At 49.2% G+C, this 72089-nt stretch overlaps 1 protein-coding gene across 2 annotated transcripts; it reads left to right on the top strand.

Annotated features, from left to right (window-relative positions):
• The first annotated feature begins 28173 nt into the window (after window positions 1–28173).
• Window positions 28174–53607, top strand: ST3GAL2 (ST3 beta-galactoside alpha-2,3-sialyltransferase 2). Of its 2 annotated transcripts, none has more exons than XM_073659834.1 (7): window positions 28174–28348; window positions 32280–32905; window positions 33797–33990; window positions 51195–51374; window positions 51443–51488; window positions 52276–52395; window positions 52638–53607. In XM_073659834.1, the coding sequence occupies exons 2-7, from the start codon at window positions 32564–32566 to the stop codon at window positions 52815–52817; spliced, it is 1062 nt and encodes a 353-aa protein (XP_073515935.1). In that variant the 5' UTR covers window positions 28174–28348; window positions 32280–32563; the 3' UTR covers window positions 52818–53607. The 2 variants fall into 2 exon arrangements, with proteins under 2 accessions (XP_073515935.1, XP_073515936.1); XM_073659835.1 differs by having other exon boundaries at window positions 32283–32905.
• Window positions 53608–72089: the final 18482 nt, after the last annotated feature.

Here is a 72089-nt window from a genome sequence, read left to right on the forward strand (position 1 = left end):
CCTCTCCTGTGTGATACTGTCTGCTGAGCCATGTATCTAATCCTCTCCTGTGTGATACTGTCTGCTGAGCCGTGTATCTAATCCTCTCCTGTGTGATACTGTCTGCTGAGCCGTGTATCTAATCCTCTCCTGTGTGATACTGTCTGCTGAGCTGTGTATCTAATCCTATCCTGTGTGATACGGTCTGCTGAGCCATGTATCTAATCCTCTCCTGTGTGATACTGTCTGCTGAGCTGTGTATCTGATCCTATCCCGTGTGATACTGACTGCTGAGCCGTGTATCTAATCCTCTCCTGTGTGATACTGTCTGCTGAGCTGTGTATCTAATCCTATCTTGTGTGATACTGACTGCTGAGCCGTGTATCTAATCCTCTCCTGTGTGATACTGTCTGCTGAGCTGTGTATCTAATCCTATCCTGTGTGATACTGTCTGCTGAGCCGTGTATCTAATCCTATCCCGTGTGATACTGTCTGCTGAGCTGTGTATCTAATCCTCTCCTGTGTGATACTGTCTGCTGAGCCGTGTATCTAATCCTCTCCTGTGCGATACAGTGTGCTGAGCTGTGTATCTAATCCTCTCCTGTGCGATACAGTGTGCTGAGCCGTGTATCTAATCCTCTCCTGTGTGATACTGTCTGCTGAGCTGTGTATCTAATCCTATCCTGTGTGATACGGTCTGCTGAGCCATGTATCTAATCCTCTCCTGTGTGATACTGTCTGCTGAGCTGTGTATCTGATCCTATCCCGTGTGATACTGACTGCTGAGCCGTGTATCTAATCCTCTCCTGTGTGATACTGTCTGCTGAGCTGTGTATCTAATCCTATCTTGTGTGATACTGACTGCTGAGCCGTGTATCTAATCCTCTCCTGTGTGATACTGTCTGCTGAGCTGTGTATCTAATCCTATCCTGTGTGATACTGTCTGCTGAGCCGTGTATCTAATCCTATCCCGTGTGATACTGTCTGCTGAGCTGTGTATCTAATCCTCTCCTGTGTGATACTGTCTGCTGAGCCATGTATCTAATCCTATCCTGTGTGATACTGTCTGCTGAGCCGTGTATCTAATCCTATCCCGTGTGATACTGTCTGCTGAGCTGTGTATCTAATCCTCTCCTGTGCGATACAGTGTGCTGAGCTGTGTATCTAATCCTCTCCTGTGCGATACAGTGTGCTGAGCTGTGTATCTAATCCTATCCTGTGTGATACTGTCTGCTGAGCCGTGTATCTAATCCTATCCCGTGTGATACTGTCTGCTGAGCTGTGTATCTAATCCTCTCCTGTGTGATACTGTCTGCTGAGCCGTGTATCTAATCCTATCCTGTGTGATACCATCTGCTGAGCCGTGTATCTAATCCTCTCCTGTGTGATACTGTCTGCTGAGCCGTGTATCTAATCCTATCCTGTGTGATACTGACTGCTGAACCGTGTATCTAATCCTCTCCTGTGTGATACTGTCTGCTGAGCCGTGTATCTAATCCTATCCTGTGTGATACCATCTGCTGAGCCGTGTATCTAATCCTCTCCTGTGTGATACTGTCTGCTAAGCCATGTATCTAATCCTCTCCTGTGTGATACTGTCTGCTGAGCCGTGAATCTAATCCTATCCTGTGTGATACTGCCTGCTGAGCCGTGTATCTAATCCTATCCTGTGTGATACTGTTTGCTGAGCTGTGTATCTGATCCTGTCCTGTGTGATACTGTCTGCTGAGCCGTGTATCTAATCCTCTCCTGTGTGATACGGTCTGCTGAGCCGTGTATCTAATCCTCTCCTGTGTGATACTGTCTGCTGAGCCATGTATCTAATCCTCAACTGTGTGATACTGTCTGATGAGCCGTGTATCTAATCCTCTCCTGTATGATACTGTCTGCTGAGCCGTGTATCTAATACTCTCCTGTGTGATACTGTCTGCTGAGCCGTGTATCTAATCCTGTCCTGTGTGATACTGTCTGCTGAGCTGTGTATCTAATCCACTCCTGTGTGATACTGTCTGCTGAGCCATATATCTAATCCACTCCTGTGTGATACTGTCTGCTGAGCCATATATCTAATCCACTCCTGTGTGATACTGTCTGCTGAGCCGTGTATCTAATCCTATCCTGTGTGATACTGTCTGCTGAGCCGTGTATCTAATCCTGTCCTGTGTGATACTGTCTGCTGAGCCGTGTATCTAATCCTCTCCTGTGTGATACTGTCTGCTGAGCCGTGTATCTAATCCTCTCCTGTGTGATACTGTCTGCTGAGCCGTGTATCTAATCCTCTCCTGTGTGATACTGTCTGCCGTGTATCTAATCCTCTCCTGTGTGATACTGTCTGCTGAGCCATATATCTAATCCTCTCCTGTGTGATACTGTCTGCTGAGCCGTGTATCTAATCCTATCCTGTGTGATACTGTCTGCTGAGCCGTGTATCTAATCCTGTCCTGTGTGATACTGTCTGCTGAGCCGTGTATCTAATCCACTCCTGTGTGATACTGTCTGCTGAGCCGTGTATCTAATCCACTCCTATGTGATACTGTCTGCTGAGCCGTGTATCTAATCCTCTCCTGTGTGATACTGTCTGCTGAGCCGTGTATCTAATCCTCTCCTGTGTGATACTGTCTGCCGTGTATCTAATCCTCTCCTGTGTGATACTGTCTGCTGAGCCATATATCTAATCCTCTCCTGTGTGATACTGTCTGCTGAGCCGTGTATCTAATCCTATCCTGTGTGATACTGTCTGCTGAGCCGTGTATCTAATCCTGTCCTGTGTGATACTGTCTGCTGAGCCGTGTATCTAATCCACTCCTGTGTGATACTGTCTGCTGAGCCGTGTATCTAATCCACTCCTGTGTGATACTGTCTGCTGAGCCGTGTATCTAATCCTCTCCTGTGTGATACTGTCTGCTGAGCTGTGTATCTAATCCTATCCTGTGTGATACTGTCTGCTGAGCCGTGTATCTAATCCTCTCCTGTGTGATACTGTCTGCCGTGTATCTAATCCTCTCCTGTGTGATACTGCCTGCTGAGCTGTGTATCTAATCCTATCCTGTGTCATACTGTCTGCTGAGCTGTGTATCTAATCCTGTCCCGTGTGATACTGTCTGCTGAGCCGTGTATCTAATCCTCTCCTGTGTGATACTGTCTTCTAAGCCATGTATCTAATCCTATCCTGTGTGATACTGTCTGCTGAGCTGTGTATCTAATCCTATCCTGTGTGATACTGTCTGCTAAGCCGTGTATCTAATCCTCTACTGTGTGATACTGTCTGCTGAGCCGTGTATCTAATCCACTCCTGTGTGATACTATCTGCTGAGCCGTGTATCTAATCCACTCCTGTGTGATACTGTCTGCTGAGCCGTGTATCTAATCCACTCCTGTGTGATACTGTCTGCTGAGCCGTGTATCTAATCCTCTCCTGTGTGATACTGTCTGCTGAGCCGTGTATCTAATCCTCTCCTGTGTGATACTGTCTGCTGAGCCGTGTATCTAATCCTCTCCTGTGTGATACTGTCTGCTGAGCTGTGTATCTAATCCTATCCTGTGTGATACTGTCTTCGGAGCTGTGTATCTAATCCTGTCCTGTGTGATACTGTCTGCTGAGCCGTGTATCTAATCCTATCCTGTGTGATACTGTCTGCTGAGCCGTGTATCTAATCCTGTCCTGTGTGATACTGTCTGCTGAGCCGTGTATCTAATCCACTCCTGTGTGATACTGTCTGCTGAACTGTGTATCTAATCCACTCCTGTGTGATACTGTCTGCTGAGCCGTGTATCTAATCCACTCCTGTGTGATACTGTCTGCTGAGCCGTGTATCTAATCCTCTCCTGTGTGATACTGTCTGCTGAGCCGTGTATCTAATCCTCTCCTGTGTGATACTGTCTGCCGTGTATCTAATCCTCTCCTGTGTGATACTGCCTGCTGAGCTGTGTATCTAATCCTATCCTGTGTCATACTGTCTGCTGAGCTGTGTATCTAATCCTGTCCCGTGTGATACTGTCTGCTGAGCCGTGTATCTAATCCTCTCCTGTGTGATACTGTCTTCTAAGCCATGTATCTAATCCTATCCTGTGTGATACTGTCTGCTGAGCTGTGTATCTAATCCTATCCTGTGTGATACTGTCTGCTAAGCCGTGTATCTAATCCTCTACTGTGTGATACTGTCTGCTGAGCCGTGTATCTAATCCTCTCCTGTGTGATACTGTCTGCTGAGCTGTGTATCTAATCCTATCCTGTGTGATACTGTCTTCGGAGCTGTGTATCTAATCCTCTCCTGTGTGATACTGTCTGCTGAGCTGTGTATCTAATCCTATCCTGTGTGATACTGTCTGCTGAGCTGTGTATCTAATCCTCTCCTGTGTGATACTGTCTGCTGAGCCATGTATCTAATCCTGTCCTGTGTGATACTGTCTGCTGAGCCGTGTATCTAATCCTGTCCTGTGTGATACTGTGCTGAGCCGTGTATATAATCCTCTCCTGTGTGATACTGTCTGCTGAGCCGTGTATCTAATCCTCTCCTGTGTGATACTGTCTGCTGAGCCATGTATCTAATCCTATCCTGTGTGATACTGTCTGCTGAGCTGTGTATCTAATCCCATCCTGTGTGATACTGTCTGCTGAGCCTGTATCTAATCCTCTCCTGTGTGATACAGTCAGTTGAGCCGTGTATCTAATCCTATCCTGTGTGATACTCTTGGCGGAGCCGTGTATCTAATCCTATCCTGTGTGATACTGTCTGCGGAGCCGTGTATCTAATCCTATCCTGTGTGATACTGTCTGCTGAGCCGTGTATCTAATCCTCTCCTGTGTGATACTCTTGGCGGAGCCGTGTATCTAATCTTATCCTGTGTGATACTGTCTGCTGAGCCCTGTATCTAATCCTCTCCTGTGTGATACTGTCTGCCGTGTATCTAATCCTCTCCTGTGTGATACTGTCTGTCGTGTATCTAATCCTCTCCTGTGTGATACTGTTTGCCGTGTATCTAATCCTCTCCTGTGTGATACTGTCTGCTGAGCCGTGTATCTAATCCTCTCCTGTGTGATACTGTCTGCCGTGTATCTAATCCTCTCCTGTGTGATAGTCTGCTGAACCGTGTATCTAATCCTCTCCTGTGTGATACTGTCTGCCGTGTATCTAATCCTCTCCTGTGTGATACTGTCTGCTGAGCTGTGTATCTAATCCTCTCCTGTGTGATACTGTATAGTGAGCCGTGTATCTAATCCTATCCTGTGTGATACAGTCTGCTGAACCGTGTATCTAATCCTCTCCTGTGTGATACTGTCTGCTGAGCCGTGTATCTAATCCTGTCCTGTGTGATACTGTCTGCTGAGCCGTGTATCTAATCCTGTCCTGTGTGATACTGCCTGCTGAGCCGTGTATCTAATCCTCTCCTGTGTGATACTGTCTGCTGAGCCGTGTATCTAATCCTCTCCTGTGTGATACTGTCTGCTGAGCTGTGTATCTAATCCTCTCCTGTGTGATACTGTCTGCTGAGCCATGTATCTAATCCCATCCTGTGTGATACTGTCTGCGGAGCCGTGTATCTAATCCTATCCTCTGTGATACTGTCTGCTGAGCCGTGTATCTAATCCTGTCCTGTGTGATACTGTCTGCTGAACCGTGTATCTAATCCTCTCCTGTGTGATACTGTCTCCCGTGTATCTAATCCTATCCTTTGTGATACTGTCTGCCGTGTATCTAATCCTCTCCTGTGTGATACTGTCTGCTGAGCCGTGTATCTAATCCTCTCCTTGTGATACTGTCTGCTGAGTCGTGTATCTAATCCTATCCTGTGTAATACTGTCTGCTGAGCTGTGTATCTAATCCTGTCCTGTGTGATACTGTCTGCTGAGCCGTGTATCTAATCCTGTCCTGTGTGATACTGTCTGCTGAGCCGTGTATCTAATCCTGTCCTGTGTGATACTGTCTGCTGAGCCGTGTATCTAATCCTATCCTGTGTGATACTGTCTGCTGAGCCGTGTATCTAATCCTATCCTGTGTGATACTATCTGCTGAGCCGTGTATCTAATCCTCTCCTGTGTGATACTGTCTGCTGAGCCATGTATCTAATCCTGTCCTGTGTGATACTGTCTGCTGAGCTGTGTATCTAATCCTCTCCTGTGTGATACTGTCTGCTGAGCTGTGTATCTAATCCTATCCTGTGTGATACTGTCTGCTGAGCCGTGTATCTAATCCTCTCCTGTGTGATACTGTCTGCTGAGCCGTGTATCTAATCCTATCCTGTGTGATACTGTCTGCTGAGCCGTGTATCTAATCCTATCCTGTGTGATACTGTCGGCTGAGCCGTGTATCTAATCCTGTCCTGTGTGATATTGTCTGCTGAGCCGTGTATCTAATCCTCTCCTGTGTGATACTGTCTGCTGAGCCGTGTATCTAATCCTCTCCTGTGCGATACTGACTGCTGAGCCGTGTATCTAATCCTCTCCTGTGTGATACTGTCTGCTGAGCCGTGTATCTAATCCTCTCCTGTGTGATACAGTGTGCTGAGCTGTGTATCTAATCCTCTCCTGTGTGATACTGTCTGCTGAGCCGTGTATCTAATCCTCTCCTGTGTGATACTGTCTGCTGAGCCGTGTATCTAATCCTCTCCTGTGTGATACTGACTGCTGAGCTGTGTATCTAATCCTGTCCTGTGATACTGTCTGCTGAGCCGTGTATCTAATCCACTCCTGTGTGATACTGTCGGCTGAGCCGTGTATCTAATCCACTCCTGTGTGATACTGTCTGCTGAGCCGTGTATCTAATCCACTCCTGTGTGATACTGTCTGCTGAGCCGTGTATCTAATCCTCTCCTGTGTGATACTGTCTGCCGTGTATCTAATCCTCTCCTGTGTGATACTGCCTGCTGAGCCGTGTATCTAATCCTATCCTGTGTGATACTGTCTGCTGAGCCGTGTATCTAATCCACTCCTGTGTGATACTGTCTGCTGAGCCGTGTATCTAATCCACTCCTGTGTGATACTGTCTGCTGAGCCGTGTATCTAATCCTCTCCTGTGTGATACTGTCTGCCGTGTATCTAATCCTCTCCTGTGTGATACTGTCTGCTGAGCCGTGTATCTAATCCTATCCTGTGTGATACTGTCTGCTGAGCCGTGTATCTAATCCTGTCCTGTGTGATACTGTCTGCTGAGCCGTGTATCTAAACCTCTCCTGTGTGATACTGTCTTCTGAGCCATGTATCTAATCCTATCCTGTGTGATACTGTCTGCTGAGCTGTGTATCTAATCCTATCCTGTGTGATACTGTCTGCTGAGCCGTGTATCTAATCATCTCCTGTGTGATTCTGTCTGCTAAGCCGTGTATCTAATCCTCTCCTGTGTGATACTGTCTGCTGAGCCGTGTATCTAATCCACTCCTGTGTGATACTGTCTGCTGAGCCGTGTATCTAATCCACTCCTGTGTGATACTGTCTGCTGAGCCGTGTATCTAATCCACTCCTGTGTGATACTGTCTGCTGAGCCGTGTATCTAATCCTCTCCTGTGTGATACTGTCTGCTGAGCCGTGTATCTAATCCTCTCCTGTGTGATACTGTCTGCTGAGCTGTGTATCTAATCCACTCCTGTGTGATACTGTCTGCTGAGCCGTGTATCTAATCCTCTCCTGTGTGATACTGTCTGCTGAGCTGTGTATCTATTCCTGTCCTGTGTGATACTGTCTGCTGAGCCGTGTATCTAATCCTCTCCTGTGTGATACTGTCTGCTGAGCCGTGTATCTAATCCTCTCCTGTGTGATACTGTCTGCTGAGCTGTGTATCTAATCCTATCCTGTGTGATACTGTCTTCGGAGCTGTGTATCTAATCCTGTCCTGTGTGATACTGTCTGCTGAGCTTGTATCTAATCCTGTCCTGTGATACTGTGTGCTGAGCCGTGTATCTAATCCTATCCTGTGTGATACTGTCTGCTGAGCCGTGTATCTAATCCTCTCCTGTGTGATACTGTCTGCTGAGCCGTGTATCTAATCCCATCCTGTGTGATACCGTCTGCTGAGCTGTGTATCTAATCCCATCCTGTGTGATACTGTCTGCTGAGCCTGTATCTAATCCTCTCCTGTGTGATACTCTTGGCGGAGCCGTGTATCTAATCTTATCCTGTGTGATACTGTCTGCTGAGCCCTGTATCTAATCCTCTCCTGTGTGATACTGTCTGCCGTGTATCTAATCCTCTCCTGTGTGATACTGTCTGTCGTGTATCTAATCCTCTCCTGTGTGATACTGTCTGTCGTGTATCTAATCCTCTCCTGTGTGATACTGTCTGCCGTGTATCTAATCCTCTCCTGTGTGATACTGTCTGCTGAGCCGTGTATCTAATCCTCTCCTGTGTCATACTGTCTGCCGTGTATCTAATCCTCTCCTGTGTGATACTGTCTGCTGAACCGTGTATCTACTCCTATCCTGTGTGATACTGTCTGCCGTGTATCTAATCCTCTCCTGTGTGATACCGTCTGCTGAGCTGTGTATCTAATCCTCTCCTGTGTGATACTGTCTGCCGTGTATCTAATCCTCTCCTGTGTGATACTATATAGTGAGCCGTGTATCTAATCCTATCCTGTGTGATACAGTCTGCTGAGCCGTGTATCTAATCCTCTCCTGTGTGATACTGTCTGCTGAGCCGTGTATCTAATCCTCTCCTGTGTGATACTGCTTGCTGAGCTGTGTATCTAATCATCTCCTGTGTGATTCTGTCTGCTGAGCCGTGTATCTAATCCTATCCTGTGTGATACTGTCTGCTGAGCCGTGTATCTAATCCTCTCCTGTGTGATACTGTCTGCTGAGCTGTGTATCTAATCCTATCCTGTGTGATACTGTCTGCTGAGCCGTGTATCTAATCCTATCCTGTGTGATACTGTCTGCTGAGCCGTGTATCTAATCCTATCCTGTGTGATACTGTCTGCTGAGCCGTGTATCTAATCCTCTCCTGTGTGATACTGTCTGCTGAGCCGTGTATCTAATCCTCTCCTGTGTGATACTGTCTGCTGAGCCATGTATCTAATCCTCTCCTGTGTGACACTGTCTGCTGAGCCGTGTATCTAATCCTCTCCTGTGTGATACTGTCTGCTGAGCCGTGTATCTAATCCTCTCCTGTGTGATACTGTCTGCTGAGCTGTGTATCTAATCCTCTCCTGTGTGATACTGTCTGCTGAGCCGTGTATCTAATCCTCTACTGTGTGATACTGTCTGCTGAGCCGTGTATCTAATCCTATCCTGTGTGATACTGTCTGCTGAGCCGTGTATCTAATCCTCTTCTGTGTGATACTGTCTGCTGAGCTGTGTATCTAATCCTCTCCTGTGTGATACTGTCTGCTGAGCCATGTATCTAATCCTTTCCTGTGTGATACTGTTTGCTGAGCCGGGTATCTAATCCTATCCTGTGTGGTACTGTCTGCTGAGCCGTGTATCTAATCCTCTCCAGTGTGATACTGTCTGCTGAGCCGTGTATCTAATCCTCTCCTGTGTGATACTGTCTGCTGAGCCGTGTATCTAATCCTCTCCTGTGTGATACTGTCTGCTGAGCCATGTATCTAATCCTATCCTGTGTGATACTGTCTGCTGAGCCGTGTATCTAATCCTATCCTGTGTGATACTGTCTGCTGAGCCGTGTATCTAATCCTCTCCTGTGTGATACTGTCTGCTGAGCTGTGTATCTAATCCTCTCCTGTGTGATACTGTCTGCTGAGCCGTGTATCTAATCCTCTCCTGTGTGATACTGTCTGCTGAGCCGTGTATCTAATCCTATCCTGTGTGATACTGTCTGCTGAGCCGTGTATCTAATCCTATCCTGTGTGATACTGTCTGCTGAGCCGTGTATCTAATCCTCTCCTGTGTGATACTGTCTGCTGAGCTGTGTATCTAATCCTCTACTGTGTGATACAGTCTGCTGAGCCGGGTATCTAATCCTATCGTGTGTGGCACTATCTGCTGAGCCGTGTATCTAATCCTATCCTGTGTGATACTGTCTGCTGAGCCGTGTATCTAATCCTCTCCTGTGTGATACAGTCTGCTGAGCCGTGTATCTAATCCTATCCTGTGTGATACTGTATGCTGAGCCGTGTATCTAATCCTCTCCTGTGTGATACTGTCTGCTGAGCCGTGTATCTAATCCACTCCTGTGTGATACTGTCTGCTGAGCCGTGTATCTAATCCTCTCCTGTGTGATACTGTCTGCTGAGCCGTGTATCTAATCCTCTCCTGTGTGATACTGTCTGCTGAGCCGTGTATCTAATCCTCTCCTGTGTGATACTGTCTGCTGAGCCGGGTATCTAATCCTATCCTGTGTGATACTCTTGGCGGAGCCGTGTATCTAATCCTATCCTGTGTGATACTGTCTGCTGAGCCGTGTATCTAATCCTCTCCTGTGTGATACTGTCTGCTGAGCCGTGTATCTAATCCACTCCTGTGTGATACTGTCTGCTGAGCCGTGTATCTAATCCTCTCCTGTGTGATACTGTCTGCTGAGACGTATATCTAATCCTCTCCTGTGTGATACTGACTGCTGAGCTGTGTATCTAATCCTGTCCTGTGATACTGTCTGCTGAGCCGTGTATCTAATCCACTCCTGTGTGATACTGTCGGCTGAGCCGTGTATCTAATCCACTCCTGTGTGATACTGTCTGCTGAGCCGTGTATCTAATCCACTCCTGTGTGATACTGTCTGCTGAGCCGTGTATCTAATCCTCTCCTGTGTGATACTGTCTGCTGAGCCGGTATCTAATCCTATCCTGTGTGATACTCTTGGCGGAGCCGTGTATCTAATCCTATCCTGTGTGATACTGTCTGCTGAGCCGTGTATCTAATCCTCTCCTGTGTGATACTGTCTGCTGAGCCGTGTATCTAATCCACTCCTGTGTGATACTGTCTGCTGAGCCGTGTATCTAATCCTCTCCTGTGTGATACTGTCTGCTGAGCCGTGTATCTAATCCTCTCCTGTGTGATACAGTGTGCTGAGCTGTGTATCTAATCCTATCCTGTGTGATACTGTCTGCTGAGCCGTGTATCTAATCCTCTCCTGTGTGATACTGACTGCTGAGCTGTGTATCTAATCCTGTCCTGTGATACTGTCTACTGAGCTGTGTATCTAATCCACTCCTGTGTGATACTGTCGGCTGAGCCGTGTATCTAATCCACTCCTGTGTGATACTGTCTGCTGAGCCGTGTATCTAATCCACTCCTGTGTGATACTGTCTGCTGAGCCGTGTATCTAATCCTCTCCTGTGTGATACTGTCTGCTGAGCCGTGTATCTAATCCTCTCCTGTGTGATACTGTCTGCCATGTATCTAATCCTCTCCTGTGTGATACTGTCTGCTGAACCGTGTATCTAATCCTATCCTGTGTGATACTGTCTGCCGTGTATCTAATCCTCTCCTGTGTGATACCGTCTGCTGAGCTGTGTATCTAATCCTCTCCTGTGTGATACTGTCTGCCGTGTATCTAATCCTCTCCTGTGTGATACTGTCTGCTGAACAGTGTATCTAATCCTATTCTGTGTGATACTGTCTGCTGAGCCGTGTATCTAATCCTCTCCTGTGTGATACTGTCTGCCGTGTATCTAATCCTCTCCTGTGTGATACTGTCTGCTGAGCTGTGTATCTAATCCTCTCCTGTGTGATACTGTATAGTGAGCCGTGTATCTAATCCTATCCTGTGTGATACTGTCTGCTGAGCCGTGTATCTAATCCTCTCCTGTGTGATACTGTCTGCCGTGTATCTAATCCTCTCCTGTGTGATACTGTCTGCTGAGCTGTGTATCTAATCCTCTCCTGTGTGATACTGTATAGTGAGCCGTGTATCTAATCCTATCCTGTGTGATACTGTCTGCTGAGCCGTGTATCTAATCCTCTCCTGTGTGATACTGTCTGCTGAGCCGTGTATCTAATCCTATCCTGTGTGATACAGTCTGCTGAGCTGTGTATCTAATCCTATCCTGTGTGATACAGTCTGCTGAGCCGTGTATCTAATCCTATCCTGTGTGATACTGTCTGCTGAGCCGTGTATCTAATCCTCTCCTGTGTGATACTGTCTGCTGAGCCGTGTATCTAATCCTATCCTGTGTGATACAGTCTGCTGAGCTGTGTATCTAATCCTATCCTGTGTGATACAGTCTGCTGAGCCGTGTATCTAATCCTATCCTGTGTGATACTGTCTGCTGAGCCGTGTATCTAATCCTGTCCTGTGTGATACTGCTTGCTGAGCTGTGTATCTAATCCTCTCCTGTGTGATACTGTCTGCTGAGCCGTGTATCTAATCCTATCCTGTGTGATACTGTCTGCTGAGCTGTGTATCTAATCCTCTCCTGTGTGATACTGACTGCTGAGCTGTGTATCTAATCCTCTCCTGTGTGATACTGACTGCTGAGCTGTGTATCTAATCCTATCCCGTGTGATACAGTCTGCTGAGCTGTGTATCTAATCCTATCCTGTGTGATACAGTCTGCTGAGCCGTGTATCTAATCCTGCCCTTTGTGATACTGTCTGCTGAGCCGTGTATCTAATCCTGTCCTGTGTGATACTGCTTGCTGAGCTGTGTATCTAATCCTCTCCTGTGTGATACTGTCTGCTGAGCCGTGTATCTAATCCTATCCTGTGTGATACTGACTGCTGAGCCGTGTATCTAATCCTATCCTGTGTGATACAGTCTGCTGAGCTGTGTATCTAATCCTATGCTGTGTGATACTGTCTGCTGAGCTGTGTATCTAATCCTATCCTGTGTGATACAGTCTGCTGAGCCGTGTATCTAATCCTGCCCTTTGTGATACTGTCTGCTGAGCCGTGTATCTAATCCTGTCCTGTGTGATACTGCCTGCTGAGCTGTGTATCTAATCCTCTCCTGTGTGATACTGTCTGCTGAGCTGTGTATCTAATCCTATCCTGTGTGATACTGTCTGCTGAGCCGTGTATCTAATCCTCTCCTGTGTGATACTGTCTGCTGAGCCGTGTATCTAATCCTATCCTGTATGATACTGTCTGCTGAGCCGTGTATCTAATCCTCTCCTGTGTGATACTGTCTGCTGAGCCATGTATCTAATCCTCTCCTGTGTGATACTGTATGCTGAGCCGTGTATCTAATCCTATCCTGTGTGATACTGTCTGCTGAGCCGTGTATCTAATCCTCTCCTGTGTGATACTGTCTGCTGAGCCATGTATCTAATCCTCTCCTGTGTGATACTGTCTGCTGAGCCGGGTATCTAATCCTCTCCTGTGTGATACTGTCTGCTGAGCCGTGTATCTAATCCTCTCCTGTGTGATACTGTCTGCCGTGTATCTAATCCTCTCCTGTGTGATACTGTCTGCTGAGCCGTGTATCTAATCCTATCCTGTGTGATACTGTCTGCTGTGTATATAATCCTCTCCTGTGTGATACTGTCTGCTGAGCCGTGTATCTAATCCTTTCCTGTGTGATACTATCTGCCGTGTATCTAATCCTCTCCTGTGTGATGCTGTCTGCTGAGCCGTGTATCTAATCCTATCCTGTGTGATACTGTCGGCTGAGCCGTGTATCTAATCCTCTCCTGTGTGATACTGTCTGCTGAGCCGTGTATCTAATCCTCTCCTGTGCGATACTGACTGCTGAGCCGTGTATCTAATCCTCTCCTGTGTGATACTGTCTGCTGAGCCGTGTATCTAATCCTATCCTGTGTGATACTGTCTGCTGAGCTGTGTATCTAATCCTCTCCTGTGTGATACAGTGTGCTGAGCTGTGTATCTAATCCTATCCTGTGTGATACTGTCTGCTGAGCCGTGTATCTAATCCTCTCCTGTGTGATACTGTCTGCTGAGCCGTGTATCTAATCCTATCCTGTGTGATACTGTCTGCTGAGCCGTGTATCTAATCCTCTCCTGTGTGATACTGTCTGCTGAGCCGTGTATCTAATCCTCTCCTGTGTGATACTGTCTGCTGAGCCGTATATCTAATCCTATCCTGTGTGATACTGTCTGCTGAGACGTATATCTAATCCTCTCCTGTGTGATACTGACTGCTGAGCTGTGTATCTAATCCTGTCCTGTGATACTGTCTGCTGAGCCGTGTATCTAATCCACTCCTGTGTGATACTGTCGGCTGAGCCGTGTATCTAATCCACTCCTGTGTGATACTGTCTGCTGAGCCGTGTATCTAATCCACTCCTGTGTGATACTGTCTGCTGAGCCGTGTATCTAATCCTCTCCTGTGTGATACTGTCTGCCGTGTATCTAATCCTCTCCTGTGTGATACTGTCTGCTGAGCTGTGTATCTAATCCACTCCTGTGTGATACTGCCTGCTGAGCCGTGTATCTAATCCTATCCTGTGTGATACTGTCTGCTGAGCCGTGTATCTAATCCTCTCCTGTGTGATACTGTCTGCTGAGCTGTGTATCTATTCCTGTCCTGTGTGATACTGTCTGCTGAGCCGTGTATCTAATCCTCTCCTGTGTGATACTGTCTGCTGAGCCGTGTATCTAATCCTCTCCTGTGTGATACTGTCTGCTGAGCTGTGTATCTAATCCTATCCTGTGTGATACTGTCTGCTGAGCCGTGTATCTAATCCACTCCTGTGTGATACTGTCTGCTGAGCCGTGTATCTAATCCCATCCTGTGTGATACTGTCTGCTGAGCTTGTATCTAATCCTGTCCTGTGATACTGTGTGCTGAGCCGTGTATCTAATCCTATCCTGTGTGATACTGTCTGCTGAGCCGTGTATCTAATCCTCTCCTGTGTGATACTGTCTGCTGAGCCGTGTATCTAATCCCATCCTGTGTGATACTGTCTGCTGAGCCGTGTATCTAATCCACTCCTGTGTGATACTGTCTGCTGAGCCTGTATCTAATCCTATCCTGTGTGATACTGTCTGCTGAGCCTGTATCTAATCCTATCCTGTGTGATACTGTCTGCTGAGCCTGTATCTAATCCTATCCTGTGTGATACTGTCTGCTGAGCCGTGTATCTAATCCACTCCTGTGTGATACTGTCTGCTGAGCCTGTATCTAATCCTATCCTGTGTGATACTGTCTGCTGAGCCTGTATCTAATCCTCTCCTGTGTGATACTGTCTGCCGTGTATCTAATCCTCTCCTGTGTGATACTGTCTGTCGTGTATCTAATCCTCTCCTGTGTGATACTGTCTGTCGTGTATCTAATCCTCTCCTGTGTGATACTGTCTGCCGTGTATCTAATCCTCTCCTGTGTGATACTGTCTGCTGAGCCGTGTATCTAATCCTCTCCTGTGTGATACTGTCTGCTGAGCAGTGTATCTAATCCTCTCCTGTGTGATACTGTCTGCCGTGTATCTAATCCTCTCCTGTGTGATACTGTCTGCTGAACCGTGTATCTAATCCTATCCTGTGTGATACTGTCTGCCGTGTATCTAATCCTCTCCTGTGTGATACCGTCTGCTGAGCTGTGTATCTAATCCTCTCCTGTGTGATACTGTCTGCCGTGTATCTAATCCTCTCCTGTGTGATACTGTCTGCTGAGCAGTGTATCTAATCCTATTCTGTGTGATACTGTATAGTGAGCCGTGTGTCTAATCCTCTCCTGTGTGATACTGTCTGCCGTGTATCTAATCCTCTCCTGTGTGATACTGTCTGCTGAGCTGTGTATCTAATCCTCTCCTGTGTGATACTGTATAGTGAGCCGTGTATCTAATCCTATCCTGTGTGATACTGTCTGCTGAGCCGTGTATCTAATCCTCTCCTGTGAAACTGTCTGCTGAGCTGTGTATCTAATCCTATCCTGTGTGATACTGTCTGCTGAGCCGTGTATCTAATCCTATCCTGTGTGATACTGTCTGCTGAGCCGTGTATCTAATCCTATCCTGTGTGATACTGTCTGCTGAGCCGTGTATCTAATCCTCTCCTGTGTGATACTGTCTGCTGAGCCGTGTATCTAATCCTATCCTGTGTGATACTGTCTGCTGAGCCGTGTATCTAATCCTATCCTGTGTGATACTGTCTGCTGAGCCGTGTATCTAATCCTCTCCTGTGTGATACTGTCTGCTGAGCCGTGTATCTAATCCTATCCTGTGTGATACTGTCTGCTGAGCCGTGTATCTAATCCTCTCCTGTGTGATACTGTCTGCTGAGCCATGTATCTAATCCTCTCCTGTGTGACACTGTCTGCTGAGCCGTGTATCTAATCCTATCCTGTATGATACTGTCTGCTGAGCCGTGTATCTAATCCTCTCCTGTGTGATACTGTCTGCTGAGCCGTGTATCTAATCCTCTCCTGTGTGATACTGTCTGCTGAGCCGTGTATCTAATCCTCTCCTGTGTGATACTGTCTGCTGAGCCGTGTATCTAATCCTATCATGTGTGATACTGTCTGCTGAGCTGTGTATCTAATCCTCTCCTGTGTGATACTGTCTGCTGAGCCATGTATCTAATCCTTTCCTGTGTGATACTGTTTGCTGAGCCGGGTATCTAATCCTATCCTGTGTGGTACTGTCTGCTGAGCCGTGTATCTAATCCTCTCCTGTGTGATACTGTCTGCTGAGCCGTGTATCTAATCCTCTACTGTGTGATACAGTCTGCTGAGCCGGGTATCTAATCCTATCCTGTGTGGCACTGTCTGCTGAGCCGTGTATCTAATCCTATCCTGTGTGATACTGTCTGCTGAGCCGTGTATCTAATCCTCTCCTGTGTGATACAGTCTGCTGAGCCGTGTATCTAATCCTATCCTGTGTGATACTGTATGCTGAGCCGTGTATCTAATCCTCTCCTGTGTGATACTGTCTGCTGAGCCGTGTATCTAATCCACTCCTGTGTGATACTGTCTGCTGAGCCGTGTATCTAATCCTCTCCTGTGTGATACTGTCTGCTGAGCCGTGTATCTAATCCTCTCCTGTGTGATACTGTCTGCTGAGCTGGGTATCTAATCCTATCCTGTGTGATACTCTTGGCGGAGCCGTGTATCTAATCCTATCCTGTGTGATACTGTCTGCTGAGCCGTGTATCTAATCCTCTCCTGTGTGATACTGTCTGCTGAGCCGTGTATCTAATCCACTCCTGTGTGATACTGTCTGCTGAGCCGTGTATCTAATCCTCTCCTGTGTGATACTGTCTGCTGAGCCGTGTATCTAATCCTCTCCTGTGTGATACAGTGTGCTGAGCTGTGTATCTAATCCTCTCCTGTGATACTGTCTGCTGAGCCGTGTATCTAATCCTCTCCTGTGTGATACTCTTGGCGGAGCCGTGTATCTAATCCTATCCTGTGTGATACTGTCTGCTGAGCCGTGTATCTAATCCTCTCCTGTGTGATACTGTCTGCTGAGCCGTGTATCTAATCCACTCCTGTGTGATACTGTCTGCTGAGCCGTGTATCTAATCCTATCCTGTGTGATACTGTCTGCTGAGACGTATATCTAATCCTCTCCTGTGTGATACTGTCTGCTGAGCCGTGTATCTAATCCTCTCCTGTGATACTGTCTGCTGAGCCATGTATCTAATCCTCTCCTGTGTGATACAGTGTGCTGAGCTGTGTATCTAATCCTATCCTGTGTGATACTGTCTGCTGAGACGTATATCTAATCCTATCCTGTGTGATACTGACTGCTGAGCTGTGTATCTAATCCTGTCCTGTGATACTGTCTGCTGAGCCGTGTATCTAATCCACTCCTGTGTGATACTGTCGGCTGAGCCGTGTATCTAATCCACTCCTGTGTGATACTGTCTGCTGAGCCGTGTATCTAATCCACTCCTGTGTGATACTGCCTGCTGAGCTGTGTATCTAATCCTATCCTGTGTGATACTGTCTGCTGAGCCTTGTATCTAATCCTGTCCTGTGTGATACTGTCTGCTGAGCCGTGTATCTAATCCTCTCCTGTGTGATACTGTCTTCTGAGCCATGTATCTAATCCTATCCTGTGTGATACTGTCTGCTGAGCTGTGTATCTAATCCTATCCTGTGTGATACTGTCTGCTGAGCCGTGTATCTAATCATCTCCTGTGTGATACTGTCTGCTGAGCCGTGTATCTAATCCTCTCCTGTGTGATACTGTCTGCCGTGTATCTAATCCTCTCCTGTGTGATACTGCCTGCTGAGCTGTGTATCTAATCCTCTCCTGTGTGATACTGACTGCTGAGCCGTGTATCTAATCCTCTCCTGTGGGATACTGTCTGCTGAGCCGTGTATCTAATCCACTCCTGTGTGATACTGTCTGCTGAGCCGTGTATCTAATCCACTCCTGTGTGATACTGTCTGCTGAGCCGTGTATCTAATCCTCTCCTGTGTGATACTGTCTGCTGAGCCGTGTATCTAATCCTCTCCTGTGTGATACTGTCTGCTGAGCCATGTATCTAATCCTCTCCTGTGTGATACTGTCTGCTGAGCTGTGTATCTAATCCACTCCTGTGTGATACTGCCTGCTGAGCCGTGTATCTAATCCTATCCTGTGTGATACTGTCTGCTGAGCCATGTATCTAATCCTCTCCTGTGTGATACTGTCTGCTGAGCTGTGTATCTATTCCTGTCCTGTGTGATACTGTCTGCTGAGCCGTGTATCTAATCCTCTCCTGTGTGATACTGTCTGCTGAGCTGTGTATCTAATCCTATCCTGTGTGATACTGTCTTCGGAGCTGTGTATCTAATCCCATCCTGTGTGATACTGTCTGCTGAGCTGTGTATCTAATCCTCTCCTGTGTGATACTGTCTGCTGAGCCGTGTATCTAATCCTATCCTGTGTGATACTGTCTGCTGAGCCGTGTATCTAATCCTCTCCTGTGTGATACTGTCTGCTGAGCTGTGTATCTATTCCTGTCCTGTGTGATACTGTCTGCTGAGCCGTGTATCTAATCCTCTCCTGTGTGATACTGTCTGCTGAGCTGTGTATCTAATCCTATCCTGTGTGATACTGTCTTCGGAGCTGTGTATCTAATCCTGTCCTGTGTGATACTGTCTGCTGAGCCGTGTATCTAATCCTCTCCTGTGTGATACTGTCTGCTGAGCCGTGTATCTAATCCCATCCTGTGTGATACTGTCTGCTGAGCTGTGTATCTATTCCTGTCCTGTGTGATACTGTCTGCTGAGCCTGTATCTAATCCTCTCCTGTGTGATACTCTTGGCGGAGCCGTGTATCTAATCTTATCCTGTGTGATACTGTCTGCTGAGCCGTGTATCTAATCCTCTCCTGTGTGATACTGTCTGTCGTGTATCTAATCCTCTCCTGTGTGATACTGTCTGCCGTGTATCTAATCCTCTCCTGTGTGATACTGTCTGCTGAGCCGTGTATCTAATCCTCTCCTGTGTGATACTGTCTGCCGTGTATCTAATCCTCTCCTGTGTGATACTGTCTGCTGAACCGTGTATCTAATCCTATCCTGTGTGATACTGTCTGCCGTGTATCTAATCCTCTCCTGTGTGATACCGTCTGCTGAGCTGTGTATCTAATCCTCTCCTGTGTGATACTGTCTGCCGTGTATCTAATCCTCTCCTGTGTGATACTGTCTGCTGAACAGTGTATCTAATCCTATTCTGTGTGATACTGTATAGTGAGCCGTGTATCTAATCCTCTCCTGTGTGATACTGTCTGCCGTGCATCTAATCCTCTCCTGTGTGATACTGTCTGCTGAGCTGTGTATCTAATCCTCTCCTGTGTGATACTGTCTGCTGTGTATCTAATCCTCTCCTGTGTGATACTGTATAGTGAGCCGTGTATCTAATCCTATTCTGTGTGATACTGTATAGTGAGCTGTGTATCTAATCCTCTCCTGTGTGATACAGTCTGCTGAGCCGTGTATCTAATCCTCTCCTGTGTGATACTGTCTGCCGTGTATCTAATCCTCTCCTGTGTGATACTGTCTGCTGAGCTGTGTATCTAATCCTCTCCTGTGTGATACTGTATAGTGAGCCGTGTATCTAATCCTATCCTGTGTGATACTGTCTGCTGAGCCGTGTATCTAATCCTCTCCTGTGTGATACTGTCTGCTGAGCCGTGTATCTAATCCTCTCCTGTGTGATACTGTCTGCTGAGCCGTGTATCCAATCCTATCCTGTGTGATACTGTCTGCTGAGCCGTGTATCTAATCCTGCCCTTTGTGATACTGTCTGCTGAGCCGTGTATCTAATCCTGTCCTGTGTGATACTGCTTGCTGAGCTGTGTATCTAATCCTATCCTGTGTGATACAGTCTGCTGAGCCGTGTATCTAATCCTGCCCTTTGTGATACTGTCTGCTGAGCCGTGTATCTAATCCTGTCCTGTGTGATACTGCTTGCTGAGCTGTGTATCTAATCCTCTCCTGTGTGATACTGTCTGCTGAGCCGTGTATCTAATCCTATCCTGTGTGGCACTGTCTGCTGAGCTGTGTATCTAATCCTCTCCTGTGTGATACTGACTGCTGAGCTGTGTATCTAATCCTATCCTGTGTGATACAGTCTGCTGAGCTGTATATCTAATCCTATCCTGTGTGATACAGTCTGCTGAGCCGTGTATCTAATCCTGCCCTTTGTGATACTGTCTGCTGAGCCGTGTATCTAATCCTGTCCTGTGTGATACTGCTTGCTGAGCTGTGTATCTAATCCTCTCCTGTGTGATACTGTCTGCTGAGCCATGTATCTAATCCTATCCTGTGTGATACTGACTGCTGAGCCGTGTATCTAATCCTATCCTGTGTGATACAGTCTGCTGAGCTGTGTATCTAATCCTATCCTGTGTGATACTGTCTGCTGAGCTGTGTATCTAATCCTATCCTGTGTGATACAGTCTGCTGAGCCGTGTATCTAATCCTGCCCTTTGTGATACTGTCTGCTGAGCCGTGTATCTAATCCTGTCCTGTGTGATACTGCCTGCTGAGCTGTGTATCTAATCCTCTCCTGTGTGATACTGTCTGCTGAGCCGTGTATCTAATCCTATCCTGTGTGATACTGTCTGCTGAGCCGTGTATCTAATCCTATCCTGTGTGATACTGTCTGCTGAGCCGTGTATCTAATCCTATCCTGTGTGATACTGTCTGCTGAGCCGTGTATCTAATCCTGTCCTGTGTGATACTGCCTGCTGAGCCGTGAATCTAATCCTGCCCTTTGTGATACAGTCTGCTGAGCTGTGTATCTAATCCTCTCCTGTGTGATACTGTCTGCTGAGCCGTGTATCTAATCCTCTCCTGTGTGATACTGTCTGCTGAGCCGTGTATCTAATCCTCTCCTGTGTGATACTGTCTGCTGAGCCGTGTATCTAATCCTATCCTGTGTGATACTGTCTGCTGAGCTGTGTATCTAATCCTATCCTGTGTGATACTGTCTGCTGAGACGTGTATCTAATCATCTCCTGTGTGATACTGTCTGCTGAGCTGTGTATCTAATCCTATCCTGTGTGATACTGTCTGCTGAGCCGTGTATCTAATCCTCTCCTGTGTGATACTGTCTGCTGAGCCGTGTATCTAATCCTATCCTGTGTTATACGGTCTTCTGAGCTGTGTATCTAATCCTATCCTGTGTGATACTGTCTGCTGAGACGTGTATCTAATCATCTCCTGTGTGATTCTGTCTGCTGAGCCGTGTATCTAATCCTATCCTGTGTGATACTGTCTGCTGAGCCGTGTATCTAATCCTATCCTGTGTGATACTGTCTGCTGAGCCGTGTATCTAATCCTCTCCTGTGTGATACTGTATGCTGAGCCGTGTATCTAATCCACTCCTGTGTGATACTGTCTGCTGAGCTGTGTATCTAATCCTCTCCTGTGTGATACTGTCTGCTGAGCCGTGTATCTAATCGTCTCCTGTGTGATACTGTCTGCTGAGCCGTGTATCTAATCCTCTCCTGTGTGATACTGTCTGCTGAGCTGTGTATCTAATCCTATCCTGTGTGATACTGTCTGCTGAGCCGTGTATCTAATCCTCTCCTGTGTGATACTGTCTGCTGAGCCATGTATCTAATCCTCTCCTGTGTGACACTGTCTGCTGAGCCGTGTATCTAATCCTATCCTGTATGATACTGTCTGCTGAGCCGTGTATCTAATCCTCTCCTGTGTGATACTGTCTGCTGAGCCGTGTATCTAATCCTCTCCTGTGTGATACTGTCTGCTGAGCCGTGTATCTAATCCTCTCCTGTGTGATACTGTCTGCTGAGCCATGTATCTAATCCTTTCCTGTGTGATACTGTCTGCTGAGCCGTGTATCTAATCCTCTCCTGTGTGATACTGTCTGCTGAGCTGTGTATCTATTCCTGTCCTGTGTGATACTGTCTGCTGAGCCGTGTATCTAATCCTCTCCTGTGTGATACTGTCTGCTGAGCTGTGTATCTATTCCTCTCCTGTGTGATACTGTCTGCTGAGCCGTGTATCTAATCCTCTCCTGTGTGATACTGTCTGCTGAGCCATGTATCTAATCCTTTCCTGTGTGATACTGTCTGCTGAGCCGTGTATCTAATCCTCTCCTGTGTGATACTGTCTGCTGAGCTGTGTATCTAATCCTCTACTGTGTGATACTGTCTGCTGAGCCCTGTATCTAATCCTCTCCTGTGTGATACTGTCTGCTGAGCCGTGTATCTAATCCTATCCTGTGTGATACTGTCTGCTGAGCCGTGTATCTAATCCTCTCCTGTGTGATACTGTCTGCTGAGCCGTGTATCTAATCCTCTCCTGTGTGATACTGTCTGCTGAGCTGTGTATCTAATCCTCTCCTGTGTGATACTGTCTGCTGAGCCCTGTATCTAATCCTCTCCTGTGTGATACTGTCTGCTGAGCCGTGTATCTAATCCTATCCTGTGTGGCACTGTATGCTGAGCCGTGTATCTAATCCTCTCCTGTGTGATACTGTCTGCTGAGCCGTGTATCTAATCCTCTCCTGTGTGATACTGTCTGCTGAGCCGTGTATCTAATCCACTCCTGTGTGATACTGTCTGCTGAGCCGTGTATCTAATCCTCTCCTGTGTGATACTGTCTGCTGAGCCGTGTATCTAATCCACTCCTGTGTGATACTGTCTGCTGAGCCGTGTATCTAATCCTCTCCTGTGTGATACTGTCTGCTGAGCCGTGTATCTAATCCTCTCCTGTGTGATACAGTGTGCTGAGCTGTGTATCTAATCCTATCCTGTGTGATACTGTCTGCTGAGACGTATATCTAATCCTCTCCTGTGTGATACTGACTGCTGAGCTGTGTATCTAATCCTGTCCTGTGATACTGTCTGCTGAGCCGTGTATCTAATCCACTCCTGTGTGATACTGTCGGCTGAGCCGTGTATCTAATCCACTCCTGTGTGATACTGTCTGCTGAGCCGTGTATCTAATCCACTCCTGTGTGATACTGTCTGCTGAGCCGTGTATCTAATCCTCTCCTGTGTGATACTGTCTGCTGAGCCGTGCATCTAATCCTCTCCTGTGTGATACTGTCTTCTGAGCCATGTATCTAATCCTATCCTGTGTGATACTGTCTGCTGAGCTGTGTATCTAATCCTATCCTGTGTGATACTGTCTGCTGAGCCGTGTATCTAATCCTCTCCTGTGTGATACTGTCTGCCGTGTATCTAATCCTCTCCTGTGTGATACTGCCTGCTGAGCTGTGTATCTAATCCTATCCTGTGTGATACTGTCTGCTGAGCCTTGTATCTAATCCTGTCCTGTGTGATACTGTCTGCTGAGCCGTGTATCTAATCCTCTCCTGTGTGATACTGTCTTCTGAGCCATGTATCTAATCCTATCCTGTGTGATACTGTCTGCTGAGCTGTGTATCTAATCCTATCCTGTGTGATACTGTCTGCTGAGCCGTGTATCTAATCATCTCCTGTGTGATACTGTCTGTTGAGCCGTGTATCTAATCCTCTCCTGTGTGATACTGTCTGCCGTGTATCTAATCCTCTCCTGTGTGATACTGCCTGCTGAGCTGTGTATCTAATCCACTCCTGTGTGATACTGTCTGCTGAGCCGTGTATCTAATCCACTCCTGTGTGATACTGTCTGCTGAGCCGTGTATCTAATCCTCTCCTGTGTGATACTGTCTGCTGAGCCGTGTATCTAATCCTCTCCTGTGTGATACTGTCTGCTGAGCCGTGTATCTAATCCTCTCCTGTGTGATACTGTCTGCTGAGCTGTGTATCTAATCCACTCCTGTGTGATACTGCCTGCTGAGCCGTGTATCTAATCCTATCCTGTGTGATACTGTCTGCTGAGCCATGTATCTAATCCTCTCCTGTGTGATACTGTCTGCTGAGCCGTGTATCTATTCCTGTCCTGTGTGATACTGTCTGCTGAGCCGTGTATCTAATCCTCTCCTGTGTGATACTGTCTGCTGAGCTGTGTATCTAATCCTATCCTGTGTGATACTGTCTTCGGAGCTGTGTATCTAATCCCATCCTGTGTGATACTGTCTGCTGAGCTGTGTATCTAATCCTCTCCTGTGTGATACTGTCTGCTGAGCCGTGTATCTAATCCTATCCTGTGTGATACTGTCTGCTGAGCCGTGTATCTAATCCTCTCCTGTGTGATACTGTCTGCTGAGCTGTGTATCTAATCCTATCCTGTGTGATACTGTCTTCGGAGCTGTGTATCTAATCCTGTCCTGTGTGATACTGTCTGCTGAGCCGTGTATCTAATCCTCTCCTGTGTGATACTGTCTGCTGAGCCGTGTATCTAATCCCATCCTGTGTGATACTGTCTGCTGAGCTGTGTATCTATTCCTGTCCTGTGTGATACTGTCTGCTGAGCCTGTATCTAATCCTCTCCTGTGTGATACTCTTGGCGGAGCCGTGTATCTAATCTTATCCTGTGTGATACTGTCTGCTGAGCCGTGTATCTAATCCTATCCTGTGTGATACTGACTGCTGAGCCTGTATCTAATCCTCTCCTGTGTGATACTCTTGGCGGAGCCGTGTATCTAATCTTATCCTGTGTGATACTGTCTGCTGAGCCCTGTATCTAATCCTCTCCTGTGTGATACTGTCTGCCGTGTATCTAATCCTCTCCTGTGTGATACTGTCTGTCGTGTATCTAATCCTCTCCTGTGCGATACTGTCTGCCGTGTATCTAATCCTATCCTGTGTGATACTGTCTGCCGTGTATCTAATCCTCTCCTGTGTGATACCGTCTGCTGAGCTGTGTATCTAATCCTCTCCTGTGTGATACTGTCTGCCGTGTATCTAATCCTCTCCTGTGTGATACTGTCTGCTGAACAGTGTATCTAATCCTATCCTGTGTGATACTGTCTGCTGAGCCGTGTATCTAATCCTATCCTGTGTGATACAGTCTGCTGAGCCGTGTATCTAATCCTCTCCTGTGTGATACTGTCTGCCGTGTATCTAATCCTCTCCTGTGTGATACTGTCTGCTGAGCTGTGTATCTAATCCTCTCCTGTGTGATACTGTATAGTGAGCCGTGTATCTAATCCTATCCTGTGTGATACAGTCTGCTGAGCCGTGTATCTAATCCTCTCCTGTGTGATACTGTCTGCTGAGCCGTGTATCTAATCCTCTCCTGTGTGATACTGTCTGCTGCGCCGTGTATCCAATCCTATCCTGTGTGATACAGTCTGCTGAGCCGTGTATCTAATCCTGCCCTTTGTGATACTGTCTGCTGAGCCGTGTATCTAATCCTGTCCTGTGTGATACTGTCTGCTGAGCTGTGTATCTAATCCTATCCTGTGTGATACTGTCTGCTGAGCTGTGTATCTAATCCTATCCTGTGTGATACAGTCTGCTGAGCCGTGTATCTAATCCTGCCCTTTGTGATACTGTCTGCTGAGCCGTGTATCTAATCCTGTCCTGTGTGATACTGCTTGCTGAGCTGTGTATCTAATCCTCTCCTGTGTGATACTGTCTGCTGAGCCGTGTATCTAATCCTATCCTGTGTGGCACTGTCTGCTGAGCTGTGTATCTAATCCTCTCCTGTGTGATACTGACTGCTGAGCTGTGTATCTAATCCTATCCTGTGTGATACAGTCTGCTGAGCTGTATATCTAATCCTATCCTGTGTGATACAGTCTGCTGAGCCGTGTATCTAATCCTGCCCTTTGTGATACTGTCTGCTGAGCCGTGTATCTAATCCTATCCTGTGTGATACTGTCTGCTGAGCCGTGTATCTAATCCTGCCCTTTGTGATACTGCTTGCTGAGCTGTGTATCTAATCCTCTCCTGTGTGATACTGTCTGCTGAGCCGTGTATCTAATCCTATCCTGTGTGATACTGACTGCTGAGCCGTGTATCTAATCCTATCCTGTGTGATACAGTCTGCTGAGCTGTGTATCTAATCCTATCCTGTGTGATACTGTCTGCTGAGCTGTGTATCTAATCCTCTCCTGTGTGATACAGTCTGCTGAGCCGTGTATCTAATCCTGCCCTTTGTGATACTGTCTGCTGAGCCGTGTATCTAATCCTGTCCTGTGTGATACTGTCTGCTGAGCCGTGTATCTAATCCTCTCCTGTGTGATACTGTCTGCCGTGTATCTAATCCTCTCCTGTGTGATACTGTCTGCTGAGCCGTGTATCTAATCCTCTCCTGTGTGATACTGTCTGCTGAGCTGTGTATCTAATCCTCTCCTGTGTGATACTGTATAGTGAGCCGTGTATCTAATCCTGTCCTGTGTGATACTGCCTGCTGAGCTGTGTATCTAATCCTCTCCTGTGTGATACTGTCTGCTGAGACGTGTATCTAATCATCTCCTGTGTGATACTGTCTGCTGAGCCGTGTATCTAATCCTCTCCTGTGTGATACTGTCTGCTGAGCCGTGTATCTAATCCTATCCTGTGTTATACGGTCTTCTGAGCTGTGTATCTAATCCTATCCTGTGTGATACTGTCTGCTGAGACGTGTATCTAATCATCTCCTGTGTGATTCTGTCTGCTGAGCCGTGTATCTAATCCTATCCTGTGTTATACGGTCTTCTGAGCTGTGTATCTAATCCTATCCTGTGTGATACTGTCTGCTGAGACGTGTATCTAATCCTATCCTGTGTGATACTGTCTGCTGAGCCGTGTATCTAATCCTCTCCTGTGTGATACTGTCTGCTGAGCCGTGTATCTAATCCTCTCCTGTGTGATACGGTCTGCTGAGCCGTGTATCTAATCCTCTCCTGTGTGATACTGTCTGCTGAGCTGTGTATCTAATCCTCTCCTGTGTGATACGGTATGCTGAGCCGTGTATCTAATCCTATCCTGTGTGATACTGTCTGCTGAGCCGTGTATCTAATCCTCTCCTGTGTGATACTGTCTGCTGAGCCGTGTATCTAATCCTCTCCTGTGTGATACTGTCTGCCGTGTATCTAATCCTCTCCTGTGTGATACTGACTGCTGAGCCGTGTATCTAATCCTCTTCTGTGTGATACTGTCTGCTGAGCCGTGTATCTAATCCTCTCCTGTGTGATACTGTCTGCTGAGCCGTGTATCTAATCCTCTCCTGTGTGATACTGTCTGCTGAGCCGTGTATCTAATCCTCTCCTGTGTGATACTGTCTGCTGAGCCGTGTATCTAATCCTCTCCTGTGTGATACTGTCTGCTGAGCTGTGTATCTAATCCTCTCCTGTGTGATACTGTCTGCTGAGCCGTGTATCTAATCCTCTCCTGTGTGATACTGTCTGCTGAGCCGTGTATCTAATCCTATCCTGTGTGATACTGTCTGCTGAGACGTGTATCTAATCCTATCCTGTGTGATACTGTCTGCTGAGCCGTGTATCTAATCCTCTCCTGTGTGATACTGTCTGCTGAGCCGTGTATCTAATCCTCTCCTGTGTGATACGGTCTGCTGAGCCGTGTATCTAATCCTCTCCTGTGTGATACTGTCTGCTGAGCTGTGTATCTAATCCTCTCCTGTGTGATACTGTCTGCTGAGCCGTGTATCTAATCCTCTCCTGTGTGATACTGTATGTAACTCATCGGTCGGTGATTGATCCCCTGTCTATATCGGATCTGGTTGTGCTCGGTCGGGTGTAGATCGTTAGTGATTCCCGCAGATCTGATCTGGCGCAGACCAGGGGCCGATTGTTGCGGGTCTGTGGTCGGTTGTGGTCTCCGCCCTCCGCAGTCTCAGTCCCGGGATGAATGGACGAGCTGTGCGCCAGACTCCCCGCACTGGATCCCGTTATCAGGCAGATTCCCCGAGTCTCGGCTCCTCCTGGGACTTGTAGTTCTATCTTTAATGGATTACCTTGGATATTAGACAGATTTCTTATCAATGAACTACATTAACCAGAGTGCAGCGCGCAGCAAAACGCCGCACTCCTGAGCCCGATATCTCGGGGGTTGTAGTTTTATCGAAGCGTCACACTCATTGGATAGTGTTGGTTGTAATGGGGATAGGACTACATTTCCCAGGTTGCACTGCGCCCCTGCGGTGCTCAGAGCCTGTAATGTGCGGCTGGATGGAGTGGGCTCGTGTATTCCAGGGATGAGCCGGAGATGAGAGGCGGAGGGACTGGGACAAAGGCCTGAGGAGCGGCGGCGGCACCGGGGAGTGCGACTGCTGTGCGGTACGTGCTGCTGCGTCTTAATGTCACCCATATATAGTATATACCCCTACATATATACCTGAGCTACTGTGTCCCCCCCCTCATATATATATACTGTATGTACCCCCATATATATATATACTGTATGTACCCCTATATACAGTGTACCTCTATATACAAAGTGTACCCCATATATACTGTATATACCCCCTATTTACAGTGTACCCCCATATATATACTATATGTACCCCCATATATATATACTGTATGTACCCCTATATACAGTGTACCTCTATATACAAAGTGTACCCCATATATACTGTATATACCCCCTATTTACAGTGTACCCCCATATATATACTATATGTACCCCCATATATATATACTGTATGTACCCCTATATACAGTGTACCTCTATATACAAAGTGTACCCCATATATACTGTATATACCCCCTATTTACAGTGTACCCCCATATATATACTATATGTACCCCCATATATATATACTGTATGTACCCCTATATACAGTGTACCTCTATATACAAAGTGTACCCCATATATACTGTATATACCCCCTATTTACAGTGTACCCCCATATATATACTATATGTACCCTCTATACACAGTGTACCCCCATATATACTGTATGTAACCCTATACACAGTGTACCCCCATATATACTGTATGTAACCCTATACACAGTGTACCCCATATATACTGTATGTACCCCTATACACAGTGTACCCCATATATACTGTATGTACCCCCTATATATACACAGTGTACCCCCATATATACTGTATGTAACCCTATACACAGTGTACCCCATATATACTGTATGTACCCCCTATATATACACAGTGTACCCCCATATATACTGTATGTACCCCCTATATATACACAGTGTACCCTCATATATATATACTGTATGTACCCCTATATATACATAGTGTACCCCCATATATATATACTGTATGTACCCCTATATATACATAGTGTACCCCCATATATATATATATACTGTATGTACCCCCTATATATACAGTGTACCCCCATATGTACCCTCTATATACACAGTGTACCCCCATATGTACTGTATGTGCCCCGTATATACACAGTGTACCCCTATATACAGTGTACCCCCATATATATATACTGTATGTACCCCCTATATACACAGTGTACCCCATATATATATATACTGTATGTACCCCTATATACAGTGTACCTCTATATACAAAGTGTACCCCATATATACTGTATATACCCCCTATTTACAGTGTACCCCTATATATATACTGTATGTACCCTCTATACACAGTGTACCCCCATATATACTGTATGTAACCCTATACACAGTGTAGCCCATATATACTGTGTGTACCCCTATATATACTGTATGTACCCCTATATATACAGTGTACCCCATATATACTGTATGTACCCCCTATATATACACAGTGTACCCCCATATATACTGTATGTACCCCCTATATATACACAGTGTACCCTCATATATATACTGTATGTACCCCTATATATACACAGTGTACCCCCATATATATATACTGTATGTACCCCCTATATATACAGTGTACCCCCATATGTACCCTCTATATACACAGTGTACCCCATATATAATGTATGTACCCCGTATATTCACAGTGTACCCCCATATGTACTGTATGTACCCTCTATATACACAGTGTACCCCCATATATAATGTATGTACCCCGTATATTCACAGTGTACCCCCATATGTACTGTATGTACCATCTATATACACAGTGTACCCCTATATACAGTGTACCCCCATATATATATATATATACTGTATGTACCCCTATATATACAGTGTACCCCCATATGTACTGTATGTACCCTCTATATACACAATGTACCCCATAAATAATATATAATGTATGTACCCCCTATATACAGTGTACCCCCATATGTACCCTCTATATACACAGTGTACCCCATATATAATGTATGTACCCCGTATATTCACAGTGTACCCCCATATGTACTGTATGTACCCTCTATATACACAGTGTACCCCCATATATAATGTATGTACCCCGTATATTCACAGTGTACCCCCATATGTACTGTATGTACCCTCTATATACACAGTGTACCCCTATATACAGTGTACCCCCATATATATATATATATACTGTATGTACCCCTATATATACAGTGTACCCCCATATGTACTGTATGTACCCTCTATATACACAATGTACCCCATAAATAATATATAATGTATGTACCCCCTATATACAGTGTACCCCCATATATATACTGTATGTACCCCTATATATACAGTGTACCCCCATATGTACTGTATGTACCCTCTATATACAGTATACCCCATATATAATGTATGTACCCACTATTTACAGTGTACCCTCATATATATACTGTATGTATCCACTATATACACTCAGTGTACCCCCTATACTGTATGCACCCCTATATACACACAGTGTACCCCCTATATACACACAGTGTACCCCCATATACACTTTATGTACCCTCTATATACAGTGTACCCCTATTTACTCTTTGTAACCCCTTTATATACACACATTGCACCCCATATATAATATATACTGTATAAACTCCCTATATACACAGTGTACCCCAATATACAGTATATACTATATGTACCCTCCATATGTACATTTGTTCTGCTGTGAACCCCTTGTACATAATATATACTTTATATACCCCCATATATAAATGCTGTGCACTCCCATCTGTGTGTACACCTGTACTCTTGCCATATATCCCCGTATACACTGAATACCTGCACACGTGATCAGTCTCCAGGTCCCTGTTGCGCAGTGGGGTTGTAATCCCATCTGTTGCATCATCTTCCCCGTATACGGTGCAGGCCCTTCAGCAGCGCACATTTCTTGGGTGGTAGTGGGTGCATGGGAGGGGAGTTACCCCCCCTCTGGGATAAATATGCCGGTATAACATAGGTCATCAGATGCGCCATGCCCCCCGCCGATGTACAGAAATCTACTGAGAGCGGAGCCTTATGTACATGCCGCCGGGCCTCCATCATAGCGGCCTCGTCCTGGGGCAGAAAATGCAGAGCTTCTCTGGGACCCCCCCAGAGGTCGCAGCCTCCCTCTCCCGGGACCCCCCCAGGGGTCGCAGCCTCCCTCTCCCGGGACCCCCCCAGAGGTCGCAGCCTCCCTCTCCCGGGACCCCCCCAGGGGTCGCAGCCTCCCTCTCCCGGGACCCCCCCAGAGGTCGCAGCCTCCCTCTCCCGGGACCCCACCAGAGGTCGCAGCCTCCCTCTCCCGGGACCCCACCAGAGGTCGCAGCCTCCCTCTCCCGGGACCCCACCAGAGGTCGCAGCCTCCCTCTCCCGGGACCCCCCCAGAGGTCGCAGCCTCCCTCTCCCGGGACCCCCCCAGGGGTCGCAGCCTCCCTCTCCCGGGACCCCCCCAGGGGTCGCAGCCTCCCTCTCCCGGGACCCCCCCAGAGGTCGCAGCCTCCCTCTCCCGGGACCCCACCAGAGGTCGCAGCCTCCCTCTCCCGGGACCCCACCAGAGGTCGCAGCCTCCCTCTCCCGGGACCCCCTTCGTCCCAGACCGCATGGCCCCGGGGTCGTCATCCTCGTTATTGGAGGCTCCAGTGAGGCACAGTGGCCTCCAGTTAGCGAGCCGTGGCCCCTGTCCTCCGGATTACTCCTGAGCCCCCTCCGTCCCTGTTGGGCAGATGTTTGGGGGCAGCGGTGCAGAGCGGCCGGGTATTACTGTGCGGCTAGGGGGGGGGGGGGATTAGGTGTCTTGTGACCTCGTTATCACAGCAGGACTCGTGCGCCCCCCCTCCCCACTCGTGCTGTGCGCAGACCCTGCAGCTGCCGGGTCAGAGGATGGGTGGGCTCTGCGGGGCAGGTGGTCCGCACTCAGCGTCTCTTCTCTCCAGCAGGTGACGGGGATGTGACGCTCGGTGGTCTGGCGCCGTCCCGGCAGCGTGGACTCTTCATAGTGGAACGTGTCAGATGATAAGGCAGCCGTGTGTGAGGAGTGGACGGAGGTAAATGTGCGGACCCCCGGGGCTCCCAGCTGACGCTCGCTCACATCTCTGCCACACGGTCATTGCCCTCCTCAGTGCCAGCAGCTCCTCGGTGTGCCAGGGTGGAGGCCCATGCTGCGGAGCGGTGGGACGCCAGGTCCCCGGGCACAGGCAGCTTGGGGGTGCTGGTCAGGATGAGGTGCTCCTTGCGATTATGGCTCCTCAGCACCTCCGTCCTGCTCTTTATCATGTCCCTCCTCTTCACCTTCTCCCACAATGGGACGGAGGTCCCGATCTACTCAGAGCTGGGGGGATGGGCGTCAGCTGAGGGGCATCCAGTCCGGCTCGTGCCAGGTTACCCCGGGGTGAGGCATCGCCCCCCTCTGCCATCCATCTCACGGGACTGCTCCTGTCACCACTGCCTGCGCCAACCGGGGGACTCCGCCTGGTTCGACAGTCACTACGATGCAGCCATCTCCCCTGTGTGGACCCTGGAGAACCGGGAGCTGCCAGCAGATGTCCAGCACTGGTGGATGGTGAGTAGAAAGACCCCTGCAAAATGCCCACCTTCAGCAATGCTGAGATACACCCCGGCTGAGATACTGCTGTACCACAGGAAATCACTGCAGGTATCTGGATGGATCTGCACATGATAAGGGACTGGAAAATTATCCCTTTAAAGGGTTTTCTGTCTAAGAAGCCTAATTCTTGTAGATTGTCTCCTTCCCCTGCATAAATAAGATCCTGTCTGCAGCCACCACTAGGGGGAGCTCCCTGTATACAGAGATACATGATAAGATCCTGTCTGCAGCCACCACTAGGGGGAGCTCCCTGTATATAGAGATACACGATAAGATCCTGTCTGCAGCCACCACTAGGGGGAGCTCCCTGTATATAGAGATACACGATAAGATCCTGTCTGCAGCCACCACTAGGGGGAGCTCCCTGTATACAGAGATACATGATAAGATCCTGTTTGCAGTCACCACTAGGGGGAGCTCCCTGTATACAGAGATACATGATAAGATCCTGTCTGCAACCACCACTAGGGGGAGCTCCCTGTATACAGAGATACATGATAAGATCCTGTCTGCAGCCACCACTAGGGGGAGCTCCCTGTATACAGAGATACATGATGAAATCCTGTCTGCAGCCACCACTAGGGGGAGCTCCCTGTATACAGAGATACATGATAAGATCCTGTTTGCAGTCACCACTAGGGGGAGCTCCCTGTATACAGAGATACATGATAAGATCCTGTCTGCAGCCACCACTAGGGGGAGCTCCCTGTATACAGAGATACATGATAAGATTCTGTCTGCAGCCACCACTAGGGGGAGCTCCCTGCAGACATTACCTCTGATTTCTGGGCGTTGCGATGTGTACGCTGTGGGTCTCGTTCCTCATTGCTGCTTTGTGTCCATCAGATGCTGCAGCCTCAGTTCCGGTCACACAACACCCTGGAGATCCTGACTCAGCTTTTCCAGATCATTCCAGGACAGAACCCCTACAAGCAGCGGGACCCCCTCCTCTGCCGGCGCTGTGCTGTGGTCGGAAATTCTGGCAACCTGCGGGGATCCGGCTACGGGAAAGACATAGACGGCCACAACTTCATCATGAGGTAGGATGGACATATGTGACCCTGGGCCCAGACCCCCATGTATCACGGAGCCCCCAGCTTATGACCACTGCTATGTGGGGAGCAAATGGATTGAGGCATGAGATGTGGCTGATAACAGGGAGTAATAGATTGTAGTCTCCTGTCCTACAGTCTCCTCCCCCAGTAATGGCTGATAACAGGGGGTAATAGATTGTAGTCTCCTGTCCTACAGTCTCCTCCCCCAGTAATGGCTGATAACAGGGAGTAATAGATTGTAGTCTCCTGTCCTACAGTCTCCTCCCCCAGTAATGGCTGATAACAGGGGGTAATAGATTGTAGTCTCCTGTCCTACAGTCTCCTCCCCCAGTAATGGCTGATAACAGGGGGTAATAGATTGTAGTCTCCTGTCCTACAGTCTCCTCCCCCAGTAATGGCTGATAACAGGGAGTAATAGATTGTAGTCTCCTGTCCTACAGTCTCCTCCCCCAGTAATGGCTGATAACAGGGGGTAATAGATTGTAGTCTCCTGTCCTACAGTCTCCTCCCTCCAGTAATGGCTGATAACAGGGAGTAATAGATTGTAGTCTCCTGTCCTACAGTCTCCTCCCCCAGTAATGGCTGATAACAGGGGGTAATAGATTGTAGTCTCCTGTCCTACAGTCTCCTCCCTCCAGTAATGGCTGATAACAGGGGGTAATAGATTGTAGTCTCCTGTCCTACAGTCTCCTCCCCCAGTAATGGCTGATAACAGGGGGTAATAGATTGTAGTCTCCTGTCCTACAGTCACATCCCCTAGTAATGGCTGATAACAGGGAGTAATAGATTGTAGTCTCCTGTCCTACAGTCTCCTCCCTCCAGTAATGGCTGATAACAGGGAGTAATAGATTGTAGCCTCCTGTCCTACAGTCTCCTCCCTCCAGTAGTGGCTGATAACAGGGAGTAATAGATTGTAGTCTCCTGTCCTACAGTCGCCTCCCCCAGTAATGGCTGATAACAGGGAGTAATAGATTGTAGACTCCTCCCCCAGTAATGGCTGATAACAGGGAGCAATAGAGTGTAGGTCTTTTTTATTTATAGAAGAAAACATTACAGGACACAAAACACAAGAACAAAACTGCAGAACAAGACGACAAAAACCGACACAAATCACAGAAATAGAAGATCCGACCTACAGAGAGAGAACAAAATCCCCCCAGGAATATATACATAGAGAAGAACTAACTATTATACAACCTATAAGACCCCCGGCCCAGCTTCATTCATACTACTATATACAATCCCACACAACGCTCACACCATCCTATATACACATAAAACACGCCGTCCTATATACAAGATTATATACAATAAAACACTAAACCTAATATACCGTATATACAACCGGACACTAACACTAACCTACTGGTCCCACTGCCTGACCTTAGTCACCCCCTTACCGCAGCTCATTCACACCACAGAAAACCAAAAATAACAAGATATACAATAGTGACATGGACAATTTTAAACCTTTTTTTTTTTTTTTTTGTAATTTTTAATATATATATAAAACACAGCCCTACACTAACTATCCCGCCACCCCTGATCCAGCTCTGGCCACAAAGTTCAGGATTACTCCGAGCTAGGATCAGGCCCCAAAGTTTTTCCCCAGGCGGGGCCTGGACCAGGCCAGATCAGTCCTCTTATCACCGCTGATGAAGAACCCCCCCAAATCCCCCACCCAACCTAACTAAAACCCCCTATTATACATTATATACAATATATACAGGACACAACCTACACACTCACCATCCAAGGCTCAAGTTCGATGCCGGCAAACCTTCTATTCAGGAGACAGAAATACAAAACAAAAATCTAGGGTGGAAAGACATCAGCCCACCACCAGGATATAGGAGTACTACCGGACTAAGGCACCCTGAAGGAAAAGCCCCTCCAGAGACGGGCCGCCCTCCGGGCACCCAGTCCTTCATACTCCAGAGAACGTACCTTCACCAGGTCACCTAGGATGTTCCTACAGACTTCATCTACATGGAGGATTTTACTCTGCGTCGAGACTAAAACTCGTGCGTTCCACGTGAAATACCTGACCACTGCGCTGACTATGAATAAAGTGTCTCGGTCCCTTCTCCCAAGGTCTCCGAACGCTCCATAGGCCCACCCGGCGTAGGACAGAGTAGCCAGCCACGGCCAACCAATGGAAGCCCCCACCCTGTTGTACACCTCTGTATTAAAGGGACAATGAAGCAGGAAGTGCTCCATGCTTTCCAGCACGTTAGCACAAGCCTCACGGGGGCAATTCCTGTCCTCGGAGCTCCTGTACTTCAAATTGTCCCTCACATACAGCTTACCATGGAAGCAGCGCCAAGTCAAGTCCCAGTACTTCTTGGGGATCCTGCTAGAATTTAACAAACTCAACCCAACCTCCAGATCCCGACTTGGGCAGTCTTTGAGGACCAATGGACTCTGAAAATGAGAAAGCAAGACCCTCATATCGAGGAGTTTCCTCGGGAGGGACCTCACCTCCCACATTCCCAGACCCCACCGGCGGATCATTTTCAGAACCGGGGTAACGTAAGCCGGGAGATGCCCGTGTGGTGTGCGGAGATCCTTCACTCTTCCCCCTGTCTCCCATTCCTGGAAGAAAGGCTGAAACCATCCCTTGCAGGAGAATACCCACGGAGGAGCCCTCTCTTTCCAGAGGTTTGCCACGTTCACTTTCAAGAAGGTGTTCACTAGGAACACCACGGGGTTCACCATATTCAAACCCCCTAGTCTCCTCGTGCGGTAAGTGACCTCCCGCTTGACTAGGTTCAGTCTGTTCCCCCATAACATCTGGAAGAACAGACTGTAGACCCGTGTCCAGAGAGGCCCTGGCAAGACACAGACGCTGCCCAGGTAGATTAGTAAGGGGAGCAGGAAAGGTTTGCACAGGCCAACCCTTTCCCTCAGGGTCAAAGACCAACCCCTCCATTGGTCCACTCTTTGGGCGACACCTTTGATTCTGCCTTCCCAGTTTTTCGTGGGGTAATCACCCTGGCCGAATTCGATGCCCAGGACTTTGGCATGTTCTTGGGGTTCGGGGAGGGTGTCCGGAAGATCAAACCCGGGATCTCCGCCTCCCAGCCAGAGACTCTCACACTTATCCTGGTTGACCTTGGACCCGGATGCCTCCGAGTAGCGCTCCACTTCTGACATCACCGCCGCTGCCTCCTCTTGCGAAGAAACAAAGACGGTGACATCGTCCGCGTAGGCCACCACCCTCAGGATAGCCTCCGGTGCCGCCCCGCCCATCCGCACCCCCGCCAACGGTCCACAATCGATCCTTCTGAGGAAGGGATCGATCGCAAACGCGTAAAGCAAAGGGCTAAGAGGACAGCCCTGACGGACACCGGATCCTACCCCGAAAGGTCGTCCAATCCACCCATTCCCAGAGGGAAAGTCTCAGCCCCTGCATACAAGGTCTTAAGCCAGTCCACAAACCCTCCAGGCAGACCATACCTCAAAAGAGTGGACCAGAGGTACTCGAGGTTAACCCGATCAAAGGCTTTTGCCTGATCCAGGGTCAGCAAGAACCCCTTCCAAAGGCCCGCCCTGCCTTGCTCCACGGCCTCTCGGACACCTAGAACAGCACTAAAAGTGCTACGGCCAGGAACGCAACAGTGCTGAACCTCCGAAAGGAGCCGGGGTGCAAACTTCACCAGCCTGTTGAAAAGTATCTTAGCCAAAATCTTCCTGTCCACATTGAGAAGTGCTATGGGACGCCAGTTCTCAATGCGTGACGGATCCTTACCCTTTGACAAAATGATCAAAGCTGACCTCCTTAATGATCTCGGCAGAGTGCCCGAGGAGAGACACTCGTTAAACACCTGAGTCAAGAGGGGGACCAAAGAGTCCCTAAAGGTCCTAAAGAACTCAGATGTTAATCCATCCGGACCTGGCGACTTTTTGGGCCTAAGCCCATGAATCGCCAGTCTCACTTCCTCTTTTTTGATCGCTTCTGCCAAACCGCCCAGCGAGAGGTCAGCCCCTGGCTCAGGAACAGATTCAGCCAGGAAAACCGACATCCCGTCACGATCCAGCTCCCTCCTTCCCAAGAGGTGCGAGTGGTAGGAACTGACGACCTCCAAGATCCCTGATCTGGACCTTCTCAGGGACCCCGTACTGTCCACCAGCCCCGTCACTATCTTACTATTCACTGACATCTTACAGTTTCTGTAAGGGTCGGGCGAGCAGTACTTCCCGTAGTCCCTCTCGAAAACCAAAGATGCGTGCCTATCGTACTGACACCTCTTCAGCAAGGACTTCACTCTGGAGATCTCCTCGCGGCTACCTCCAGTCGAGACAAGATGCTCGAGTTTCCTCCTCAGGCTCTGATACAGGCGATCCCTGTTCAGGCTTCTGAGGTTCGAGAGCTGCCGGAAGAATCTCGCCACCCGATGTTTGAACATCTCCCACCACTCTGACTTAGTGTTACTTAGGCCCAGCAATGGTACCTGGCTCTGAAAGAATTCCTCAAAAGACCGTCTTACAGCTTCTTCCTCAAGGAGTGATGAATTCAGCTTCCAATAGCCTCTTCCCATCCGAGGAGTCTCTGTAACCTTGAGAGAAAACATAATCAAACAGTGATCGGAGAACTCCACCTCCACAACCGACAACGGCGAAGAGACGGCCTCCTCCTTCAAATAAAACCTGTCTAGCCTAGACCTGCACTGACTACCTCTAAAAAAGGTGAATCCCGTGTCGCCCGGGTTGTGCCGGATGTGGACATCCACCAGGCGAGCCTCACTCACTATCCTGTTTAACGCGACGCAGTCATAAGCCAGCCGGTCTCCGGAACCTCCTCTATCACAGGATCTCGTGACATTGTTGAAATCCCCTCCGAAGACCACCTGCCGACTCGAAAATAAAAAAGGTTTGATCTTCAGGAAGAGACATTTGCGGTCCCACTTGGACTGGGAACCATAGATGTTAATGAGCCGAAGCTCTTGTCCCCCCATGGAGACATCTAGGATCAAGCATCTCCCCATTTCTAATTCGATCACTCGTCTGCATTCAACCGCTGCGGTCTTAAAAAGGACCGCCACCCCGCTATACGGCTCGGCCGCAAGAGACCAGTAGGAGGGCCCATGCCTCCACTCCCGCCTTGCTTTATGCAAGGTTGATATATCGGTCAACCTGGTCTCCTGCAAAAACAAAATGTCGGCGTCAAGTTGGCCGAGAAAATGAAAGGCCGTGTACCTTGCCGCATCTGACTTTATGCTGCAAACATTAATAGTGGCCAGCGTCAACGGGGTGGGTGCCGCCATCATGATTGATTGAATTAGATAGCCTTTTTCTTCCCACCACTGACAGTCCCAACCTCTTCCTCCGATAACGACGGGTTTTTAGTGCGCTTAAGACAAACAGACTCGTCCATTCTCTCCTTACATACATTCTTGCCCTTGTCTGGTGGTCCTGGGTTAGTCGTCCCCCCAGAGGGCTTTGTATTTGCCCCCCGAGAGGAAGACCCAGCCATCTCCTGAGCCCCAACCACCTTATCCGCAACCTCCGGCCCCGGGTCCCCACTTCCCCCCTCCAGAGGGAGGTCCTGGAGAGCCCCGAACAGGTTGGAGAGATCCACCAGAGGGGGGGCGGCTGAACCCTCCAATGGCGCCTGGATCACGGCCAGAGAGTCGGAGAGGTCACACTCCAAAGAGGCAGCTCGAGACCTGGTCCCCCTCCTACCTCTGGCCGTTTTTCTGTTACCCTTTTTCTTTTTCTGTGACCACTCCCCCTCTCCCTCATCTAGACTGTCACCAGAAGAGGGTTCCTGAGAAGACGTGGCGTCCTCTCGCTCTTCCCTTTCAAGTCTCTTGACTTCCTCGCTCAATTCACTGTCTTTAGGATCCTCAGCTGCAAGTGAAGTACCTGGGTCAGAGTTTAGGGACATTACTCCCTGCCCCCTGTCCCCACGGCGCTTCTCCTGCCGCCTGATGGTGGATGGCGGCAGCTTGCTCCTCACCGGTTCCCTGCCTCCCCCGCCCCTACTGGTCCCTTCACCGGCAAGATTAGTTCCAGCTTTCGCCTGTCCCGCACTCGCCGCTTTCAGGACCGCATTGGCGAAGGAACGCGGACAGCGACTGAACGGGTGACCGAGGTCACCACACAAGTTACACCTAATCCTGCGACAGGCAGCAGCAAGATGACCGAGGTCCCCACACAGTGCGCATTTCTGGGTGGTACACTGCGCACTGAAGTGTGTGGGGCTACCGCACCTGTGACAGACCTTAGGCTGCCCCCGGTAGAAAATCAAGATCCTATCCCTCCCCAAAAAGGTTGAGGAGGGGATATGGGTAACAGTGTTTCCCGAAACCTTCAATCTCACCATGAAGGTCCAGGCCCCTGACCAGATACCATGGTCATCCAGATTCTTTTCGGGAATATTGGTGACCTCTCCGTATCGACTCACCCAGGTGGTAATGTCCATACAGGAAAGCGACTCGTTACTAGTCAAAACGGTCACTTTCCTGACTGAATCTTGGCGGGTTATTGCCAGGGGAAAGAGACCATGCCATTCGGGGCGACTCCGAGCCAGCTCATGGCGAGACCAGAAAAGCTCAAGGCCCTCCGGTCTCACGAAGCTGACATCGAAGTAGGAGGTCCCGTAGGGATGGATCAAGGCAAAGATGTCATATGCCGCAAAGCCCATCCCCAGCAGGAGCTCAACCACCTTCGACCTATCAGGACAGGCATCCTTGCTTACCCACTGGAGACGGACCACGTTCCTACGGTTACTCCTCTGCCCCGTTGTCGGCAGAGACCAGACAGTCTCTGCCCCTCTATCTCGAAAGGCTGAAAGACCATGTCTCTCTATCCAGAAAGACAGATCAACCTCCCTCCCCTCTACAGTGATGGAGCTCTCCCCTCTCCTCAGGGCGTCCAGGAGCTGCTGTTGCAAGTCACCATCCCCAGGACCACCAGACGAGGGCGCACTACTACCCCCAGCACTGACAGCTCCTGAATAGCTTTGGGCTGAAGCCCCAGCCAATGCTGGGGGGGCAGCGGGACCATCGCCTACTTCTCCACCAACACCAGTGCTGCTCCCACCATTCACTCCACTATTACTCTCACCATTTGCTGCATCACTACTCCCAGCATTCATTCCACCACTACCCCCATCATTCCCACTACTCCCAGCATTCATTCCACCACTACCCCCATCATTCCCACTACTCCCAGCATTCATTCCACCACTACCCCCATCATTCCCACTACTCCCAGCATTCATTCCACCACTACCCCCATCATTCCCACTACTCCCAGCATTCATTCCACCACTACCCCCATCATTCCCACTACTCACAGCATTCATTCCACCACTACCCCCATCATTCCCACTACTCCCAGCATTCATTCCACCACTACCCCCATCATTCCCACTACTCCCAGCATTCATTCCACCACTACCCCCACCATTCACTGCACCACTACTTTCATTCCCTTTATTTGTCACCCCATTTCCTCTGCTGTTCTCTGCACCTTCCACAGTCACCTCCATTCCTTCCTCCCTTGTGTCTGGTGTCTCTGCACTCACACTTGCTGGACCGGGGGAGGGGAGCACTCCCAGAGACTCCTTTCCTTGCAGCACCACACCCGTTTCCCTTTGGTTGCTGCTGGCTTTCTGCAGGTCGTCTCCTGGAGCGCCCCGCCCCCCTACTGCAGCATTTTGGTCCTTGTGCTGGGCAGACTGTTTGTTGGGCACTGCTGCCCGCCCTGCACCCACAGACTTTGGGGTCTTAGTGTCCTTTTTGGGCGCTGGGGCACACTGCCCCCCTGTCGCAGCAGTGCGCCCAGTATTCTTGGCGGATGTTTTTTTCACATCCCTCCCGGCCTCCCCGGCCCCAGTGATAACCGGCTTAGCCGCAGAGGGCAGGGAGGGAAACTCCACTGTAACGGGTCTGGGAGGCGGAACCTCTGGGCTACAATACAAGGGGGCGGTCCTTGTAAGGGAGCGGGTGGCGACCAGGCAGGCAGTCACAGGAGGTGACCTGGACAGTCTCTGAGTGAACGGGACAGTCTCTGAGTGAACGGGACAGTCTCTGAGTGAACGGGGCTGGAGGTCACGGCAAGTGACCGGGGCAGTCTCTAGGTATAGGGTTGGTACGACCTGTGGCGGCTGAAGATAGACGAGAGCTCCCAGGTGAGCAGGCGAGAGTCTCTGGAAGAACGGGTGGTCACAGCATGTGACGGCAGAGCCTCCAGGAAGACCAGCGGACAGGCGACAGATGAGCGCTCCTAGGTGAGCGGGCAGAAGTCTCTGGACAGGCGGGTGGTCACAGCACGTGACGGCAGAGCCTCCGGGTAGGCAGACAGACAGGTAGCAGATGAGCGCTCCCAGGTGAGCGGGCAGGAGTCACTGGACAGGCAGGTGGTCACAGCACGTGACGGCGGAGCCTCCAGGTAGGCTAGCAGGCAGATAGCAGATGTGCGCTCCCAGGTGAGCGGGCAAGCTGGTCCATGGACAGACTGACAGGAGTTGGTAGGCAGACCGTCGGACCTCAGGCAGGCAGGCAGGTAGCTGATGTGCGCTCCCAGGTGAGCGGGCAAGAGTCTCTGGAATAGCTGGTGGTCACAGCACGTGACAGCGGAGCCTCCGGGCAGGCAAGCAGGCAGGTAGCTGATGTGCGCTCCCAGGTGAGCGGGCAGGCTGGTCCTTAGACAGACTGACAGGAATGGTAAGGCAGACCGTCGGACCTCAGACTAGCAGGCAGGTAACAAGTAATCAGGCAGGAATCTGGCAGGTAACTGGCAACGGGACCTGAGGGCTGAAGCACAGGTGAGACACTGGTGCAAACAACATTGCTCGGGCACCTCCATTTTGGAGGAGGTGCCTTATATATGATGAAGTCCTCCGGCCATTGGCCGGGGACTCCTTAGGACGACGCGCGCGGCCCCTTTAAGAGGAGGGGAGCGCGCGCGTGCGCGCCCTAAGCACAGGGGCCGGGAAGGAGCGCGCGCTGAGAGCAGAGCGGGAGGAGGACGCCGGGAAGGAGCGCGCACTGACAGCAGAGCGGGAGAGGGACGCCGGGCACGGGGCAGAGCGGTGAGGGGAGCAGCGTCCCTGCCTAGCAGAGGGCAGGGACGCCGGCACTACAGTACCCCCCCCTTTAGGCCCCCCCTTTTTTAGGCCAGACAGAAATTTAGCTAGGATGAGAGGGGCATGGATGTTCTCCCGGGGCTCCCACGTTCTCTCCTCAGGACCAAACCCCTTCCAATCTACCAGAAAAAAGGTCTTTCCTCTTACCCTTTTGGTGGCAAGAATGTTCTCTACCTCAAACTCGTCCTCAGCGGAAACCGGAGCAGGAGGCGTACCTGTAGACTTGGAAAAAGAGTTAAGTACCACAGGTTTGAGGAGAGATACATGGAAGGAGTTAGGGATCCGTAAGTTGGCCGGGAGTTTCAATTTATAGGCCACCGGGTTGATCTGACTGGTGACCTCCAGAGGACCGATGAACCGAGGCCCTAACTTGTAAGAAGGTATCTTGAGCCGGACATATTTAGATGAGAGCCAGACCTTATCTCCTGGACGAAATTGTGGAGGATCCAGGCGTTTTTTGTCAGCGTGTCTTTTCATACGCTCGGATGACAGAAGGAGTGCGGATCGGGTACTCTCCCAAATGGAGGAAAATTTGCTAACGAGAGATTCCGCAGCCGGGTTGTCCACCGAGGTGGAGACAGGAAAAGGAATCCGAGGATGCTGACCAAAGACTACAAAAAACGGGGATTTGGAGGAGGATTCGCTCTCGTGATTATTGTAAGAGAACTCGGCCCATGGTAGGAGATCCACCCAGTCAGAATGGTGGGCATTAACGAAGTGCCGGAGGTAACTGGTCAGGTTCTGATTGATCCGCTCCACTTGACCATTGGACTGTGGGTGGTAAGCGGAAGAGAAGTCCAGGGTGACGTCTAGTAGTTTACAAGTGGCTCTCCAGAAGCGTGAGGTGAACTGTACCCCACGATCCGACACGATGTGGAGGGGCAGGCCATGAAGACGGAAGATGTGACGAATAAAGTCTCTAGCTAGCTCGGGTGCAGACGGGAGGCCTGGTAGGGGAACGAAATGAGCCATCTTGGAGAAGCGGTCAGCGACCACCCAAATGACCGTACAACCGGCAGAGAGTGGGAGGTCAGTTATGAAGTCCATTGCAATATGCTGCCAGGGGGCAGCAGGTACTGGGAGCGGAAGGAGGCGACCGGCTGGCAGATGTCTCGGAACCTTGTTGCGGGCGCAGGACACACAGGCAGAAACAAAGTCTATTACGTCCTTGTGCAGGGTAGGCCACCAGTAGTGCCGGATAATAAGCTTGAGGGTCTTTTTCTGACCGGCATGGCCAGCTAGTTTAGACGAATGGCCCCAGTGAAGGATCATCTCCCGATCAGGTACTGATACGAACGTCTTTCCGGGAGGGAGACGATTTAGACTCACGGGAGCCACCTGCATTACTCTGGCGGGATCGATGATGTGTTTCGGATCTTCCTCGAGATCAGATACCAGAAAGGATCGAGACAAGGCGTCCGCCTTGACGTTTTTGTCAGCCGGGCGAAAATGAAGGACAAAATCAAAACGAGCAAAAAACAAGGACCACCGGGCTTGGCGCGGGTTAAGTCTCTGGGCATGCTGGAGGTAAGCCAAGTTCTTGTGGTCAGTGTAAATTATTACCGGGTGAAGAGCCCCCTCAAGCAGGTAACGCCACTCCTCCAATGCCAGTTTGATGGCCAATAACTCTCGATCTCCTATGGAATAATTGCGCTCTGAGGAGGAGAAGAGTATAGAGAAGAAGCCGCAAGTTACCATCCTCCCGGAAGAAGATTTTTGAGTAAGTACCGCTCCAGCTCCAGAGGAGGAGGCGTCCACTTCCAGGAAGAACTGCTTGTTGCCGTCCGGGCGATGCAGCACCGGGGCGGAAGAAAAGGCCTGTTTTAAGGAAAGAAAGGCTTCTTCTGCTTCGGGCGGCCACTGTTTGGGATTAGTACCCTTACGGGTGAGCGCGGAAATTGGGGCAGTCCGGGAAGAGAAGTGTGGTATGAAGAGGCGGTAGTAGTTGGCGAAGCCCAGGAACCGCTGAATGGCTTTCAACCCCTCCGGTCGGGGCCATTTCTCGATGGCAGACAGTTTCTCTGGATCCATTCGTAGGCCGGTCTGAGAAATAATGTAGCCCAAAAACGGAAGCGAGGTCTGCTCAAAGAGGCACTTCTCGTATTTAGCGAAGAGGTGATTCTGCCTGAGCCTGAGCAGGACCTGACGAACGTCCCTCCGGTGAGTCTGGAGATCCGGAGAGAAGACCAAGATGTCGTCCAGGTACACCACTACGCAGGAGTAGAGAAGGTCCCGGAAGATGTCATTGACCAACTCTTGAAAGACGGCAGGAGCGTTACAGAGACCAAAGGGCATTACCAGGTATTCATAGTGGCCGTCCCGGGTGTTGAATGCCGTCTTCCATTCATCCCCCTGACGGATACGAACCAGGTTGTACGCCCCACGGAGGTCTAGTTTGGTGAAGATTCTAGCCCCCCTCAGACGATCAAATAATTCTGGAATGAGCGGAAGGGGGTACTTATTCTTCACCGTGATCAGGTTTAGGCCTCTATCGTCTATACAGGGACGGAGAGAGCCGTCCTTCTTTTTGACGAAAAAGAAGCCTGCTCCCGCCGGGGAGGTAGATTTCCGGATGAATCCCCTGGCCAGATTCTCCTCAATATATTCGGACATCGACCGGGTCTCAGCAGCGGATAAAGGATAAATACGCCCACGGGGAGGAGAAGTACCAGGTAACAGGTCGATGGGACAGTCGTATGGTCTATGAGGGGGTAGTGTCTCTGCCTCCTTTTTATTAAAGACATCAGCATAAGACCAATAAGGAATCGGAAGTCCAGGTAGATTAGCTGGGGTAGGAGAGGGATGGACGGGGACCAGGCAGGTCTTATGACAGTCTTGTCCCCAGCGAAGGACCTCTCCGGTTTGCCAGTCAAGCACGGGTGCATGTCTCTGGAGCCAAGGTAGACCTAGCAAGAGGGCGTGAGAGAGTCCAGGCAGAACATGAAAGGAGATACTCTCAGAATGCAGCATTCCCACCTGCAGAGTAATGGATTCGGTGATGAGTTGGATGGGGCGTGGTAAGAGCCCCCCATCCACGGCAGCCACAGACAAGGGTACAGCCAGAGGTTTGGTGGGGATGCGGTATTTCTCTACCAGGGACTGTGAAATAAGATTCCCGGCTGCTCCAGAGTCCAGTTGGGCTAGTTCGAAATAACGGTTCTCCCCGTAGACGATTGAAACTGACAACAGCAGAGATGGAGAGGATTTATTCTTGTCTAGGTTGACCTCTCTGAGCGAACCTAGACACAGGCGTTTCCCGACCTCTCCGGGCAGGCACGGATCCGGTGCTCCTTACTGCCACAGTAGAAGCAGGTCCCCTCGGCGCGGCGTAAGTCCTGACGGGTCTTGACCATCTTGGTCTGGTCGACCTGCATAGGCTCAGGAGGGTGTACCTGGTTAGAGACAGAAGGAGTGACGGGTTTCTGAAAAGTAGGAGCTAGACGTAGTAACCTCCTCTCACGGGTGACCTCTCTGGCACGCTCCTGGAACCGTAGGTCAATCCGGGTGGCAAGAGTTATTAAGTCATCGAGAGTGGTAGGAATGTCCCGACCGGCAAGTTCATCTTTAATACGGCCGGACAGACCCTCCCAGAAGACGGAAACCAAAGCGTCGTTATCCCAGGCCAGCTCCGAGGCAAGGGTACGGAACCGTATGGCATATTGGCCCACGGTGAGGCTCTCCTGACGGAGGCGTAGCAATGATGATGCGGATGAGGTCTTCCGTCCGGGTTCGTCGAAGACTTTCCGGAAAGCCGTGAGAAAAGCAGGCAAGTTGGACACCAGGGGGTCTCCTCTCTCCCATAGAGGATTTAGCCAGGCCAGAGCCTCCCCGGTGAGATGGGACATGATGAATGCAATTTTGGCTCGGTCGGAGTTAAACTGGTGGGACAATAGTTCAAAGTGCAGGGTGCACTGATTTATGAAGCCCCGAGCCTGGACGGAGTCGCCTCCGAAGCGAGGAGGTGCAGAAAGCCGGGGTCCGGGGTAGGATACCATGGTATTAGTGGGCAGCGGAGCTGCCGGATTGCGAGACATGGCACTGGCGGAGGTTGTCGGTGGAGCAGTCAGAGTATCCAGGCGAGTATTGACATTCCGCAGGTGACCCAGGATGGACTCCTGTTGGGACCTTTGACGGGACAGTTCATGACACAGGTCCGAGAGCGAGGGAGCTTGGGTGCCACCGGGTTCCATGGCCCGAGCAAACTGTAACGGGTCTGGGAGGCGGAACCTCTGGGCTACAATACAAGGGGGCGGTCCTTGTAAGGGAGCGGGTGGCGACCAGGCAGGCAGTCACAGGAGGTGACCTGGACAGCCTCTGAGTGAACGGGACAGTCTCTGAGTGAACGGGACAGTCTCTGAGTGAATGGGACAGTCTCTGAGTGAACGGGGCTGGAGGTCACGGCAAGTGACCGGGGCAGTCTCTAGGTATAGGGTTGGTACGACCTGTGGCGGCTGAAGATAGACAAGAGCTCCCAGGTGAGCAGGCGAGAGTCTCTGGAAGAACGGGTGGTCACAGCATGTGACGGCAGAGCCTCCAGGAAGACCAGCGGACAGGCGACAGATGAGCGCTCCCAGGTGAGCGGGCAGAAGTCTCTGGACAGGCGGGTGGTCACAGCACGTGACGGCAGAGCCTCCGGGTAGGCAGACAGACAGGTAGCAGATGAGCGCTCCCAGGTGAGCGGGCAGGAGTCACTGGACAGGCGGGTGGTCACAGCACGTGACGGCGGAGCCTCCAGGTAGGCTAGCAGGCAGATAGCAGATGTGCGCTCCCAGGTGAGCGGGCAAGCTGGTCCATGGACAGACTGACAGGCAGGCAGGCAGGTAGCTGATGTGCGCTCCCAGGTGAGCGGGCAAGAGTCTCTGGAATAGCTGGTGGTCACAGCACGTGACAGCGGAGCCTCCGGGCAGGCAAGCAGGCAGGTAGCGGAGAAGCGCTCCCAGGTGAGCGGACAGGCTGGTCCTTAGACAGACTGACAGGAATGGTAAGGCACACCGTCGGACCTCAGACTAGCAGGCAGGTAACAAGTAATCAGGCAGGAATCTGGCAGGTAACTGGCAACGGGACCTGAGGGCTGAAGCACAGGTGAGACACTGGTGCAAACAACATTGCTCGGGCACCTCCATTTTGGAGGAGGTGCCTTATATATGATGAAGTCCTCCGGCCATTGGCCGGGGACTCCTTAGGACGACGCGCGCGGCCCCTTTAAGAGGAGGGGAGCGCGCGCGCGCGCGCCCTAAGCACAGGGACCGGGAAGGAGCGCGCGCTGAGAGCAGAGCGGGAGGAGGACGCCGGGAAGGAGCGCGCGCTGACAGCAGAGCGGGAGAGGGACGCCGGGCACGGGGCAGAGCGGTGAGGGGAGCAGCGTCCCTGCCTAGCAGAGGGCAGGGACGCCGGCACTACATCCACAGAACTCCCTATGTCCGGCGCTGTGAGTACCTCCACAGCCTCGCCCCCTGCACTGTTCCCCGCACAGATGGCAGCATCGCCGGACGTCCTCCTCCTCTCCCCACCTTGCCTCTGCCTCGAGCCCACTGCAGAGCCCGTGCCTTTAGGTTTGGTGGGGTTTACACAGGAGGTGGCAGGCGCAACATCAGACATTGGTACATACTTATAACTCACCACCTCCTGTGCGGCTCCTCCCGTCTTCTTCCTCCTCTTTTTTTTCTCCTCCACTGGATCGTCCTCCCCGAAGGAAAACCGTGTCAGGTCCACTGGAGACTCCAGCAGTCGGATCTCCCTCAGCAGTCCTCCTTCCTCTTCCTCCACCGACACTCCAGCCTCTGCTGTCGGAGTCCTCTGCCCTGCAGGGAGACCACTGGAACTCCGGCTCTACCCCTCACTGGCTCCAGCACCTGAGACTCCAGTCACCTCTTCATCCTCCTCCTCCTCTTCACTAAGGACGCTGGCTGGCGGTTCTCCTGAGGTGTTTAACCCCTTCATTTCGGAGAACCGCCGCTGGTTCTTAAACCTCTCCAGGAAGGGACCTGCGCTTTTCTCAATCCCCTCCCGGAGGAGCACTAACCTGACCACCTCGTCTCTGAGGGCTTTAAACCTCTGGGAGGTCGCGGGTCTCTCCTTGTTGGACGCCCGGGTGTTCAGGACCCGGGCCTCCCTCAGCTCCTCTTTCAGCTGGGTTAGTGCTTTGCCGGCGTCCTCGTATTCTCGTAACGTGGCGACCACTCGGGAGGAGAAGGAACTTGTGGACTCGCTGGAGCTCATCTCCCCCCAGGATCTTGCTGGACTCTTGTTCCTGGGGCCTGGGGTGCCCCGGTCTCCCTCTCTGGGCGGGCGGTGAACAGTCTCGGGGTTGGAGTAGGTGGGTATGTTTTTCTTCACCGTACCCGATCTCCTCACTCCCTCTCCTCACTCCCTCCTGGGCCGGTTGTTGTGGCTCCTTGTCCCCCGCCGGCATAGACCGGGGGATAGGAGGCTGGGAAGCCATGCCGGCCTCCCAGTAGGCCTGCCTCTCCCTGGGGAGAAGAGAGGCAGACGACGACCCTCCTCCTGGAAGTGCTTGAGCTCAGGAGGCAGGTGCTACTCTCAGCACCGCTCCTCCTGTCCTGTATATATACACTGCACAATACCACTCCTCCTGTCCTGTATATATACACTGCACAGTACCACTCCTCCTGGAAGTCCTGGAGCTCACGAAGCAGGGAGAAACTGATTGTGGGCACCTGTCCTACAGTCACCTCCCCCAGTAATGGCTGATAACAGGGAGTAATAGATTGTAGTCTCCTGTCCTACAGTCTCCTCCCCCAGTAATGGCTGATAACAGGGAGTAATAGATTGTAGTCTCCTGTCCTACAGTCGCCTCCCCCAGTAATGGCTGATAACAGGGAGTAATAGATTGTAGTCTCCTGTCCTACAGTCTCCTCCCTCCAGTAATGGCTGATAACAGGGAGTAATAGATTGTAGGTCTTTTTTATTTATAGAAGAAAACATTACAGGACACAAAACATAAGAACAAAAACTGCAGAACAAGACGACAAAAACCGACACAAATCACAGAAATAGAAGATCCGACCTACAGAGAAAGAACAAAATCCCCCCAGGAATATATACATAGAGAAGAAATAACTATTATACAACCTATAAGACCCCCGGCCCAGCTTCATTCATACTACTATATACAATCCCACACAACGCTCACACCGTCCTATATACACATAAAACACCGTCCTATATACAAGATTATATACAATAAAACACTAAACCTAATATAACGTATATACAACCGGACACTAACACTAACCTACTGGTCCCACTGCCTGACCTTAGTCACCCCCTTACCGCACCTCATTCACACCACAGAAAACCAAAAATAACAAGATATACAATAGTGACATGGACAATTTTAAACCTTTTTTTTTTTTTTTTTGTAATTTTTAATATATATATAAAACACAGCCCTACACTAACTATCCCGCCACCCCTGATCCAGCTCTGGCCACAAAGTTCAGGATTACTCCGAGCTAGGATCAGGCCCCAAAGTTTTTCCCCAGGCGGGGCCTGGACCAGGCCAGATCAGTCCTCTTATCACCGCTGATGAAGAAACCCCCCAAATCCCCCACCCAACCTCCAGATCCCGACTTGGGCAGTCTTTGAGGGCCAATGGACTCTGAAAATGAGAAAGCAAGACCCTCATATCGAGGAGTTTCCTCGGGAGGGATCTCACCTCCCACATTCCCAGACCCCACCGGCGGATCATTTTCAGAACCGGGATAACGTAAGCCGGGAGATGCCCGTGTGGTGTGCGGAGATCCTTCACTCTTCCCCCTGTCTCCCATTCCTGGAAGAAAGGCTGAAACCATCCCTTGCAGGAGAATACCCACGGAGGAGCCCTCTCTTTCCAGAGGTTTGCCACGTTCACTTTCAAGAAGGTGTTCACTAGGAACACCACGGGGTTCACCATATTCAAACCCCCTAGTCTCCTCGTGCGGTAAGTGACCTCCCGCTTGACTAGGTTCAGTCTCCTCCCCCAATAATGGCTGATAACAGGGAGCAGTAGCCCGCACACGCATACTCTTCGCGGTGGGTGTATGTTGATGCTGTGCTGCGGGGGGCGCTCTCCCGCTCTGTCCCCTGTCAGGATGAACCAGGCCCCGACTCTCGGCTATGAGGGGGACGTCGGCTCTCGGACCTCCCACCACTTCATGTACCCGGAAAGTGCCAAGAATCTCCCGGCCAACGTCAGCTTCGTGCTGGTCCCGTTCAAGGCGCTGGACCTGCTGTGGATCACCAGCGCACTCTCCACCGGGCAGATCCGCTTGTAAGTACGGGGGTCCGGGGGGCCGAGCTGCCACTGATCTGTCACTGACCGCCCGTCTCTCCCCACAGCACATACGCTCCGGTGAAGGCCTTCCTGCGGGTGGACAAGGACAAGGTGAGGACGGAGCCACGTGGTGGGGGCGGGGCAATGAAGGCAGGGCATGCTGGGCAAAATGTAGGTGCAGCAGGGTGAGATGGTGATTGGAGCAGTGGGTGGGGCTGATATACGGTGAGCAGTTTGTGGGTGTGGCCAGTGAGCAGTGGGCGGGGCTGATATACGGTGAGCAGTTTGTGGGTGGGGCTGATATACGGTGAGCAGTTTGTGGGTGGGGCTGTGAGCAGTGGGCAGGGCTGATATACGGTGAGCAGTTTGTGGGTGGGGCTGTGAGCAGTGGGCTGGGCTGATATGCGATGTGCAGTTTGTGGGTGGGGCTGTGAGCAGTGGGCGGGGCTGATATACGGTGAGCAGTTTGTGGGTGGGGCTGTGGGCTGATATATGGTAAGCAGTTTGTGGGTGGGGCTGTGAGCAGTGGGCGGGGCTGATATACGGTGAGCAGTTTGTGGGTGTGGCCAGTGAGCAGTGGGCGGGGCTGATATGCGATGTGCAGTTTGTGGGTGGGGCTGTGAGCAGTGGGCTGGGCTGATATACGGTCAGCAGTTTGTGGGTGGGGCTGTGGGCTGATATATGGTAAGCAGTTTGTGGGTGGGGCTGTGAGCAGTGGGCGGGGCTTATATACGGTGAGCAGTTTGTGGGTGTGGCCAGTGAGCAGTGGGCTGGGCTGATATGTGATGTGCAGTTTGTGGGTGGGGCTGTGAGTAGTGGGCGGGGCTGATATACGGTGAGCAGTTTGTGGGTGGGGATAATGAGCAGCGGGTAGGGCTGATGTCTGGTGTCTCCTCAGGTTCAGATCTACAATCCGGCCTTCTTTAAATACATCCACGACCGCTGGACGCAGCACCACGGCCGCTACCCCTCCACCGGGATGCTGGTGTTGTTCTTTGCGCTCCACGTGTGTGACGAGGTGAGTGTTGGCGGTGCTGTGACTCCGCCCTCCCGGCGGTGTAGGGACTCCGCCCTCCCGGCGGTGCTGGGGACTCCGCCCTCCCGGCTGCCGGCGGTGCTGGAGAGTCCGCCCTCCCGGTTGCCGGCGGTGCTGGGGACTCCGCCCTCCCGGCTGCCGGCGGTGCTGGGGACTCCGCCCTCCCGGCAGTGCGGTGACTCCGCCCTCCTGGTTGCCGGCGGTAACCTTCCTGTTTTCCTCAGGTCAATGTTTTCGGCTTTGGCGCGGACGCTCGGGGTAACTGGCATCACTACTGGGAGAACAACCGCTACGCCGGCGAGTTCCGGAAGACTGGAGTGCACGACGCCGACTCTGAGGCCCAGCTCATCAACGCGCTCACGCGGGAGGGAAAGATCAAGGTGTACGGCAGCGGGGCGCCGTGAACCCCGCCCACTCAGAGCTCCGCCCACTCCGAGCTCCGCCCTCTGCTGGGAGGCTGCCATGTTCCTGCCTCTGGAATGTGACTTTTGCTGTGACTTTTGCTGGGGTGAGATCAGTTACCTGCGCAGTATTGGGGTCTCCGCACCCTGTATGACCCCCCCTCCTCCCCGACAGACTCCGCCCTCTCCTGCCGCTGAGCAGGGGCGGGGCTGTCACTGACAATCTGCTGGGGCGTGGCCTCATACAATCATTGCATCAACCAATCACGTGGAGGTGTCTGGCGCTGCTCCGACCACTGGGGGGCGAGAGGGAGTCGGCGGTGCGGGCCTGCAGGATGATGGTGAGGAGGGGTCCGTGCACATGGACAGGACGGTACCTGCCCCCATCGCCCTCCTTTTTTCGGCTGCTCATAGCGGTGGCCCCGGACTCGTGTCTTGGGCTCCTGATATCCAGGCGGCTCCGGCCATGGAGTCCTCGTGGTTCATCCCCAGCTGCTGTGATTGGTTGCTCTGGGTCACATGACCTTGGCTCGCAGTGTTTGAACATTACCAGTGTTGATATCGGTGACCTTTGTGGCCCCTCGGGCTCCTCGGGGGCGGGGCTTATCAGTATTAGCAGCTGGGGCGGGGCTTATCAGTATTAACAGCAGCTGGGGCGGGGCTTATCAGTATTAACAGCAGCTGGGGCGGGGCTTATCAGTATTAACAGCAGCTGGGGCGGGGCTTATCAGTATTCTCCGCTCTGCACTTTCATTATGGAAGGATTTGAAGTAATAAACAGGAATCAGTTGTCGCCGCCTCGGATTTATTGTCCCGCGGCCGCTCCGCAGGGATCTATTACCACAGGATCTGGTCGCTTCCACTTTCCTGTTTCTAAACCGACCTTGTAGAACTACAACTCCCAGCAGATCAGATCATCAGTCTGGAGCCTGACAAGGAGCTGTACATGGCGGGCAGCCTCGCGGTGGTCCCGGGGGGCCTCACCTCTGTACGATCCTGGTCTCTTTAGGACCCGGCAGACACCGGGGCCCTGACTCCCACAGTTTTCTACTGTCTCATATTGCAGTGACCGGTGGTCAGGACATGCTGGGAGTTGTAGTGTCACCACAGCAGGGTGTTCTGCATTGTGAGCTCCAGTGATGGACGCGGCGGACGGGCCCCTGGGGCCGGACCCTGAGCGGAGGAGGCAGTGAGCACATCACTCGGGCGGACATGTCTGTGTGCGTCACCATCACCCCCACTCTCCTCCTGGCGTCTGCTGCATCATGGCTGCCACCGGACCAGAGAACAGGTGAGTGCTCCCTGCCACCGCATTAGATTGTCAGCTCTTCAGCCTCCTGGATATTGCACATTCCCCTGACTGTGGAGGCGACGCCGGGAGAGTACCCAGCCCGTGCCGCGCAAGGTGGGTGACGTCCATGGTGGTCCGGGCTGTGGGCAGGTGGGACATGAGCTCCAATGTTACATCCGCAGCGTAGACTGTTCCTGGGAGTTTCCCCCATCATCTACCCGTCATTAACACTACTACTCCACTCATCCACATCTCCCAGGAGAAGCTCCGACCACATGTACATGTTACTTCTCCTGTCACATCATCTTATCCTCCAGTCACCTCCAGAGCTGCAGTCACTATTCTGCTGTTGCATCATGTCTTATCCTCCAGTCACCTCCAGAGCTGCACTCACTATTCTGCTGTTACATCATGTGTTATCCTCCAGTCACCTCCAGAGCTGCATTCACTATTCAGCTGTTACATCATGTGTCTTATCCTCCAGTCACCTCCAGAGCTGCGGTCACTATTCTGCTGTTATATTGTGTCTTATCCTTCAGAGCTGCAGTCACTATTTTGCTGTTGCATCGTGTCTTATCCTTCAGTCACCTCCAGAGCTGCAGTCACTATTCTGCTGTTACATCATGTCTTATCCTTCAGTCACCTCCAGAGCTGCAGTCACTATTCTACTGTTACATCACATCTCATCCTCCAGTCACCTCCAGAGCTGCAGTCACTATTATGCTGTTACATCGTGTCTTATCCTCCAGTCACCTCCAGACCTGCAGTCACTATTCTGCTGTTATATTGTGTCTTATCCTCCAGAGCTGCAGTCACTATTCTGTTGTTGCATCATGTCTTATCCTCCAGTCACCTCCAGAGCTGCACTCACTATTCTGCTGTTATATTGTGTCTTATCCTCCAGTCACCTCCAGAGCTGCACTCACTATTCTGCTGTTACATCATGTCTTATCCTCCAGTCACCTCCAGAGCTGCATTTACTATTCTGCTGTTGCATTGTCTCTTATCCTCCAGAGCTGCATTCACTATTCTGCTGTTACATCGTCTCTTATCCTCCACTCACCTCCAGAGCTGCAGTCACTATTCTGTTGTTACATCATGTCTTATCCTCCAGTCACCTCCAGAGCTGCGGTCACTATTCTGCTGTTATATTATGTCTTATCCTTCAGAGCTGCACTCACTATTCTGCTGTTACATCGTGTCTTATCCTCCAGTCACCTCCAGAGCTGCAGTCACTACTCTGCTGTTACATCGTGTCTTATCCTCCAAAGCTGCGGTCACTATTCTGCTGTTACATCGTGTCTTATCCTCCACTCACCTCCAGAGCTGCACTCACTATTCTGCTGTTACATTGTCTTATCCTCCAGTCACCTCCAGAGCTGCATTCACTATTCTGCTGTTGCATCGTGTCTTATCCTCCAGAGCTGCATTCACTATTTTGCTATTGCATCGTGTCTTATCCTCCAGAGCTGCATTCACTATTCTGCTGTTACATCGTGTCTTATCCTCCAGTCACCTCCAGAGCTGCAGTCACTATTCTGCTGTTACATGTCTTATCCTCCAGTCACCTCCAGAGCTGCGATCACTATTCTATTGTTACATTGTGTCTTATCCTCCAGTCAACTCCAGAGCTGCGATCACTATGCTGGTGTTACATCATGTCTTATCCTTCAGTCATCTCCAGAGCTGCGGTCACTATTCTGCTGTTACATTGTGTCTTATCCTCCAGTCACGTCCAGAGCTGCGGTCACTATTCTGCTGTTACATCGTGTCTTATCCTCCAGAGCTGCACTCACTATTTTGCTGTTACATCGTGTCTTATCCTCCAGAGCTGCACTCACCGTTCTGCTGTTACATCGTGTCTTATCCTCCAGAGCTGCACTCAATATTCTGCTCTTACATCATGTCTTATCCTCCAGAGCTGCACTCGCTATTCTGCTGTTACATCACGTCTTATCCTCCAGAGCTGCACTCACTATTCTGCTGTTACATCATGTCTTATCCTCCAGAGCTGCACTCACTATTCTGCTGTTACATCACGTCTTAACCTCCAGAGCTGCGGTCACTATTCTGCTGTTACATCGTGTCTTATCCTCCAGAGCTGCACTCACCGTTCTGCTGTTACATCGTGTCTTATCCTCCAGAGCTGCACTCAATATTCTGCTCTTACATCGTGTCTTATCCTCCAGAGCTGCACTCACTATTCTGCTGTTACATCACGTCTTATCCTCCAGAGCTGCACTCACTATTCTGCTGTTACATCATGTCTTATCCTCCAGAGCTGCACTCACTATTCTGCTGTTACATCATGTCTCATACTCCAGAGCTGCAGTCAATATTCTGCTGTTACATCGTGTCTTATCTTCCAGTCACCTCCAGAGCTGCAGTTACTATTCTGCTGTTACATTGTGTCTTATCCTCCAGAGCTGCAGTCACTATTCTGCTGTTACATCGTGTCTTATCCTCCAGAGCTGCACTCACTATTCTGCTGTTACATCGTGTCTTATCCTCCAGAGCTGCACTCACTATTCTGCTGTTACATCATGTCTCATACTGCAGAGCTGCAGTCAATATTCTGCTGTTACATCGTGTCTTATCCTCCAGAGCTGCACTCACTATTCTGCTATTACATTGTGTCTTATCCTCCAGAGCTGCACTCACTATTCTGCTGTTACATCATGTCTTATCCTCCAGAGCTGCACTCACTATTCTGCTGTTACATCATGTCTTATCCTCCAGAGCTGCACTCACTATTCTGCTGTTACATCATGTCTCATACTCCAGAGCTGCAGTCAATATTCTGCTGTTACATCGTGTCTTATCCTCCAGAGCTGCACTTACTATTCTGCTGTTACATCGTGTCTCATACTCCAGAGCTGCACTCACTATTCTGCTATTACATCATGTCTCATACTCCAGAGCTGCACTCACTATTCTGCTGTTACATCGTGTCTCATACTCCAGAGCTGCACTCACTATTCTGCTATTACATCATGTCTCATACTCCAGAGCTGCACTCACTATTCTGCTGTTACATCATGTCTCATACTCCAGAGCTGCAGTTACTATTTTGCTGTTACATCGTGTCTCATACTCCAGAGCTGCACTCACTATTCTGCTATTACATCATGTCTCATACTCCAGAGCTGCACTCACTATTCTGCTGTTACATCATGTCTCATACTCCAGAGCTGCACTCACTATTCTGCTGTTACATCATGTCTCATACTCCAGAGCTGCACTCACTATTCTGCTATTACATCATGTCTCATACTCCAGAGCTGCACTCACTATTCTGTTGTTCATCATGTCTCATACTCCAGAGCTGCAGTTACTATTTTGCTGTTACATTGTGTCTTATCCTCCAGTCACCTCCAGAGCTGCACTCACTATTCTGCTGTTACATCATGTCTTATCCTCCAGTCACCTCCAGAGCTGCATTCACTATTCTGCTGTTACATCGTGTCTTATCCTCCAGTCACCTCCAGAGCTGCGGTCACTATTCTGCTGTTATATTGTGTCTTATCCTTCAGAGCTGCAGTCACTATTTTGCTGTTGCATCGTGTCTTATCCTTCAGTCACCTCCAGAGCTGCAGTCACTATTCTGTTGTATTGTGTCTTATCCTCCAGAGCTGCAGTCACTATTCTGCTGTTACATCATGTCTTATCCTCCAGAGCTGCATTCACTATTCTGCTGTTGCATCATGTCTTATCCTCCAGAGCTGCATTCACTGTTCTGCTGTTACATCGTGTCTTATCCTCCACTCACCTCCAGAGCTGCAGTCACTATTCTGTTGTTACATCATGTCTTATCCTCCAGTCACCTCCAGAGCTGCGGTCACTATTCTGCTGTTATATTGTGTCTTATCCTTCAGAGCTGCACTCACTATTCTGCTGTTACATCGTGTCTTATCCTCCAGTCACCTCCAGAGCTGCAGTCACTACTCTGCTGTTACATCGTGTCTTATCCTCCAAAGCTGCGGTCACTATTCTGCTGTTACATCGTGTCTTATCCTCCACTCACCTCCAGAGCTGCACTCACTATTCTGCTGTTATATCGTGTCTTATCCTCCAGAGCTGCAGTCACTATTCTGTTGTATTGTGTCTTATCCTCCAGAGCTGCATTCATTATTTTGCTGTTACATGATGTCTTATCCTCCAGTCACCTCCAGAGCTGCACTCACTATTCTGCTGTTACATCATGTCTTATCCTCCAGTCACCTCCCGAGCTGCAGTCACTATTCTGCTGTTACATGTCTTATCCTCCAGTCACCTCCAGAGCTGCGATCACTATTCTATTGTTACATTGTGTCTTATCCCCCAGTCACCTCCAGAGCTGCGGTCACTATTCTGCTGTTACATCGTGTCTTATCCTCCAGAGCTGCACTCACCGTTCTGCTGTTACATCGTGTCTTATCCTCCAGAGCTGCACTCACTATTTTGCTGTTACATCGTGTCTTATCCTCCAGAGCTGCACTCACCGTTCTGCTGTTACATCGTGTCTTATCCTCCAGAGCTGCACTCAATATTCTGCTCTTACATCGTGTCTTATCCTCCAGAGCTGCACTCACTATTCTGCTGTTACATCATGTCTTATCCTCCAGAGCTGCACTCACTATTCTGCTGTTACATCATGTCTTATCCTCCAGAGCTGCACTCACTATTCTGCTGTTACATCATGTCTCATACTCCAGAGCTGCAGTTACTATTCTGCTGTTACATTGTGTCTTATCCTCCAGAGCTGCACTCACTATTCTGCTGTTACATCATGTCTCATACTCTAGAGCTGCACTCACTATTCTGCTGTTACATCGTGTCTCATACTCCAGAGCTGCACTCACTATTCTGCTATTACATCATGTCTCATACTCCAGAGCTGCACTCACTATTCTGCTGTTACATCATGTCTCATACTCCAGAGCTGCACTCACTATTCTGCTGTTACATCGTGTCTCATACTCCAGAGCTGCACTCACTATTCTGCTATTACATCATGTCTCATACTCCAGAGCTGCACTCACTATTCTGCTGTTACATCATGTCTCATACTCCAGAGCTGCAGTTACTATTTTGCTGTTACATCGTGTGTTATCCTCCAGTCACCTCCAGAGCTGCAGTCACTATTCTGTTGTTACATCATGTCTTATCCTCCAGTCACCTCCAGAGCTGCGATCACTATTCTATTGTTACATTGTGTCTTATCCTCCAGTCAACTCCAGAGCTGCGATCACTATGCTGCTGTTACATCATTTCTTATCCTCCAGAGCTGCAGTCACTATTCTGTTGTTTCATCGTGTCTTATCCTCCAGAGCTGCACTCACTATTCTGCTGTTACATGTCTTATCCTCCAGTCATCTCCAGAGCTGCGGTCACTATTCTGCTGTTACATTGTGTCTTATCCTCCAGTCACCTCCAGAGCTGCGGTCACTATTCTGCTGTTACATCGTGTCTTATCCTCCAGAGCTGCACTCACTATTTTGCTGTTACATCGTGTCTTATCCTCCAGAGCTGCACTCACTGTTCTGCTGTTACATCGTGTCTTATCCTCCAGAGCTGCACTCACTATTCTGCTGTTACATCGTGTCTTATCCTCCAGAGCTGCACTCACTATTCTGCTGTTACATCGTGTCTTATCCTCCAGAGCTGCACTCACTATTCTGCTGTTACGTCATGTCTCATACTGCAGAGCTGCAGTCAATATTCTGCTGTTACATCGTGTCTTATCCTCCAGAGCTGCACTCACTATTCTGCTGTTACATCGTGTCTTATCCTCCAGAGCTGCACTCACTATTCTTCTGTTACATCATGTCTTATCCTCCAGAGCTGCACTCACTATTCTGCTGTTACATCATGTCTTATCCTCCAGAGCTGCACTCACTATTCTGCTGTTACATCATGTCTTATCCTCCAGAGCTGCACTCACTATTCTGCTATTACATCATGTCTCATACTCCAGAGCTGCACTCACTATTCTGCTGTTACATCATGTCTCATGCTCCAGAGCTGCACTCACTATTCTGCTATTACATCATGTCTCATACTCCAGAGCTGCACTCACTATTCTGCTGTTCATCATGTCTCATACTCCAGAGCTGCAGTTACTATTTTGCTGTTACATCGTGTCTTATCCTCCAGTCACCTCCAGAGCAGCAATCACTATTCTATTGTTAAATTGTGTCTTATCGTCCAGTCACCTCCAGAGCTGCACTCACTATTCTGCTGTTACATCATGTCTCATACTTCAGAGCTGCAGTTACTATTTTGCTGTTACATCGTGTCTCATACTCCAGAGCTGCACTCACTATTCTGCTATTACATCATGTCTCATACTCCAGAGCTGCACTCACTATTCTGCTATTACATCATGTCTCATACTACAGAGCTGCACTCACTATTCTGCTGCTACATCATGTCTCATACTCCAGAGCTGCACTCACTATTCTGCTGTTACATCGTGTCTCATACTCCAGAGCTGCACTCACTATTCTGCTATTACATCATGTCTCATACTCCAGAGCTGCACTCACTATTCTGCTGTTACATCATGTCTCATACTCCAGAGCTGCAGTTACTATTTTGCTGTTACATCGTGTGTTATCCTCCAGTCACCTCCAGAGCTGCAGTCACTATTCTGTTGTTACATCATGTCTTATCCTCCAGTCACCTCCAGAGCTGCGATCACTATTCTATTGTTACATTGTGTCTTATCCTCCAGTCAACTCCAGAGCTGCGATCACTATGCTGCTGTTACATCATTTCTTATCCTCCAGAGCTGCAGTCACTATTCTGTTGTTTCATCGTGTCTTATCCTCCAGAGCTGCACTCACTATTCTGCTGTTACATGTCTTATCCTCCAGTCATCTCCAGAGCTGCGGTCACTATTCTGCTGTTACATTGTGTCTTATCCTCCAGTCACCTCCAGAGCTGCGGTCACTATTCTGCTGTTACATCGTGTCTTATCCTCCAGAGCTGCACTCACTATTTTGCTGTTACATCGTGTCTTATCCTCCAGAGCTGCACTCACTGTTCTGCTGTTACATCGTGTCTTATCCTCCAGAGCTGCACTCACTATTCTGCTGTTACATCGTGTCTTATCCTCCAGAGCTGCACTCACTATTCTGCTGTTACATCGTGTCTTATCCTCCAGAGCTGCACTCACTATTCTGCTGTTACGTCATGTCTCATACTGCAGAGCTGCAGTCAATATTCTGCTGTTACATCGTGTCTTATCCTCCAGAGCTGCACTCACTGTTCTGCTGTTACATCGTGTCTTATCCTCCAGAGCTGCACTCACTATTCTTCTGTTACATCATGTCTTATCCTCCAGAGCTGCACTCACTATTCTGCTGTTACATCATGTCTTATCCTCCAGAGCTGCACTCACTATTCTGCTGTTACATCATGTCTTATCCTCCAGAGCTGCACTCACTATTCTGCTATTACATCATGTCTCATACTCCAGAGCTGCACTCACTATTCTGCTGTTACATCATGTCTCATGCTCCAGAGCTGCACTCACTATTCTGCTATTACATCATGTCTCATACTCCAGAGCTGCACTCACTATTCTGCTGTTCATCATGTCTCATACTCCAGAGCTGCAGTTACTATTTTGCTGTTACATCGTGTCTTATCCTCCAGTCACCTCCAGAGCAGCAATCACTATTCTATTGTTAAATTGTGTCTTATCGTCCAGTCACCTCCAGAGCTGCACTCACTATTCTGCTGTTACATCATGTCTCATACTTCAGAGCTGCAGTTACTATTTTGCTGTTACATCGTGTCTCATACTCCAGAGCTGCACTCACTATTCTGCTATTACATCATGTCTCATACTCCAGAGCTGCACTCACTATTCTGCTGTTACATCATGTCTCATACTCCAGAGCTGCACTCACTATTCTGCTGTTACATCATGTCTCATACTCCAGAGCTGCACTCACTATTCTGCTATTACATCATGTCTCATACTCCAGAGCTGCACTCACTATTCTGCTGTTCATCATGTCTCATACTCCAGAGCTGCAGTTACTATTTTGCTGTTACATCGTGTCTTATCCTCCAGTCACCTCCAGAGCAGCAATCACTATTCTATTGTTACATTGTGTCTTATCCTCCAGTCACCTCCAGAGCTGCATTCACTATTCTGCTGTTGCATCATGTCTTATCCTCCAGAGCTGCATTCACTATTCTGCTGTTACATCGTGTCTTATCCTCCACTCACCTCCAGAGCTGCAGTCACTATTCTGTTGTTACATCATGTCTTATCCTCCAGTCACCTCCAGAGCTGCGGTCACTATTCTGCTGTTATATTGTGTCTTATCCTTCAGAGCTGCACTCACTATTCTGCTGTTACATCGTGTCTTATCCTCCAGTCACCTCCAGAGCTGCAGTCACTACTCTGCTGTTACATCGTGTCTTATCCTCCAAAGCTGCGGTCACTATTCTGCTGTTACATCGTGTCTTATCCTCCACTCACCTCCAGAGCTGCACTCACTAATTCTGCTGTTATATCGTGTCTTATCCTCCAGAGCTGCAGTCACTATTCTGTTGTATTGTGTCTTATCCTCCAGAGCTGCATTCATTATTTTGCTGTTACATGGTGTCTTATCCTCCAGTCACCTCCAGAGCTGCACTCACTATTCTGCTGTTACATCATGTCTTATCCTCCAGTCACCTCCCGAGCTGCAGTCACTATTCTGCTGTTACATGTCTTATCCTCCAGTCACCTCCAGAGCTGCGATCACTATTCTATTGTTACATTGTGTCTTATCCCCCAGTCAACTCCAGAGCTGCGATCACTATGCTGCTGTTACATCATGTCTTATCCTCCAGTCATCTCCAGAGCTGCGGTCACTATTCTGCTGTTACATTGTGTCTTATCCTCCAGTCACCTCCAGAGCTGCGGTCACTATTCTGCTGTTACATCGTGTCTTATCCTCCAGAGCTGCACTCATTATTTTGCTGTTACATCGTGTCTTATCCTCCAGAGCTGCACTCACCGTTCTGCTGTTACATCGTGTCTTATCCTCCAGAGCTGCACTCAATATTCTGCTCTTACATCGTGTCTTATCCTCCAGAGCTGCACTCACTATTCTGCTCTTACACCGTGTCTTATCCTCCAGAGCTGCACTCACTATTCTGCTGTTACATCGTGTCTTATCCTCCAGAGCTGCACTCACCGTTCTGCTGTTACATCGTGTCTTATCCTCCAGAGCTGCACTCACTATTCTGCTGTTACATCATGTCTCATACTCTAGAGCTGCACTCACTATTCTGCTGTTACATCGTGTCTCATACTCCAGAGCTGCACTCACTATTCTGCTATTACATCATGTCTCATACTCCAGAGCTGCACTCACTATTCTGCTGTTACATCATGTCTCATACTCCAGAGCTGCACTCACTATTCTGCTGTTACATCGTGTCTCATACTCCAGAGCTGCACTCACTATTCTGCTATTACATCATGTCTCATACTACAGAGCTGCACTCACTATTCTGCTGCTACATCATGTCTCATACTCCAGAGCTGCACTCACTATTCTGCTGTTACATCATGTCTCATACTCCAGAGCTGCAGTTACTATTTTGCTGTTACATCGTGTGTTATCCTCCAGTCACCTCCAGAGCTGCAGTCACTATTCTGTTGTTACATCATGTCTTATCCTCCAGTCACCTCCAGAGCTGCGATCACTATTCTATTGTTACATTGTGTCTTATCCTCCAGTCAACTCCAGAGCTGCGGTCACTATTCTGTTGTTTCATCGTGTCTTATCCTCCAGAGCTGCACTCAGTATTCTGCTGTTACATGTCTTATCCTCCAGTCATCTCCAGAGCTGCGGTCACTATTCTGCTGTTACATTGTGTCTTATCCTCCAGTCACCTCCAGAGCTGCGGTCACTATTCTGCTGTTACATCGTGTCTTATCCTCCAGAGCTGCACTCACTATTTTGCTGTTACATCGTGTCTTATCCTCCAGAGCTGCACTCACCGTTCTGCTGTTACATCGTGTCTTATCCTCCAGAGCTGCACTCACTATTCTGCTGTTACATCGTGTCTTATCCTCCAGAGCTGCACTCACTATTCTGCTGTTACATGTCTTATCCTCCAGTCATCTCCAGAGCTGCGGTCACTATTCTGCTGTTACATTGTGTCTTATCCTCCAGTCACCTCCAGAGCTGCGGTCACTATTCTGCTGTTACATCGTGTCTTATCCTCCAGAGCTGCACTCACTATTTTGCTGTTACATCGTGTCTTATCCTCCAGAGCTGCACTCACTGTTCTGCTGTTACATCGTGTCTTATCCTCCAGAGCTGCACTCACTATTCTGCTGTTACATCGTGTCTTATCCTCCAGAGCTGCACTCACTATTCTGCTGTTACATCGTGTCTTATCCTCCAGAGCTGCACTCACTATTCTGCTGTTACGTCATGTCTCATACTCCAGAGCTGCACTCACTATTTTGCTGTTACATCGTGTCTTATCCTCCAGAGCTGCACTCACTGTTCTGCTGTTACATCGTGTCTTATCCTCCAGAGCTGCAGTCAATATTCTGCTGTTACATCGTGTCTTATCCTCCAGAGCTGCACTCACTATTCTGCTGTTACATCGTGTCTTATCCTCCAGAGCTGCACTCACTATTCTTCTGTTACATCATGTCTTATCCTCCAGAGCTGCACTCACTATTCTGCTGTTACATCATGTCTTATCCTCCAGAGCTGCACTCACTATTCTGCTGTTACATCATGTCTTATCCTCCAGAGCTGCACTCACTATTCTGCTATTACATCATGTCTCATACTCCAGAGCTGCACTCACTATTCTGCTGTTACATCATGTCTCATGCTCCAGAGCTGCACTCACTATTCTGCTATTACATCATGTCTCATACTCCAGAGCTGCACTCACTATTCTGCTGTTCATCATGTCTCATACTCCAGAGCTGCAGTTACTATTTTGCTGTTACATCGTGTCTTATCCTCCAGTCACCTCCAGAGCAGCAATCACTATTCTATTGTTAAATTGTGTCTTATCGTCCAGTCACCTCCAGAGCTGCACTCACTATTCTGCTGTTACATCATGTCTCATACTTCAGAGCTGCAGTTACTATTTTGCTGTTACATCGTGTCTCATACTCCAGAGCTGCACTCACTATTCTGCTATTACATCATGTCTCATACTCCAGAGCTGCACTCACTATTCTGCTGTTACATCATGTCTCATACTCCAGAGCTGCACTCACTATTCTGCTGTTACATCATGTCTCATACTCCAGAGCTGCACTCACTATTCTGCTATTACATCATGTCTCATACTCCAGAGCTGCACTCACTATTCTGCTGTTCATCATGTCTCATACTCCAGAGCTGCAGTTACTATTTTGCTGTTACATCGTGTCTTATACTCCAGTCACCTCCAGAGCAGCAATCACTATTCTATTGTTACATTGTGTCTTATCCTCCAGTCACCTCCAGAGCTGCATTCACTATTCTGCTGTTGCATCATGTCTTATCCTCCAGAGCTGCATTCACTATTCTGCTGTTACATCGTGTCTTATCCTCCACTCACCTCCAGAGCTGCAGTCACTATTCTGTTGTTACATCATGTCTTATCCTCCAGTCACCTCCAGAGCTGCGGTCACTATTCTGCTGTTATATTGTGTCTTATCCTTCAGAGCTGCACTCACTATTCTGCTGTTACATCGTGTCTTATCCTCCAGTCACCTCCAGAGCTGCAGTCACTACTCTGCTGTTACATCGTGTCTTATCCTCCAAAGCTGCGGTCACTATTCTGCTGTTACATCGTGTCTTATCCTCCACTCACCTCCAGAGCTGCACTCACTATTCTGCTGTTATATCGTGTCTTATCCTCCAGAGCTGCATTCATTATTTTGCTGTTACATGGTGTCTTATCCTCCAGTCACCTCCAGAGCTGCACTCACTATTCTGCTGTTACATCATGTCTTATCCTCCAGTCACCTCCCGAGCTGCAGTCACTATTCTGCTGTTACATGTCTTATCCTCCAGTCACCTCCAGAGCTGCGATCACTATTCTATTGTTACATTGTGTCTTATCCCCCAGTCAACTCCAGAGCTGCGATCACTATGCTGCTGTTACATCATGTCTTATCCTCCAGTCATCTCCAGAGCTGCGGTCACTATTCTGCTGTTACATTGTGTCTTATCCTCCAGTCACCTCCAGAGCTGCGATCACTATTCTGCTGTTACATCATGTCTTATCCTCCAGAGCTGCAGTCACTATTCTGTTGTTTCATCGTGTCTTATCCTCCAGAGCTGCACTCAGTATTCTGCTGTTACATGTCTTATCCTCCAGTCATCTCCAGAGCTGCGGTCACTATTCTGCTATTACATTGTGTCTTATCCTCCAGTCACCTCCAGAGCTGCGGTCACTATTCTGCTGTTACATCGTGTCTTATCCTCCAGAGCTGCACTCACTATTTTGCTGTTACATCGTGTCTTATCCTCCAGAGCTGCACTCACCGTTCTGCTGTTACATCGTGTCTTATCCTCCAGAGCTGCACTCACTATTCTGCTGTTACATCGTGTCTTATCCTCCAGAGCTGCACTCACTATTCTGCTGTTACATCGTGTCTTATCCTCCACAGCTGCACTCACTATTCTGCTGTTACATCATGTCTCATACTGCAGAGCTGCAGTCAATATTCTGCTGTTACATCGTGTCTTATCCTCCAGAGCTGCACTCACTATTCTGCTGTTACATCGTGTCTTATCCTCCAGAGCTGCACTCACTATTCTTCTGTTACATCATGTCTTATCCTCCAGAGCTGCACTCACTATTCTGCTGTTACATCATGTCTTATCCTCCAGAGCTGCACTCACTATTCTGCTGTTACATCGTGTCTCATACTCCAGAGCTGCAGTCAATATTCTGCTGTTACATCGTGTCTTATCCTCCAGAGCTGCACTTACTATTCTGCTGTTACATCGTGTCTCATACTCCAGAGCTGCACTCACTATTCTGCTATTACATCATGTCTCATACTCCAGAGCTGCACTCACTATTCTGCTGTTACATCGTGTCTCATACTCCAGAGCTGCACTCACTATTCTGCTATTACATCATGTCTCATACTCCAGAGCTGCACTCACTATTCTGCTGTTGCATCATGTCTCATACTCCAGAGCTGCAGTTACTATTTTGCTGTTACATCGTGTGTTATCTCCAGTCACCTCCAGAGCTGCAGTCACTATTCTGTTGTTACATCGTGTCTTATCCTCCAGAGCTGCACTCACTATTCTGCTGTTACATCGTGTCTCATACTCCAGAGCTGCACTCACTATTCTGCTGTTACATCGTGTCTCATACTCCAGAGCTGCACTCACTATTCTGCTATTACATCATGTCTCATACTCCAGAACTGCCCTCACTATTCTGCTGTTACATCATGTCTCATACTCCAGAGCTGCACTCACTATTCTGCTATTACATCATGTCTCATACTCCAGAACTGCACTCACTATTCTGCTGTTACATCATGTCTCATACTCCAGAGCTGCACTCACTATTCTGCTATTACATCATGTCTCATACTCCAGAACTGCACTCACTATTCTGCTGTTACATCATGTCTCATACTCCAGAGCTGCACTCACTATTCTGCTGTTACATCATGTCTCATACTCCAGAGCTGCAGTCACTATTCTGCTCTTACATCGTGTCTTATCCTCCAGAGCTGCACTCACCATTCTGCTGTTACATCGTGTCTTATTCTCCAGAGCTGCACTCACTATTCTGCTCTTACATCGTGTCTTATCCTCCAGAGCTGCACTCACCATTCTGCTGTTACATCGTGTCTTATCCTCCAGAGCTGCATTCACTATTCTGCTGTTACATCATGTCTCATACTCCAGAACTGCACTCACTATTGTGCTGTTACATCATGTCTCATACTCCAGAGCTGCAGTCATTATTCTGCTGTTACATCGTGTCTCATACTCCAGAGCAACACTCACTATTCTGCTGTTACATCATGTCTCATACTCCAGAGCTGCACTCACTATTCTGCTGTTACATCATGTCTCATACTCCAGAGCTGCAGTCATTATTCTGCTGTTACATCGTGTCTCATACTCCAGAGCTGCACTCACTATTCTGCTGTTACATCATATCTCATACTCCAGAGCTGCACTCACTATTCTGCTGTTACATCGTGTGTTTTCCTCCAGAGCTGCAGTCTCTTTTCTGCTGTTACATCGTCTTATCCTCCAGAGCTGCACTCACTATTCTGCTGTTACATCGTGTCTCATACTTCAGAGCTGCAGTCACTATTCTGCTGTTACATCGTGTCTCATACTCCAGAGCTGTAGTCACTATTCTGCTGTTACATCGTGTCTCATACTCCAGAGCTGCACTCACTATTCTACTGTTACATCGTGTCTCATACTCCAGAGCTGCACTCACTATTCTGCTGTTACATCGTGTCTCATACTCCAGAGCTGCACTCAGTATTCTGCTGTTGCATCATGTCTCATACTCCAGAGCTGCAGTTACTATTTTGCTGTTACATCGTGTGTTATCCTCCATTATCCTCCAGAGCTGCACTCACCGTTCTGCTGTTACATCGTGTCTTATCCTCCAGAGCTGCACTCACTATTCTGCTGTTACATCGTGTCTTATCCTCCACAGCTGCACTCACTATTCTGCTGTTACATCATGTCTCATACTGCAGAGCTGCAGTCAATATTCTGCTGTTACATCGTGTCTTATCCTCCAGAGCTGCACTCACTATTTTGCTGTTACATCGTGTCTTATCCTCCAGAGCTGCACTCACTATTCTTCTGTTACATCATGTCTTATCCTCCAGAGCTGCACTCACTATTCTGCTGTTACATCATGTCTTATCCTCCAGAGCTGCACTCACTATTCTGCTGTTACATCATGTCTTATCCTCCAGAGCTGCACTCACTATTCTGCTGTTACATCGTGTCTCATACTCCAGAGCTGCAGTCAATATTCTGCTGTTACATCGTGTCTTATCCTCCAGAGCTGCACTTACTATTCTGCTGTTACATCGTGTCTCATACTCCAGAGCTGTACTCACTATTCTGCTATTACATCATGTCTCATACTCCAGAGCTGCACTCACTATTCTGCTGTTACATCATGTCTCATACTCCAGAGCTGCACTCACTATTCTGCTATTACATCATGTCTCATACTCCAGAGCTGCACTCACTATTCTGCTGTTGCATCATGTCTCATACTCCAGAGCTGCAGTTACTATTTTGCTGTTACATCGTGTGTTATCTCCAGTCACCTCCAGAGCTGCAGTCACTATTCTGTTGTTACATCGTGTCTTATCCTCCAGAGCTGCACTCACTATTCTGCTGTTACATCGTGTCTCATACTCCAGAGCTGCACTCACTATTCTGCTGTTACATCGTGTCTCATACTCCAGAGCTGCACTCACTATTCTGCTATTACATCATGTCTCATACTCCAGAACTGCCCTCACTATTCTGCTGTTACATCATGTCTCATACTCCAGAGCTGCACTCACTATTCTGCTATTACATCATGTCTCATACTCCAGAACTGCACTCACTATTCTGCTGTTACATCATGTCTCATACTCCAGAGCTGCACTCACTATTCTGCTGTTACATCATGTCTCATACTCCAGAGCTGCACTCACTATTCTGCTGTTACATCATGTCTCATACTCCAGAGCTGCAGTCACTATTCTGCTCTTACATCGTGTCTTATCCTCCAGAGCTGCACTCACTATTCTGCTCTTACATCGTGTCTTATCCTCCAGAGCTGCACTCACCATTCTGCTGTTACATCGTGTCTTATTCTCCAGAGCTGCACTCACTATTCTGCTCTTACATCGTGTCTTATCCTCCAGAGCTGCACTCACCATTCTGCTGTTACATCGTGTCTTATCCTCCAGAGCTGCATTCACTATTCTGCTATTACATCATGTCTCATACTCCAGAACTGCACTCACTATTGTGCTGTTACATCATGTCTCATACTCCATAGCTGCAGTCACTATTCTGCTGTTACATCGTGTCTTATCCTCCAGAGCAACACTCACTATTCTGCTGTTACATCATGTCTCATACTCCAGAGCTGCACTCACTATTCTGCTGTTACATCATGTCTCATACTCCAGAGCTGCAGTCATTATTCTGCTGTTACATCGTGTCTCATACTCCAGAGCTGCAGTCACTATTCTGCTGTTACATCATGTCTCATACTCCAGAGCTGCACTCACTATTCTGCTGTTACATCGTGTGTTATCCTCCAGAGCTGCAGTCTCTATTCTGCTGTTACATCGTCTTATCCTCCAGAGCTGCACTCACTATTCTGCTGTTACATCGTGTCTCATACTCCAGAGCTGCAGTCACTATTCTGCTGTTACATCGTGTCTCATACTCCAGAGCTGCAGTCACTATTCTGCTGTTACATCGTGTCTCATACTCCAGAGCTGCACTCACTATTCTACTGTTACATCGTGTCTCATACTCCAGAGCTGCACTCACTATTCTGCTGTTAAATCGTGTCTCATACTCCAGAGCTGCACTCAGTATTCTGCTGTTGCATCATGTCTCATACTCCAGAGCTGCAGTTACTATTTTGCTGTTACATCGTGTGTTATCCTCCAGTCACCTCCAGAGCTGCAGTCACTATTCTGTTGTTACATCGTGTCTTATCCTCCAGAGCTGCACTCACTATTCTGCTGTTACATCGTGTCTCATACTCCAGAGCTGCACTCACTATTCTGCTGTTACATCGTGTCTCATACTCCAGAGCTGCACTCACTATTCTGCTATTACATCATGTCTCATACTCCAGAACTGCACTCACTATTCTCCTGTTACATCATGTCTCATACTCCAGAGCTGCACTCACTATTCTGCTATTACATCATGTCTCATACTCCAGAACTGCACTCACTATTCTGCTGTTACATCGTGTCTTATTCTCCAGAGCTGCACTCACTATTCTGCTGTTACATCGTGTCTTATTCTCCAGAGCTGCACTCACTATTCTGCTCTTACGTCGTGTCTTATCCTCCAGAGCTGCACTCACTATTCTGCTGTTACATCGTGTCTCATACTCCAGAGCTGCATTCACTATTCTGCTGTTACATCATGTCTCATACTCCAGAACTGCACTCACTATTCTGCTGTTACATCATGTCTCATACTCCAGAGCTGCAGTCACTATTCTGCTGTTACATCGTGTCTTATCCTCCAGAGCAACACTCACTATTCTGCTGTTACATCATGTCTCATACTCCAGAGCTGCACTCACTATTCTGCTGTTACATCGTGTCTCATACTCCAGAGCTGCACTCACTATTCTGCTGTTACATCGTGTCTCATACTCCAGAGCTGCACTCACTATTCTGCTGTTACATCGTGTCTCATACTCCAGAACTGCACTCACTATTCTACTGTTACATCGTGTCTCATACTCCAGAGGTGCACTCACTATTCTGCTGTTACATCGTGTCTCATACTCCAGAGCTGCAGTCAATATTCTGCTGTTACATCGTGTCTCATACTCCAGAGCTGCACTCACTATTCTGCTGTTACATCGTGTCTCATACTCCAGAGCTGCACTCACTATTCTGCTGTTACATCGTGTCTCATACTCCAGAGCTGCAGTCACTATTCTGCTCTTACATCGTGTCTTATCCTCCAGAGCTGCACTCACTATTCTGCTCTTACATCGTGTCTTATCCTCCAGAGCTGCACTCACCATTCTGCTGTTACATCGTGTCTTATTCTCCAGAGCTGCACTCACTATTCTGCTCTTACATCGTGTCTTATCCTCCAGAGCTGCACTCACCATTCTGCTGTTACATCGTGTCTTATCCTCCAGAGCTGCATTCACTATTCTGCTGTTACATCATGTCTCATACTCCAGAACTGCACTCACTATTCTGCTGTTACATCATGTCTCATACTCCAGAGCTGCACTCACTA

The sequence above is a fragment of the Phyllobates terribilis genome, unplaced genomic scaffold (assembly GCF_046119375.1).
Source record: "Phyllobates terribilis strain yellow unplaced genomic scaffold, ASM4611937v1 Scaffold_14__1_contigs__length_39327217, whole genome shotgun sequence".
NCBI classification, from domain to species: domain Eukaryota; kingdom Metazoa; phylum Chordata; class Amphibia; order Anura; family Dendrobatidae; genus Phyllobates; species Phyllobates terribilis.

Bases quoted from the DNA above. Each gene is read 5' to 3' on its own strand.
- ST3GAL2 (XM_073659834.1), top strand. From the start codon at position 32,564: ATGAGGTGCTCCTTGCGATTATGGCTCCTCAGCACCTCCGTCCTGCTC. The intron at 32,906-33,796 runs GTGAGTAGAAAG...TGTGTCCATCAG, and splicing joins ATGTCCAGCACTGGTGGATG to ATGCTGCAGCCTCAGTTCCG. The intron at 33,991-51,194 runs GTAGGATGGACA...GTCCCCTGTCAG, and splicing joins GGCCACAACTTCATCATGAG to GATGAACCAGGCCCCGACTC.